Source organism: Helianthus annuus, chromosome 10 (genome assembly GCF_002127325.2).
Source record: "Helianthus annuus cultivar XRQ/B chromosome 10, HanXRQr2.0-SUNRISE, whole genome shotgun sequence".
Taxonomy (NCBI): domain Eukaryota; kingdom Viridiplantae; phylum Streptophyta; class Magnoliopsida; order Asterales; family Asteraceae; genus Helianthus; species Helianthus annuus.
The window spans coordinates 83,275,239-83,347,327 of NC_035442.2; the positions used below are offsets into that span (position 1 = coordinate 83,275,239).

The following is a 72,089-nucleotide window of genomic DNA, read 5'->3' on the forward strand; positions in this document are numbered from 1 at the left end:
CTATGTATGTTGACTGAGCATGCTAGCACATTGATTTACATGACTTTTTTTTGCTTTGTATGTTAACTTAGCATACTTAGTACATTGTTTTCATATAACATGTTTACAATTGGTATAACATTTGGTTTGCACAAACGGGACTTATATACATTCATTAACATTAGCTACGCCGCTCGGTAGTAAGTAATGGTACCATAGGACTTGACAAATCCCATTCCTGACATCCTAGGTTTGTTTGGGTGTACGGAATGACTGAATCCGAAAACATTTCTTTGATAACCTTTACTTAGGGTTATCCGTCTGTCTCAAGGCTTGAATGTATGCGTTAACTTACCACATAAATGTTTGTATCATTAAAACATGCTTTTACTTTTCAAAACATAACTTTTTGATGTACTCAAAACACTTTGTTTTGTACATTTATACATTTGGTTTAAGTGAACGCATTTTACTTAACATACATGACATTTGTTACACATACATTTTTTTTTTTGGGTAAAGGGTTACCCCGGTAAATTTTATATCAACCAAAACAAACAAAACAAGTGAGAAGCAGAAGTACTTCCCAGTTCTCTCGGAAGACATGCCAACCGAGAGCCTACATGCGTCAGCAAACAAGACGCCTACAAAACACACCAGTCAAAACAAACAATTACAAAAAACGAAGGAAATAACTCCTAGCCGTTATCATCATCTGCTAATAGTAACCCTCGAGGAAGCGACCAATCTCGTAACACGTGTTCCGTTTGCACCGAGCGCCTGAATCTCATAGTTTGGAGCTTAAGCCGAACCGTGGATGTAATGACATCCACCAACTGCGCCTTACTTCTTCGTTTGGAAGTAAATAATCTTCGGTTTCTTTCATCCCACACAAAGTAAGCCGCTGCACTGACCACAAGCTTAGCGATCACATGAGCTGCCTTCTTAGAATTTGCTATACCCACCAAGAAATCAAATATAACATGCCATTGGTTCGAGGTGCCTTCCATATCAGCTTTAACCTTCACTTCATTCCAAACCTCCGAAGCATATCCACATTCAAAGAACAAATGCTCATGAGAATCCGGACCTGATGTACATAAAGAACAACACATAAGATTAAAGTTAGCGTTTCCTGAAGTTACACATACATGACTACATTTTGGACTATTAAACATATGGCAATGGTTTAGACAAGAACATTTGATGGTTGGGTTAAACATGGACTTTATACATTGGTGGTTTGTTTTAGTGACTTAAGTAATGATATGTGTGTAGTATGTTACAAGCATGGTGGATACGCCGCTGGTACTTCCTATATATAAGTGCTTGTATTATATTACATATCATAGCATTATTTAAATCATTCAATTTGGACTTATACATTTTACTCAAATAACATCTTTTTCACAAGACTTTGTTTTACAAAACAATTTATTTTATACGACTTATTTCTACTTGGTTATTCGTTAACCATACGTTATTCTTTACTTATACATATCATCTGATTTCATCGCTTTTCAATTGATTTACAAAACAAAACAACTTACAAGATTCATGACTGAATTTTATTAAACGTCTTTCTAAAACCTAAGTCATGAATCCAATTTTCACAAAACCTATGTCACTCACATGCATTTTTATGCCGGCGTACCTATTTTCACATGTGTTTTCAGGAGCTAATGCATAGGGTGATGATCGTGATATGCTAGGGAGGACTTGGGCTTTAGTGACATAAAATGAAGATAGACTTAGTTTAATTATGAACTCTTGTTTCTTTTATTTTAAGACAATGTAACTCTTTGGTTCTTGTTTTGAGACAATATAATTCCACCTTTGGTTATGAATAAAATATTATTTTAATTACCTTGGTTGTGGAACAATAATTCTGTTACAACACTCCCCGACGTTTCCGCCACGATTTGATGTTTTACGTGGTCGGGGTGTGACAGAAGAGTTGGTATCAGAGCCAATGGTTATAGGGAATTAGGTTATTAGTAATGCTTTGACCTAGACTATAACCTTTCTAGGACCCCAACACAAGTTGTCTTGTGTTTAGATTTTTAAAATATGCACTTCACCTATCCTTAGGTGATCACCAAAACGAGAACCCAGTTTTCTAAAATGATTTTTGAAAAACAATCTCCTGTTTGCAAATGATTTATTATATGGTTTTGAACCCTTTTTGATTTTTTTCAAATTGATTTTTGAGATTTTATCATTTGTTTTGAATGATTCTTTGGTCCTTGCGCCTTCCAAGTTTTCAAAATCTCGTCAAAGTTTTGGGTTCTAAATAATGTGAACACGTGCAAACTGGAAGGGTGAATGCCTGTACCCTGGGTTTTCTGTCTATGGCTAGAGTGTTCGTACAAATCCACATAATCGGACCAGTCACTCTTACCTGGGAACTCTTCGGGTGAGTGTTCACTTATAGGCGAGCATGTCTTCGCTAAGCATTGTTTATGGACCCATTTACTTTGATTAGTCACTGTGTGTCATTTGTTTGCTATGTGATACGGACGAATGACCACCATCCTTGCTTTGTTGATTTTGTTTCATCTCGTTCTTTTCATCTAATCATCTCACTCGTTTTCTTCTCATGTTTTCCTCTTTTTAGCATGCCTCCTCGACGCGAAAATCAGCTACCAAATGCCGAACTGGCAGGAATCATCGCGCAGCAAATGGCTGCTGCGTTCTCGAATCTTATTGCTCAGTTGAACCAAGCGAACAACAACAATGCTCCTTGTAACTTCAAGAGTTTTAATTCGGCTAAACCACTCAAGTTTAGTGGTTCTGAGGGAGCAACTGGGCTTCTTCAATGGTTCGAGAGCATTGAGAATACTTTCCGTCACGTTCAGTGTCCTGATAATCGCAAAGTCGAGTTTGCTTCTAATGTTTTTCAAAAGAGGGCGCTTACATGGTGGAATGGGGTTATGAGAGATCGTGGTGCTGAAGTTGCTTTAGCACAGACATGGGCTGAACTGAGAACTCTTATGATGAGGGAGTTTTGTCCTCGTCATGAGCTGCGAGCTCTAGAAAGGGAGTTCGATGATCTGAAACAAGTAAGTGGTGAGCACCGGGCGTATACTGATAGATATGAGGAGCTGAGTTTGTTATGCCCAACCATGGTCACCCCACTCGACAAGGCTATCGAGAGATACATCGATGGTCTACCTGACTCCGTACAAGACATCGTTACTGGTAGTAATCCTACCACTGTCCGTCAGGCAATCGAGTTAGCAGCAACATTGACTGAATCGCAGATTCGAAAGGGTAAGTTGCACAGGAAGGGTGACAAGAAGGGTAAGAAGCATGATTCTGACAAGAAGGATAGCAAGAAAGGTAAAAACAAGAAGGGAAGTGATGCGGGTTCTTCGAAAGGTTCTAGGAAGCGGAAGGCTTCCCAGAACTATGCCGTTACTACTCAGGCTCAAACTGCGCAAAATCAGCCTGCGCAACAACCTGCCAAGAGGCCTTATCTTGGCAATGCACCTTTGTGCAACATGTGTAACGGCCATCATCAACCACACCTCCAATGCCGTCAATGCACCAACTGTGGGAGACCTGGTCATCTTGCTGCCACCTGCCGTATTCCTACCAATTTGAATCGGGCAGCTCAGAACCCGGTTCAACAAGTTGCTCAGCCTCTTGCTCAGCAACAAGGTCAAGCTGCACGACCTCACTTCCCACCAGGTTCTTGTTACAACTATGGGGATCTGACCCACTACCATAACCAGTGTCCAAGATTGGTGAATGGGAATCCAGCTCAGGCTCAGGCTCAGGCTCGTGGACGAGCTTTCAACATGAATGCTGTTGAGGCGCAAGCAGACAACGAGGTGGTGAACGGTACGTTCTTTGTCAATAGTCAACCTGCGTCTGTTCTTTTTGATTCAGGGGCCGATAAGAGTTTTGTGTCGTTATCTTTTGAGCCATTGCTTCGCGTGTCTAGAACGAAACTAGGTAAGCCTCTGACAGTTGAAGTTGCGAGTGGTGAACCCGTTGTTCTTGATTCTGTTCTTCGCAACTGCCAATTAAACCTTAACGACCATATTTTTCATATTGACCTCACGCCTATGCAACTTGGAAGCTACGACATTATTGTGGGTATGGATTGGTTAGCCAAGCATCGCGCAGAGGTAGTTTGTTTTGAGAAGATCGTTCGTGTGCCGCTTCCGTCAGGTGAGATACTACAGGTTCGTGGTGAGAAACCTGTTAGTAGCCTCATGCTTATGTCTTGTTATCAAGCTCGAAAGTATCTGCGAAAGAACTATGTAGCCTTCTTGGCACATGTTACAGCAGATAAGGGCAAAGGTAAGTCTATTCAAGATATCCCTGTTGTTCGGGATTATCCGGAGCTGTTTCCTGAAGAGTTACCTGGTTTACCCCCAGCACGCCAAGTCGAGTTTCACATTGATCTTGTACCTGGTGCAAATCCTATTGCCAGGGCTCCATATCGTCTTGCACCGTCTGAGATGCAAGAGTTGTCTAAGCAGCTTTAGGAGCTTTCTGACAAAGGCTTTATCCGTCCTAGCTTTTCACCTTGGGGTGCTCCCGTTCTTTTTTGTCAAGAAGAAGGATGGATCCTTCAGAATGTGTATCGATTATCGTGAGCTGAACAAGCTCACCATCAAGAATCGATATCCCCTACCTCGCATTGATGATCTATTTGACCAGTTACAGGGTGCTACTTGCTTCTCGAAGATCGATCTTCGTTCAGGGTATCATCAACTTCGTGTGCATGACGAGGATATCCCCAAGACAGCATTCCGCACTCGATATGGGCATTATGAGTTCACAGTCATGCCATTCGGTTTGACCAATGCTCCTGCTATTTTCATGGACTTAATGAATAGGGTTGTAAGCCTTATTTGGATAAGTTCATCATTGTTTTCATTGATGACATCTTGATTTATTCTAAGACGCGAGCTGATCACGAGCAACATCTTCGTCTTACTCTGGAACTCCTAAAGAAAGAGCAACTTTTTGCCAAATTCTCCAAGTGTGAATTTTGTCTTAAGGAAGTTCAATTTCTAGGACATATTGTCAACGAAGAAGGTATACATGTAGATCCCTCCAAGACCAGTGCGATTAAGGATTGGGATACACCTACTACTCCTACTGAGGTTCGTTCTTTTCTTGGTCTTGCGGGTTATTACCGCCGCTTCATCGAGAACTTCTCAAAGATTGCAGTTCCTCTAACTGCTCTAACTCAGAAAAACAAACCCTTTGAATGGGGTTGTAAACAAGAAGAAGCGTTTCAGACCTTGAAACAGAAGCTTTGTGATGCACCTATTCTAACTTTGCCTGAGGGTAATGATGATTTTGTCGTTTATTGTGATGCATCGAAATTGGGTCTTGGTTGTGTTCTGATGCAAAGGAATAAAGTCATAGCCTACGCATCAAGACAATTGAAGGTGCATGAGAGAAACTACACCACTCATGATCTTGAGTTGGGTGCAGTTGTCTTCGCTCTCAAAATCTGGAGACACTATTTGTATGGCACAAAATGCGTGGTTTTTACTGACCACAAAAGTCTTCAGCACATCTTCAATCAGAAAGAACTCAACATGAGGCAAAGACGTTGGGTCGAACTCCTAAACGACTATGATTGCGAAATTCGCTACCATCCAGGTAAAGCGAATGTTGTGGTTGACGCATTGAGTCATAAGGAACGTACTAAGCTTCATTGTGTTCGTGTTCAATCTGCTATTCAAGCTCGATCTGATATCCAAGCACGCATTTCTCAGGCTCAACATGCTTGTGTTTCACAAGATTTGATGGGTAAGGAATTACCCTATCACATTAAGCCTGATCTTGTTTTGAAGGAAGATGGATCGTATTATTTCATGGACCGTTTGTGGGTCCCAAGCCAAGATGATCTTCGCGCTTTGCTTATGGATGAAGCCCATAAGTCTCGTTATTCTATTCATCCTGGCTCAGATAAGATGTATAAGGATCTTGGTACTCAGTATTGGTGGCCTGGTATGAAGAAAGACATTGCCTTATACGTTTCAAAATGCCTTACTTGCCTTAAGGTTAAGGCTGAACACCAGCATCCTTATGGTCTTCTGGAGCAACCAGAGATTCCAGTTTGGAAATGGGAAAACATTGCTATGGATCTCATTACTAAACTTCCGCGCACTAAGAAAGGTCATGATGCCATCTGGGTAGTTGTTGATCGTCTTACTAAGTCAGCGCATTTCTTGCCAATCCGTGAGGATTTTTCTGCTGAAAGGCTGGCTGAAATCTATGTGGATGAAATTGTATCTCGACATGGTGTTCCTTTGAACATTATTTCTGATAGAGATGCTCGCTTCTCTTCTCGTTTTTGGAGAACCATGCAATCTGCTATGGGGACCCAACTAAATCTGAGCACAGCTTATCATCCACAAACAGATGGCCAAACTGAAAGAACAATCCAGACTTTGGAGGATATGCTTAGAGCTTGTGTGATCGATTTTGGTGGTAGTTGGGATTCACATCTTCCATTGATTGAATTCTCCTACAACAATAGTTATCACTCCAGTATCAACATGGCTCCTTTCGAGGCTCTCTATGGTCGAAAATGTCGTTCACCAGTCTGCTGGAATGAGATCGGTGAGGCTCAGCTTACTGGACCTGACCTCATTCTAAAGACAACTGACAAGGTTAAGAAAGTTCGTGATAACCTACAGACAGCTCGAAGCCGTCAAAAGAGTTACGCGGACCGACGACGCAAGCCCTTGGAATTTCAAGTCGGTGATCGTGTATTACTTAAGGTCTCACCTTGGAAAGGTGTGATCAGATTTGGAAAGAAGGGAAAACTTGCACCTAGATACGTTGGACCATTCAAGATCGTCGAAAGAATCGGTAAGGTAGCCTACAGATTTCAATTACCTCCTGAACTTGGAAATGTTCATCCAACTTTCCACGTATCCAATCTCAAGAAGTGTTTAGCTGATGAGAACCTCCACATACCACTTGACGGAATTCGTGTTGATAAAACACTACATTTTGTTGAGAAACCTTTGGAAATTATGAATCGTGAAGTCAAATGGCTTAAACGCAAGCGCATTCCGTTGGTTAAAGTTCGCTGGGAATCTAAACGTGGACCTGAGTTTACTTGGGAACGTGAAGATCAAATGAAGGCGAAATATCCACATCTCTTCCCACGAGTTTCCTCTAAACAAATTTCGGGACGAAATTCCCACAAGTAGGGGAGACTGTGACATCTGTGCTTGTAATCATTGTAAACAGTCCAGTTATCAATGAAATAAAGTTATTTGATCCCTATGTTTGTTTGTTTATGTTTGATGTTTTTTATGTTTTGACTTTTATTCGATTTTAAACTCTATATCGCTTTCTGGAGGATTACACGCAAACTGGTGCGTAAAACGTAATCAGTTTAATGCGAAAAATACTCCAGAACATCAATTTATGCTTAACATACCTTAAATAACCTTTACATAACTTAGAAATAAGTTTTGAAGGCTTTGGTATGGCAAAATCGAGTTAATTCGCTTACAGGGACTAAAATTGACAAACTGCGAAAGTATGCCGATTTGAACTGTAACGAACATTCTGGAACATGATCATAAGTTAAACACACCTTAAATATCCTTTACATAGCTTAGAAATAGGCTTTGAGGGGTTCGGTGTGCTAAAATAAACTTTATGCTCATTCAGGGACTAAAAGCGTCAAAAAGTGTATAAGTTTGCATTTTCGCACATAACTTACGTTCTGAATACATCCGGACATCCAAAAATTTATGTAAGCATTAAAATATTTTATTTTAGTGTTTGGCATGAGAAAAATCCATTCGTCACGCAATTTGGATCGTTTTCGCGTTCGTTACAACTTCCGTCGTAATTAAGCGAATAACGCGATCGTACGGCCAAATGAACCGACATCCGAGATATTTTTGAGCATGTTTTGAGTTCCCTATACTTTAACTTCATTTTAGAGGCTTGAAATGAGGTTAAAGGAGCTTAAACATGTCAAAAATGGGCCGAATTGCATGTTTCTGAAGTTCAGGGACCGAAACTGCAATTCTGTAATAATTGGCCAGGCGACCCGCGTAAGACTACCTTAAACTCTTACACGGGCCGCGTGAGAGGCCCAGGTCTGTAAAAATCAGTTTCCAGCTGTTACCAGCTGTTCCACACACTTGTAAATGGTTTTTGATCATTCAAGGGGCCAAATTTGATGGTTTTTAAGAGCCCATGGTATCCAAATACCATGTGCCCACTTGGACGGCCGAGATCGAAGCACGTTTCGCGATAAACGATCCTAACGGTTGTGCCATTCCTATAAATACCCACCTTCATTTCATTCTTTCCTCACTTGATTTCTGAGATTTTCTCTAAGTTAGAGTGATTATTACTTCATAACTGAGAAATACTTGGAAATCAATCTTGCGGGGACCTTCTGTAAGTATTCTTTCGCGTTTTTTATTTCGTTTTAGCGTTAAAGTCAAACTGTGTTTGACTTTCTACATTGACCAGTTTATGGTCAACACGAAGTTCGTTTGAACTTCATAACGTGAGCGTAATCATGATGGTTATAGTCCCTAGTGACTATACCTACTGATTACCACGTTATCTAGATATGGTCGTTAAGGTTTAATTGGCAGTTGCGAAGAACAGAATCAAGAACAACGGGTTCACCACTCGCAACTTCAACTGTCAGAGGCTTACCTAGTTTCGTTCTAGACACGCGAAGCAATGGCTCAAAAGATATCGACACAAAACTCTTATCGGCCCCTGAATCAAAAAGAACAGACGCAGGTTGACTATTGACAAAGAACGTACCGTTCACCACCTCGTTGTCTGCTTGCGCCTCAACAGCATTCATGTTGAAAGCTCGTCCACGAGCCTGAGCCTGAGCCTGAGCTGGATTCCCGTTCACCAATCTTGGACACTGGTTATGGTAGTGGGTCAGATCCCCATAGTTGTAACAAGAACCTGGTGGGAAGTGAGGTCGTGCAGCTTGACCTTGTTATTGACCTCACGCCTATGCAACTTGGAAGCTACGACATTATTGTGGGTATGGATTGGTTAGCCAAGCATCGCGCAGAGGTAGTTTGTTTTGAGAAGATCGTTCGTGTGCCGCTTCCGTCAGGTGAGATACTACAGGTTCGTGGTGAGAAACCTGTTAGTAGCCTCATGCTTATGTCTTGTTATCAAGCTCGAAAGTATCTGCGAAAGAACTATGTAGCCTTCTTGGCACATGTTACAGCAGATAAGGGCAAAGGTAAGTCTATTCAAGATATCCCTGTTGTTCGGGATTATCCGGAGCTGTTTCCTGAAGAGTTACCTGGTTTACCCCCAGCACGCCAAGTCGAGTTTCACATTGATCTTGTACCTGGTGCAAATCCTATTGCCAGGGCTCCATATCGTCTTGCACCGTCTGAGATGCAAGAGTTGTCTAAGCAGCTTTAGGAGCTTTCTGACAAAGGCTTTATCCGTCCTAGCTTTTCACCTTGGGGTGCTCCCGTTCTTTTTTGTCAAGAAGAAGGATGGATCCTTCAGAATGTGTATCGATTATCGTGAGCTGAACAAGCTCACCATCAAGAATCGATATCCCCTACCTCGCATTGATGATCTATTTGACCAGTTACAGGGTGCTACTTGCTTCTCGAAGATCGATCTTCGTTCAGGGTATCATCAACTTCGTGTGCATGACGAGGATATCCCCAAGACAGCATTCCGCACTCGATATGGGCATTATGAGTTCACAGTCATGCCATTCGGTTTGACCAATGCTCCTGCTATTTTCATGGACTTAATGAATAGGGTTGTAAGCCTTATTTGGATAAGTTCATCATTGTTTTCATTGATGACATCTTGATTTATTCTAAGACGCGAGCTGATCACGAGCAACATCTTCGTCTTACTCTGGAACTCCTAAAGAAAGAGCAACTTTTTGCCAAATTCTCCAAGTGTGAATTTTGTCTTAAGGAAGTTCAATTTCTAGGACATATTGTCAACGAAGAAGGTATACATGTAGATCCCTCCAAGATCAGTGCGATTAAGGATTGGGATACACCTACTACTCCTACTGAGGTTCGTTCTTTTCTTGGTCTTGCGGGTTATTACCGCCGCTTCATCGAGAACTTCTCAAAGATTGCAGTTCCTCTAACTGCTCTAACTCAGAAAAACAAACCCTTTGAATGGGGTTGTAAACAAGAAGAAGCGTTTCAGACCTTGAAACAGAAGCTTTGTGATGCACCTATTCTAACTTTTCCTGAGGGTAATGATGATTTTGTCGTTTATTGTGATGCATCGAAATTGGGTCTTGGTTGTGTTCTGATGCAAAGGAATAAAGTCATAGCCTACGCATCAAGACAATTGAAGGTGCATGAGAGAAACTACACCACTCATGATCTTGAGTTGGGTGCAGTTGTCTTCGCTCTCAAAATCTGGAGACACTATTTGTATGGCACAAAATGCGTGGTTTTTACTGACCACAAAAGTCTTCAGCACATCTTCAATCAGAAAGAACTCAACATGAGGCAAAGACGTTGGGTCGAACTCCTAAACGACTATGATTGCGAAATTCGCTACCATCCAGGTAAAGCGAATGTTGTGGTTGACGCATTGAGTCATAAGGAACGTACTAAGCTTCATTGTGTTCGTGTTCAATCTGCTATTCAAGCTCGATCTGATATCCAAGCACGCATTTCTCAGGCTCAACATGCTTGTGTTTCACAAGATTTGATGGGTAAGGAATTACCCTATCACATTAAGCCTGATCTTGTTTTGAAGGAAGATGGATCGTATTATTTCATGGACCGTTTGTGGGTCCCAAGCCAAGATGATCTTCGCGCTTTGCTTATGGATGAAGCCCATAAGTCTCGTTATTCTATTCATCCTGGCTCAGATAAGATGTATAAGGATCTTGGTACTCAGTATTGGTGGCCTGGTATGAAGAAAGACATTGCCTTATACGTTTCAAAATGCCTTACTTGCCTTAAGGTTAAGGCTGAACACCAGCATCCTTATGGTCTTCTGGAGCAACCAGAGATTCCAGTTTGGAAATGGGAAAACATTGCTATGGATCTCATTACTAAACTTCCGCGCACTAAGAAAGGTCATGATGCCATCTGGGTAGTTGTTGATCGTCTTACTAAGTCAGCGCATTTCTTGCCAATCCGTGAGGATTTTTCTGCTGAAAGGCTGGCTGAAATCTATGTGGATGAAATTGTATCTCGACATGGTGTTCCTTTGAACATTATTTCTGATAGAGATGCTCGCTTCTCTTCTCGTTTTTGGAGAACCATGCAATCTGCTATGGGGACCCAACTAAATCTGAGCACAGCTTATCATCCACAAACAGATGGCCAAACTGAAAGAACAATCCAGACTTTGGAGGATATGCTTAGAGCTTGTGTGATCGATTTTGGTGGTAGTTGGGATTCACATCTTCCATTGATTGAATTCTCCTACAACAATAGTTATCACTCCAGTATCAACATGGCTCCTTTCGAGGCTCTCTATGGTCGAAAATGTCGTTCACCAGTCTGCTGGAATGAGATCGGTGAGGCTCAGCTTACTGGACCTGACCTCATTCTAAAGACAACTGACAAGGTTAAGAAAGTTCGTGATAACCTACAGACAGCTCGAAGCCGTCAAAAGAGTTACGCGGACCGACGACGCAAGCCCTTGGAATTTCAAGTCGGTGATCGTGTATTACTTAAGGTCTCACCTTGGAAAGGTGTGATCAGATTTGGAAAGAAGGGAAAACTTGCACCTAGATACGTTGGACCATTCAAGATCGTCGAAAGAATCGGTAAGGTAGCCTACAGATTTCAATTACCTCCTGAACTTGGAAATGTTCATCCAACTTTCCACGTATCCAATCTCAAGAAGTGTTTAGCTGATGAGAACCTCCACATACCACTTGACGGAATTCGTGTTGATAAAACACTACATTTTGTTGAGAAACCTTTGGAAATTATGAATCGTGAAGTCAAATGGCTTAAACGCAAGCGCATTCCGTTGGTTAAAGTTCGCTGGGAATCTAAACGTGGACCTGAGTTTACTTGGGAACGTGAAGATCAAATGAAGGCGAAATATCCACATCTCTTCCCACGAGTTTCCTCTAAACAAATTTCGGGACGAAATTCCCACAAGTAGGGGAGACTGTGACATCTGTGCTTGTAATCATTGTAAACAGACCAGTTATCAATGAAATAAAGTTATTTGATCCCTATGTTTGTTTGTTTATGTTTGATGTTTTTTATGTTTTGACTTTTATTCGATTTTAAACTCTATATCGCTTTCTGGAGGATTACACGCAAACTGGTGCGTAAAACGTAATCAGTTTAATGCGAAAAATACTCCAGAACATCAATTTATGCTTAACATACCTTAAATAACCTTTACATAACTTAGAAATAAGTTTTGAAGGCTTTGGTATGGCAAAATCGAGTTAATTCGCTTACAGGGACTAAAATTGACAAACTGCGAAAGTATGCCGATTTGAACTGTAACGAACATTCTGGAACATGATCATAAGTTAAACACACCTTAAATATCCTTTACATAGCTTAGAAATAGGCTTTGAGGGGTTCGGTGTGCTAAAATAAACTTTATGCTCATTCAGGGACTAAAAGCGTCAAAAAGTGTATAAGTTTGCATTTTCGCACATAACTTACGTTCTGAATACATCCGGACATCCAAAAATTTATGTAAGCATTAAAATATTTTATTTTAGTGTTTGGCATGAGAAAAATCCATTCGTCACGCAATTTGGATCGTTTTCGCGTTCGTTACAACTTCCGTCGTAATTAAGCGAATAACGCGATCGTACGGCCAAATGAACCGACATCCGAGATATTTTTGAGCATGTTTTGAGTTCCCTATACTTTAACTTCATTTTAGAGGCTTGAAATGAGGTTAAAGGGGCTTAAACATGTCAAAAATGGGCCGAATTGCATGTTTCTGAAGTTCAGGGACCGAAACTGCAGTTCTGTAATAATTGGCCAGGCGACCCGCGTAAGACTACCTTAAACTCTTACACGGGCCGCGTGAGAGGCCCAGGTCTGTAAAAATCAGTTTCCAGCTGTTACCAGCTGTTCCACACACTTGTAAATGGTTTTTGATCATTCAAGGGGCCAAATTTGATGGTTTTTAAGAGCCCATGGTATCCAAATACCATGTGCCCACTTGGACGGCCAAGATCGAAGCACGTTTCACGATAAACGATCCTAACGGTTGTGCCATTCCTATAAATACCCACCTTCATTTCATTCTTTCCTCACTTGATTTCTGAGATTTTCTCTAAGTTAGAGTGATTATCACTTCATAACTGAGAAATACTTGGAAATCAATCTTGCGGGGACCTTCTGTAAGTATTCTTTCGCGTTTTTTATTTCGTTTTAGCGTTAAAGTCAAACTGTGTTTGACTTTCTACATTGACCAGTTTATGGTCAACACGAAGTTCGTTTGAACTTCATAACGTGAGCGTAATCATGATGGTTATAGTCCCTAGTGACTATACCTACTGATTACCACGTTATCTAGGCTCAGTGACGAGTTGTAGTTTCGGCCAAAATACGTTTTCTCGCGTATTTTGTAACCAAACTACTCTAGGGTATTAAAACCGTTTGTTTTAATACCAAACCTGTTTTCTAACTTTACTAAACATGTCCTAGCATGTTTAGCTCGTTGCTTTTAGATTGTGCTTGTCTAGGGCCGTAAAGGTAAGCGATCTAATCAATCGCTTATGCTTACGAACCCGACCCATTTGGCCGATCTTTAGGATCCGACCAAACACTTTAGGGACCATAGTTGTATAGGGAATAACCTTCCGAGGTTATACCTTATGGTCACATCGTTTATGTAGTTGTATGATAAGTTGTTCTTATGCCTTAGGTAAATTACCAAAATACCCTTTTTGCACCAAAATTCATTTTAAGCCTATTTTTGGTATCTAAACTGATTTAACAACAATATTAAACATGTTAAGGCATATTTTACTTGTCATAGGACTAGTTAGGCGTTCCGAACGCGTTTTACGCGAACGACGCGTTAAAGTAGCATAAGCTACCTAAGCGGGTCGTAACGGGTCAAAAGCACTTAGCATAGGTTTCGTTTTAGTACGTAGGCTTTGTTAAACCATAATACATAAGTTCCCATACTTATTTGGTTTACGAACCCTCGTACTACCCGATCCTCCGATAGGTCCATTTATTAATGTAGATACCTATGTAGGTGCCGTTTGATTCCGTGATCTTCTAGCATTGCTTGGTGGTTATCCTACGACTTCTAAGCAATCTCAAGTGAGTACATAGACCCCTCTTTTACTGTTTTCCAAACATTTTGGGGTGAAACACATGTGCCTACTTGTTACTTTCGTGCTTTCTTGTTTTCACATCATATGCTTGCTATGTTCTTAGTACACCTATAGTACATGATTTCATTACATTGTTTTGCTATGTATGTTGACTGAGCATGCTAGCACGTTGATTTACATTACATTGTTTTGCTATGTATGTTGACTGAGCATGTTAGCACATTGATTTACATTACATTTTTTGCTACATATGTTTACTTGGCATATTAGCACATTGTTTTACATTACATTTTCTGCTATGTATGTTGACTGAGCATGCTAGCACATTGATTTACATGACTTTTTTTGCTTTGTATGTTAACTTAGCATACTTAGTACATTGTTTTCATATAACATGTTTACAATTGGTATATCATTTGGTTTGCACAAACGGGACTTATATACATTCATTAACATTAGCTACGCTGCTCGGTAGTAAGTAATGGTACCATAGGACTTGACAAATCCCGTTCCTGACATCCTAGGTTTGTTTGGGTGTACGGAATGACTGAATCCGAAAACATTTCTTTGATAACCTTTACTTAGGGTTATCCGTCTGTCTCAAGGCTTGAATGTATGCGTTTACTTACCACATAAATGTTTGTATCATTAAAACATCCTTTTACTTTTCAAAACATAACTTTTTGATGTACTCAAAACACTTTGTTTTGTACATTTATACATTTGGTTTAAGTGAACGCATTTTACTTAACATACATGACATTTGTTACACATACATGACTACATTTTGGACTATTAAACATATGGCAATGGTTTAGACAAGAACATTTGATGGTTGGGTTAAACATGGACTTTATACATTGGTGGTTTGTTTTAGTGACTTAAGTAACGATATGTGTGTAGTATGTTACAAGCATGGTGGATACGCCGCTGGTACTTCCTATATATAAGTGCTTGTATTATATTACATATCATAGCGTTATTTAAATCATTCAATTTTGACTTATACATTTTACTCAAATAACATCTTTTTCACAAGACTTTGTTTTACAAAACAATTTATTTTATACGACTTATTTCTACTTGGTTATTCGTTAACCATACGTTATTCTTTACTTATACATATCATCTGATTTCATCGCTTTTCAATTGATTTACAAAACAACTTACAAGATTCATGACTGGATTTTATTAAACGTCTTTCTAAAACCTAAGTCATGAATCCAATTTTCACAAAACCTATGTCACTCACAGGCATTTTTATGCTGACGTACCTATTTTCACATGTGTTTTCAGGAGCTAATGCATAGGGTGATGATCGTGACACGCTAGGGAGGACTTGGGCCTTAGTGACATAAAATGAAGATAGACTTAGTTTAATTATGAACTCTTGTTTCTTTTATTTTAAGACAATGTAACTCTTTGGTTCTTGTTTTGAGACAATATAATTCCACCTTTGGTTATGAATAAAATATTATTTTAATTACCTTGGTTGTGGAACAATAATTCTGTTACAACACTCCCCGACGTTTCCGCCACGATTTGATGTTTTACGTGGTCGGGGTGTGACACCAGATCCATTTACTAAATCCCTGAAATACATGTAGTTTGAAAAATCAACAAAAATTGAGCGAGTTCATGTGTAAGTGAGTATGTATAAACCTTTGTAATGTGTCTGTATGTATGAAAATCCCTGGTATGTAGCAATAAGGAAAAAGAAATCATCATTGGGTTGCAAAGCCAATGATATATGTGAAGTGATGCAGGAAGACTCAAACCTAGCGGATTTGTGCGTCGGGCACTTAGGTACCTCATGGTCCACTCAGCGGACTCAGGAGTAGTGCGTCTTGATTCGAATCTCATCTCTGTCAGCTACACGACAACCTACAACGTACTAAGGTCCATAGGCCGTGCCTTGGCTTAGAGTTTAGTGTTTTGAGTTTTTGTTAAAATAATATTAATTATTTTAACTTAACTATCGTCGTTAGAAAAATAGTTAGGCAACTATTTCGTATCTATATTTCTCGAATATTTTTACTAAGTGTTCGGATTTTCGGAAAATTTCGCCATAGTCTTCTTTGTAACTAGAGGTGTCCATGCTTCATAGCATATCATTTTATTTTACATATACCCCGTAGATCGTTCTCAATAATCAAACCGACATTTAGACATACAAAGCATTACTTACTTTATTTCAGCTTCATTACCCAAAACTGGACTGTTTTCGAGGATTTTTATAAAATAGTTAACCTTTTCCAAAAATTCCCAAATTTATACAGAATGTCCCACACGATCCAAATTTTATTTTGTAAAAATATTGGGGTCCAGTTCATCACCCATATTTTATAAAAATTCATTTACCCAACTGCAATCAGATTTGTTACTTTCTGATTGCAGTTTACGGAATAATTCACTAAAAATTAATCGTAAGTCCGATTGACGAAATTCCAGTTGGAGGATCATCGTGACAACGGTGACCATCTACTGTAAAGATTCCATGAGTTGATTCTACTCAGGTTTCAAGTTATGACTCCGAATACAACACACTTTTTCTGCAGTAAAAACACAGCTTAAGCTGCTGTCCAAAAACAGTCCTTTAAAATTAGTAAACGACCTCGAAAAATTACGTTTCCAGTGCCATTTGTTCGGTTATTCCAAAATGCATATTTTAGGCTTCAGAAAATCAGTTTTTCGATTTAAAACGGTCCAGTTACAGCCTGTTGAAGTTGGCTGGAAATACCAATCAGCATGTTGTTTACAATGTAAAAGTTACTAAAAACGCATCCACAAGGGTCCTAACCATGGTTTATCGATGATTTAATGATCAAACCTCATGCATGCCTTAACCAACCCTTTTTTTTTTTGGGTAAAGGGTTACCCCGGTGAAATTTTATATCAACCAGCAAAATAAAACAGGGTGTGTCGTGACTTCAACACACACTACTAGACTTGACATACCAAGCCTAGGGAAACAAACAATGGAAAAAAACCCGACAAACGTCACAATCCAGACAAAACTACACAAGGAAGCACAACCCAAACACAAACGCTAGGCTAAAAAAAACAACAGAAAAAACACTCTTTAGCTCGGATCAAGTTCCATATTCTTCGAGATCAGCCATGTATCCAATGTCTTCCTATGCTTCGGTTCTCCACCAAGTTTGAAGCCCATAATTCTCAGCCGAACCGTATCAATGATAATCTTCGAGAGAGCACACGCATTCCTTTGAAGCTGAGAGAACAAGCGATTGTTCCTTTCTTGCCATATAAAATACGTTGTAGCTGCCATCAAAATCTTACAAATAATATGATCCAAAGTCTTCGAATGTGCATTGAGTTCCATCCATAGCATAATCGAAGACCACGAATCCGTAGCACTTGCCATGTCTACCATCTTCCTAACTAATCCCCATACCTCGGAAGAATAAGGACATTGGAAGAAGAGATGATCTCTAGAATCACGATCATGTTTGCACAAGGGACAGCACATGAGTCTCAAATTAGTAGCACTGCCCGCTTCCCAAACTGCCATTCTGTCTTGAGTCTTCAGCTTGTTCTTGATAACTAACCACAAGTGGAAAGAATGTCGAGGAATGCATTGACTGAACCAGGCCGAATTGACCCAAAAAACCTTCCCCTCTCTATGCCGCAAGCTATTCCAAGCCTCCCTAGTTTTAAAATCCTGAAGTCTACCATCCGTGTCTTTCCAGTGTAACCGATCTTCCGCATCAGGAATAATCTGAGGAACATTCACATCAATAAGAACCGGATATAGATCATACCATGCTTGGGGCCATAACCGTTGGCCATTATCATTAATAAGGTCAGCAACCATAGAACTTAAAGATAACCCAGCATTAGCAATGGCTCGAGGGGTGATAAAAGACCGAAGGGGACTATACGAACACCAATTATCACTCCAAGCATTAGTTTTGCACCCGTTTGGAATAGACATCCAGAAGCAAGACCGAACTCTAGTGCGAAGAGCCAAGAGCTTCCTCCATCCCCAGCTAATGTTACCACGACACTAGACATCCCAAAAGCTAGCACCCTTCAACTTATATGAATGTATCCACTGAACCCAAAGGGACTTACGTTAGTAACTATGCTCCAAATATGAGACGTTAGAAGGGCTCTATTGACATCCATAATACTCCTGATGCCTTAACCAACCCTAATCCAACCTGATTTCAACTTCATACAAACTTTTTATGTAGGGTTTTCATGTAAGGTTCCATGTTCATCTTTTTAGTGTTCTAGTTCTTGTGATTTAAACAAATAAACGTCATACTTCACATTTTGACTAAAAATAAGACGGAACAAGGTGTAGAGACTTACTACTAGCACAAGGCTAGGGTAGAAATCTAGTGAAGATGATGGTGAGAAAAGTATGGTGACAAGATTAGATCAAAGCTTCCTTGAAGTTCCTTCAATCTTGCAACTTCCTTGAATCTTCTTGAAGCTTGAATGGACTTGAGTATGATGAGGATGAAGATGATTAAGTGGTGGTGATGGTGAATTCAGCTAGGGGGGGGACCGAAAATGAGAGAGAGAGAGAGAGAGAGAGAGGTGAGTTTGGAGTGTGATTTTAATGTAATGATGAGAGATCTTGGAATCCATGAGCCACCCTACCCTATAGTCATCTTTAGTTAATTTTTGGCCAATCAAGGATCAAGAGAATATAAATTAAATCTAAACAAAATATTTTGGTAATCATTTGGCTGGAAATTCGGTTGGGGGGGGGGGTAAATTGTAAAATTTTGGTAGCTAATGGGTAGATAATTAGGAGGTTACGGGTATTTTCTAGAATAGTGAGTGTATGTCATGTTTATATAGTGTGTGGGGATTTTTGTGACCATAAATAATTAAGAATGATAAAATAATATTTCTGACAATATTTTGGTGTCCCGGGTAATGTCTGGTTGTTCGGTTACGTATCGTTTCGTTAAAGCGTTTAATTGTACCGCATAGTGTCTTTTATGCATCTTTTTGTAACGAATTTTAATTCCAACACTTAGGAAAGCGTTCAGGACCATTTAGTCAATTCTCTGTATAACACGAGTGTGTTAAGGGCTGAATTGTTTCTGAAAATGCAGAATTCTGTACTTAAAATGAGTTTTAGGCACTTTCCGGCACTCAAACTATCACCTAGTGACACAGTCTTATGGTCCTCACTTCCCTACACTCCATACTGGTGTAGTACTCTATCCCTGGCTCATACTGGCCTCAATATAGTGTTTGTCTATGTGCTGGCATTGTTAGCATGTGTCTGAGTTATCCGCTCACTGTGCTAGCTGTGCTTTGTGCATCAGGTTTGTCACTAAGAGTCTGTATGAAATAAATGGGGCGACTGTATGTAAAGTGATGCACATGTATGTATGTTACATAAATCAGTAAGCAGTTTAAGGTGTCAGTTATAGTCACGCACAGTCATTAAGCACATAATCAAAATTAATTAATTTGTATAGTACCTGTAATTGCGAGGGTTGTCACATAAAACCATGCAGAATCATCCATTAAAGTCTTAAAAACAAAAGTAACAACATTGTCTCAAAGTGTTGACACATGCAACGGAAATTACAACCTACCAAATGAAAACATTGTTCTTAAGACGCAACCACAACGTAAAATAAAACACCGTTTAAGACTTGCGACTCGTCCAGGTAAAAGTCGCAATCCCTAAACGAGGATGATCCCGTAACTCTAACGCAGCGAAGCATACCGTGCCAGATCTTTAGTTCCCTGAAATACATGTAAGTTGGAAAAATCAACAATAATGTTGAGCGAGTTCTTGTGTAGTGAGTAATAAAACCTTTGTAAGTATAAAAACTCTGGTATGTAGCAAATAAGGAAATAAGGAGATCACCAATGGTTTGCAAGGCCATTGATGTGTGTGATGTGTAGTAGGAAGACTCAAACCTAGCGGATTTTGCGTTGGGCACAAAGTCACCCCGAGGTCCGTTCTGCTGGGCCTGGGGCTGGGCTCGCTACACCCAGATAGATCTACCGCTACTGTCCCTTGGTCCTATACTGAGGATTAATGGCCTTCAGTTCACGCCTACCCACTCACATGATCTAAGTAGTAACCCTCCTTACGCTAACCATACCATGTAAAAAGTACTTGTAATCATAGTAACATGTATTTCACCCCCGCAGTTTAGAAAACTGAAAACAGTTAAGAGAAAAGGGGGACATGAACTCACCGAAGTGCATCTCTAAAAGTATCTCCCAGAAAATCTGCTGTGCGACGACCTACACGTACTAACTTCTATTAGACGGACGGCCGTGCCTTAGTTTAAGGTTTAATGTCTTCGGGAAATAGTTAGGCAACTATTTCGTGTTTACACTTCGTAATTATTTTGTAAATATGTTCCTTCCCAAGGATGGGGGTTTTAATACATGCGTGTTCGTATAACTTCGAAATATATTATTAAGTCTCACTTAATAAAATATATTTTATTTCATTTATCCAAAATACTTTACTTCCAAAATATAAATATTTTTCCCAAAAATATTATATCTTATTCCATATAATTTTCCAAAATAATACTTTTGTCAAAATACGCGTTTAAGAGTATCTTTTGAAAATACGTAAGTTACGGATAAAGATCGGGTGGTAATAATAATACCGTTGTAACTTAAATATTTATTGTGAGGGCGTTAGAATTATTTTGGAGTCGTTAATATTCATTAATATTATTTTTACCCTAAAAATAATGTTTACGTAGTTCACAAAATAATCACAAAAATTTACACAAGTGTTGTTATGAAAAATATACATATTCTAAATATATATTTTAGCAAGTTTTATTTGTGAAAATCCCACCTCCGACACTTAGAAATTTTGTAATAAATCATGGCGAAATTTATTTAGGTAAAATAAGTTAAAAATTATATTCATAACACTTGTGATAAAAATATTTCCAAGTGTTAGATTTTTGGAAAAATTTCGCCAGAGTTTCCCCTGTAACTGGAGGTGGCCACGCTTTCAAGCGTATCATTTTCTTTTATAAATTCAAACAACAATTTTCTCAATCAAGAACAAACAATATTCCAACATCATACTAGTTCAAAAATATCACAAACACATGAACTTGTGGGTTGTATAAAAGTGTGTAGTAACTTCCCATTATTTTTAATAAATCTTTCTACTTTTATAAGTGAGATCGGTTTCTCGAGAATCTTATTTTTACAGAAAATGCATTTGTACATCTTCTAGTCAAAATTTCAAAAATAATTCTTTGTTAAAACTTTTTGTTACACAAGTGCCTACACGCTTGTGTGTTCATAAAAACATCTTTAGTTTATGAAAGATCCGGCTTTAAAATATGGTTTCGTCTTACAGTTGGTTCTTTGAAAATACCACTTGTAGATCTTTAGATCTACTAGTTTAGAACTCCATTTCATAAGAAAAATTGTTTTTACACAAGTTCATGTTTATGCTTGAAAGGGTTCGTCATCTAATAACTTTACGACTTAACATATGGCTAGTTCATGTTTCATGAACATGCTCTCGCGTGGTTCGATGACGATCCATTCCCATACTAGCAATCAACAACAATAAATAACCATAACACAACTAGTTTCAAAAGTTTACACCATTATTCATCCATTAACCACTTTGTTTATCTTTTTAGTAGACTTTAAACTTTGATCTCTAGTGTTTATGATTTTTGCCCGTTAAATCTTTTATTAACCATTTTAGAATAGATCAAAAAGGCGTTTAGAGTCACTTACTACTAGCTCGAGGCTAGGGAAGAAACTAGTCGAAAAACGGGTGGTTAATAGCAACGTAGAGGGGTCCTTGTGTTCCCGAGTGCACCGAGCTTCCTTATGCGTGATCCCTCACACTTGTATGTACTTGGACTTGCTAGATTGAAATTGAAAAAAGATGGTGGGTGGGTCTTGGTTCTCGGCCGTAAGTTCAAGAGGAGGGAGGGAGGAGTTTGATTTTGTTCAAGTGAATTTTGATTGTTGTTCTTGGACTCATGGTCCTACTTATAGTACATTTCCTCCTAATTACCCACAAGGCAAAATGTCCCCTAGATATTTAACAAGTATGATTTAAATAATCAACAATTAGTGGGATGTCCCCACATACTAACTGAATCGGTCAAAGGGGGGGGGGGGGCTTTTGGTTGGGTTTTAACTAATTAGTTAAGTAGTTTAGTTAGTTAGTTTAGGAGGGTTAAGACTAGTTGCTAGTGTGTTGTAATTTATTACGGGTGTTATGGTGTTCGGGGACCCTAACTAGCTCAGAAAAAGAAAAATAATGTTGATGTCAATATTTTTATGTCCCGGGTTAAGTCCGGTTGTTTGGTTGGATATTGATCCGTTAAAGTGCTTAACAAAGCTTTAAAGTGTCGTTAATATTATTTTAAGTGACACAAAGAATTCCCGACACTTTGGAAAGTGTCTAGTATTATTTTCCCATGTTTTTGCACTTTACTAGTTAATTTAAATGCTGAATTTTTATATTAAAGTGCAGAATTTGTGTTTAGAATATGTTTTAGGCACATCCGGTCACTATAACTATCACCTAGTGACGCAGTTCTACATCCCTCATTTCCCTACACTCTCTACAGGTGTAGTAAACTATCTCTGGCTCATACAGGCCTTAGAGGCAGTGTTTGCCTGATGCTGGCTATATCATCATGTTTAATGGGTTATCCGTTCATTGTGCTACTGTGCTTTTGTGCATCAAGATTGTCACTAAAGTTCTGTATGTAAATCATGGAGTGACAGTTAATAGAGTATGATGCAAGTAAGTGCATGTATCAGTATTCAAGTAGCAGTTTATCCACAACTGTAAGCAAGCACAGTAATTAAGCAGTAATTAAATATTAATTAAGTCGTACGGATACCTGGTTTGGTGAGGGTTGTCACAGTCGGCATAACAATAATGACATTTGTCGATATGCCACTGCCTGTTTACTAAGATCATCATAGATTATTAATGCGTGCATTCCATTATCGCGGAGATATTCCCCCATGGCACAGCCAGAATACGGGGCCAGAAATTGCAGAGGAGCAGGATCCGAAGCGATGGCTGCTACAAGAATGGAATATTCCATAGCATTCGCTTCTGAAAGAATTTGAACTAATTGTGCCACAGTTGAGCGTTTCTGTCTAATCGCTACATAGACACAATACAATGTCTCACTCTCAGCGGTGCTCCTTGAGTTCATTTGCTTTTGGTTTAATATGGTATCAATAGCAATAGCGTTTTCCAGTTTGTCGGTCCCCGATTATAAGTTCTCGTTGACCACGGCCTATAGGAACCAGGCTATCTACCGCTTTTAACCCAGTTTGCATAGGCTCGTGCACAGATTTATGTTCAATAATCCCAGGGGCTTTCACTTCGACACGTCTTCACTCGTGATCGCTTAGAGCCCCTCTTCCATCAGTAGGTACTCCCAAGGCGTCGACCACATGCCCTAGCATAGCCTTTCCCGCAGGGACATCCACAATAGAGCTAGTGCGCTTGACAAGATCTCCTTCTTTAATAGCAGTATCACTACCAAAGACAACAATCCCTACATTCTCATTCTCAAGATTCAAAGCTATTCCTTTCACATCGCTGGCAAATTCAACCATTTCCCCAGCTTGAATCTCGTTCAGCCCATTAACACGTGCAATCCCATCTCCAACTGAGACCACTCGACCAATCTCATCCACTTGAAAATTCGTGTAAAAGTTGCTAATTCTACTTTCTAATAGAGTCGTTAGTTCAGCAGCCCTCGGAGAGAATTCCATGATTCTACTAATTTTGGATATAAGGGGGAATACCGCTTTCAATTTCAAAGAGCTCTATTTCTGCTATTCTCATAGATCAGATTCGAGCTTGTACTACCAACACAATCCTTTGTTAAATGTCTGCGAGCTCCTTCTTCTTTCGTGAAAGCATACGAGTCGTTTGTTAAGCATCTAATCCTAGTCTTTATGTTCTCTGTGTTAGAGGAGTTAGATGTCCCTCATGTTGAATAGTCTGACTTCAAGTTGTTAGGACCTGAGTCGCTATGCGAACACTTAACACAAGACTGAAATCAAGCTAGAGTGGTTTTTGAATCAGTCATCAAGGATCTTAGCCAAACAGTGACCGACTACGTATGCACTTTGGGCGCAGGTTTCTCGATCGGACTTGACGAATTGTCATAAAGACATCACTCTGCTTTATATATATATATAAAATAAATATATATAAAATAAATTGGATTCTAAAATAAGATTCAATGAATTAGAAGCATTCACAGTTTTCAGTTCGTTTGTCATCATCTTTTCTCCTCATCGCTAGCCTGTTTCCAAGAGGGGGAAGAGAAGGTCTTTCAAGTTGGAGAGCATATGAGATTTCTCCATCGCAGCATTGCATCTATCGACTGAACAAAGTAACTTTCGAAGTGGACTGGGAAGGAATGCGAATAGGTATTTCAATTGTTGGACTAAATGAATAGGCAAGGAAGGCAAGGCACTTGACTGAAAGGTGCTCCCCGACTCATTCTTAGGACAGGCTTAGCTTTAGCTATCTAAAATGAAGAAATTGTACAAGGGATCAATCCTATTTCACAAAGTAACTTCTCAAAGGTCGAAGGCGTAGTATCGATTACTTGTGTTGGACTACCTTTATAGGATAGATCTGATATACTGTTAGGTTTTGGTTGGACTGCTTGGTACGGAATTCACTGAGATTGACTTTAGATATCGCATTTTCGGTATAGCATTTACTGCTCGATATTTCCGGTATGTAATTGACTCGTATATAAAGAAAGAAAGTCTTTCAATTCTTAGTTCGATATTCCAGGTATTCCATTAGAATTACTGATGTTGGACTAGCTGACTCCCTAAGCTTTGCCGTATTGCATTAGAAAGTGGGGAATTCCATCATCTTTGGTATGCGAATTTCAAGCTGCTACTGCTCCGATAGCTGCTTTAGAGGTTGCTTAGCCGGTATCTGACTGAACTAGCTGGTTTAGATTTCATTAGTTGAAAGACTCGCACTATTTACACTATTTAAACAAAGACTATGTAAAATGGATATGATATAAGGGAAGGATTGACCTGTTGGTTGACTTCTCAATTGAGAAAAGACTGGAATGAAACTGGCAATGCTCTCTTCGGTTTTCATCCGGTTGGCAATCCTCTCTTCGGTCCTAGCTGAGTTCTGTCTTAGCTTTACGGCAAAGGGATAGGCTTAGCCTATTGAACGGGGAGAGCTAGGCTGCATTCACCATCGAATAACGGGGTAAATGGCTACTTTCAGATCTCTTTCCCTGTAGTCGTACTATGACTTTCTGAGGGATTGAACTCTAGTCGTACTATTCGATATCATCTAGCAAAGAAGTCAGCTATGGGCAAGACTTGGGGCGGGCCACCAAAGCGGGTTTAACCAGTTAGAGCTCAGCTGACACCTTCTTTATTCGATTTGGAAGAGCTCTTTTTCTCTTTGGCTCGCGCTTGCTCTATCATTGAATTTCCTCGTTTAAAGATCTCGCGCAATGTAGGGTTGAGCTCTGATTTGATCTCGATGGCCGGTGGCAAAGGAAGCGAAGCGACAACCGCGACCATGTTCCTAGTGTAGAAGAAAGAAAATGGAAGTTCTGGAATTTCCCCCAATGGCGAAACCCTATGCTCTCTCTCCTAGGCGATTTACCTTGTTCATCATGAAACCCTTCAATTTCTTTGAGATCGTTTGTATAACAGTCTGTGATTAGGGTTTTGATCTTCAAAACTCTATAACGAACTCGTTAGCAATAGTTTTCAATCTGAAATTAGGGTTTTTTCTTTTGTTTTTCTTAAATCGCCGCCATAGTTGCTGTCTAGACATCCTGTTTAATTAATCCGGTTGTTATTGGTCGCGGTTTACTGAGTTAAATTTAGCTAGATTGATACTCTGGATTAATCAAATTGGGATTGATTTTCGGCGCTAGGGTTAAGGATTAGGGTTTCGTCTTCTGTGTTTCTGCTGCTGTTTTTCGGTGTTTTGGCGTGGTGGTCATTTGTTCTTCGTGCATGGTATTTTCGTTTCAAACTGTTTAAGGGAGAGTTGTTTTCTGCTAATGAATGAACGTAACTTTCCGGGGAGTAACATCCCCGATAAACCTGTGAATCAAGGTTTGTTTGATCAGCATGGAGTTCCGGTTTCACCGTTTCCTGCTGATGTTCTGAAGGATGCCGGATTGTACGAGCCAAACTCTTCTCCGGATACTGTTCCAATGCGTGGTATTGGTTTGCGGGTAACGAATATTGAGGGTAACAATCTGGCCCCAAGACGGGGTATCTTTTCTACCAGCAATAATTCTGTTATTGATGGGCTTTTGGAAATCTCTAAACCGGTGGAGTTGAGCACTGCATGTGGAGGGAATCAATCGGCTGTGGTGAATCCTTCCCATGCAAACCCTAGTGGAGCTTCTAACATAAACCCTAATGTAACCGATAAGGATTTCGGGGGCAATCAGATTGGTGTGCAAGGAAGTCAGACTGTTCGCAGGGATTCAGGTAAGTCTCCGGTATCTTACGCGGATTCTATTGGGGCTGCTAGTGCTAGAACGGTCAATTTTAGATCACTCGCAAGTCCGGTAGCTCATGAGGGTTGTGATGTAGTTCTGCCGAAGGAATCTGTTAGGGTTGTTAAGGATAAGCTTGCTTATACGTTATATGGATACTTTCTTGGTGATCGTGTTGCCTACCCGGTAGTCGAGTATTTCGTGAGGAATAACTGGAAGAAATTTGGCCTCCAAAAGACTATGATGAATGCTAGTGGCTATTTCTTCTTTAAGTTTGCTGATGAAAATGGTATGATGAATGCTATGAAAGGAGGTCCTTGGATCATTCGTTCTCAACCGCTTTTTCTTAATGTATGGTCTCCATCTTCGAAACTGGAAAAGAAGGAAGTTAAAACTGTGCAGCTGTGGGTTAAAATTCACGAGGTTCCCCTTGCCGCATATACAGAGGATGGTTTAAGTATGATTGCAACGGCAATTGGTAACCCTATAGCCTTAGACATGTATACTACCTCAATGTGCTTGGATTCTTGGGGTCGGAGCAGTTTTGCGAGAGCTCTAGTTGAAATATCGGCAGACAAGGAGTTCAAAGAGGAAATTGTGATTGCTGTACCAGTTTTGGAAGGGGACGGGTTTGTTAAGGAAAAGATGTATGTGGAGTACGAATGGAGCCCTCATCGATGCTCCTTTTGCAAGGTTTTTGGGCATCACGATGGGGATTGTCCGAAGCAAATTAGGCAGGTTACGAAGGCTCTGGCCATTGTTCCAAAAGTTCCTAAAGTTCCTAACTCAAAAGGGCCTTCGAAAAAACCAACGGTAGACAAAGACGGGTTCACGGATGTGGATGCTAGGAAAACGGCAAAGAGAAAGGGGTTTCCGGTTAACAAACAAAAACAGCAATTTGAGTACCGTCCGGTTGGGTTAAAAACCAGTGGTGGGCCGAATAAATCAGCCACGACGTCGAGTTTTTATTCGAATAACCCCTTTGACGTGTTAAATGATTCGAGGAATGACCATGAAGCTGGTGGAAGCGGAGTAGGGGATATGAAAGATGATTCGGATGATGACGAGGTCCAGGAAGTATACAATGAGACGGTTGAATTTCTTGTTAATGATGCTACTAAACCTGTAACTAAACAAGGGGCAAGCACTCCTTCTTCAGCGGTTAACAATGGTTAGTCTTGCTTCGTGGAATATAAGGGGGTTGAACCGCCCTCTGAAACAAACGGAGGTTCGACAGGCTGTAAAGGATTATAATCTGAGTCTATGTGCTATTCTAGAATCGCATGTTGATGTTAGTAGGCTGAGTCATGTGTGCAAATCTGTGTTTCGATCATGGGATTGGACATCAAATGGGGCTCATTGTAACAAGGGTACAAGGATTATCATAGGCTGGAATCCAGCCATCTTGGATGTCATGGTTTTGTCTCAAACCGATCAGGTTATCCATTTACAACTCTTTTTCAAGAAAGATAACAATACAGCTTTTTGCTCGGTGGTCTACGCGGCTAATTACTATGTGACACGTAGGGAGTTATGGCACCATTTGTCTATGCACAAAGTTTTTGTTGGCACTAAGCCTTGGGTGCTTATGGGTGATTTCAATTCGGCCCTAAACCTAGAAGATAAATCGATGGGGGCCTCATCTGTTTCTATTAGTATGAAGGAATTCCAAGAGTGTGTGGATAATATTGAAATGTTTGATATTAATCGATCGGGTCTCCACCTTACTTGGAACCAGAAGCCCAAGAAGGGGATTGGCTTGCTGAAAAAGATCGATAGAGTGTTGGGTAATACCGAGTTCGTAACTGCCTTTCCGAATGCTGTTGCTCTTTTTCAGCCGTATAGGCTCTCGGATCATTGCCCGTGCGTTTTAAAGCTCCCAGATGCTGGTATGCCGAAACCTCGGTCATTTAAATTTGCTAACTTTCTGGTGTTTAAACCTGAATTTTTAGACATTGTGAAGCGAGAGTGGGGTACTAGAATTAAAGGAGTGCATCAGTTCTGTGTTGTTAAACGGCTTCGGCTCCTGAAAAAACCTCTTCGTGCTCTGTTATTTAAGCAAGGTAACTTGCATAAAAAAGTGGAAAATCTCCGTGATAAGCTTGAGGCCATTCAGAGTTGTATTGATAACCAGCCTAATGTTGAGAGTCTTCGGGTTCAAGAAGCTACTGTAAGTGCTGAATACCAAGAAGCGTTATTGGATGAGGAGCGTTTCCTTAAACAGAAATCTAAAGTGGACTGGTTGAGAGCTGGGGATATGAATACGGCTTTTTTTCACTCATCTTTAAAAAACCGAAATCATCATAGCCGGATTGATGTCATTCGTGATGCTGGGGGTACTTTATTTGAGGGCAACCATGTTCATCAAGCTTTTGTTGATCACTACGAGAAGTTCTTGGGGTGCCGGGGTGATACCGCTGAATCCGGCTCCGGATTTATTCTCTAACGTCTTGGATCCGAGTGTAGCTAATCATATGTGTAGACAGGTGACGGAAGATGAGGTTAAGAAGGCCATGTTTTCTATTGGCATTGATAAGGCCCCGGGTCCTGATGGGTATACGGCGGCGTTTTTCAAGAGTGCGTGGCCTATTGTTGGTGATGATGTCTCAAGGGCTATCATTGATTTCTTTGATACTGGTAATCTTCTCCGAGAATTAAATCACACTCTTATTGTGCTAGTTCCAAAGGTGCCCTCTCCGTCGACTGTGACTGATTTCAGGCCGATAGCTTGTTGTAACGTACTTTATAAATGCATTAGCAAGATAGTTGCGGACAGAGTGAAGGGGGCGTTGAATGATATTGTCAGCATAAATCAATCGGCGTTTGTCCCAGGATGGAAGATTTCGGATAATATTCTGTTAACCCAAGAATTGATGCACAATTATCATCGTAATTCGGGCCCACCAAGATGTGCGTTCAAAGTAGATATCCAGAAGGCCTATGATACGGTTGATTGGAACTTCCTTAAGAATATTTTGATGGGGTTTGGGTTTAGCAGTAAGATGGTTGATTGGATCATGGTTTGTGTCTCCACTGCTTCGTACTCCGTTTGTGTCAACGGTAATGTGCACGGGTTTTTTCAAGGTAATCGGGGTCTTCGCCAGGGAGATCCGTTGTCCCCGTATTTGTTCACTCTTGTGATGGAGGTTCTCACGGGCATTCTGCATCACATGGTCAGGATTGATTCGTCTTTTAAATTTCATAACAAATGTGAGAAGCAACAAATTATCAATCTATACTTTGCAGACGATTTGTTCCTTTTTGCTAGAGGGGAAATTGCTTCAGCTAGAGGTATTATGAATTCTCTCTCTAAATTTTCTAAAATGTCGGGGTTGGTGCCTAGTATTCAGAAAAGTACGGTGTTCTTCTGTAATGTCCCGAGTTATATTAAAAATGCTATTCTGAACTTTATGCCGTTCAAGGAGGGATCCTTGCCTGTGCGCTATCTTGGTGTGCCTCTAATTTCGTCAGGGCTTCTTTATAAAGACTGTAGTGTTATGATGGAAAAGCTTGACAAACGTATCATGCATTGGAGAAATAAATTACTCTCGTTTGCTGGCAGATTGCAACTCATTGTTTCCGTCTTGTCCTCTATGCACATTTACTGGTCCTCTGTCTTCTTATTGCCAATACGGGTCACTCATGAATTGGAGGCGAAGATGCGGAATTTTCTTTGGGCCCAAGACTCTACGTTTCAAAAAGGTAAAGCGAAGGTTTCTTGGAAAGTAGTTTGTCTCCCTAAATATGAAGGCGGATTGGGGATTCGGCGATTAGGAGATGTTAATAAAGCTCTCATGACTAATCATATTTGGAGTATTGTCACGAAAAGAAAATCATTGTGGGTGGAGTGGGTGCACAGTTACAGGTTAAAAGGTAATAGTTTCTGGTTATCTAAAATTATTTCCAATAGTTGCTACTCTTGGAGAAAGCTCCTTCAACTTAGACCGCAAATGAGAGATTTTTTCTGGTCGGATGTTGGTGATGGTACACGGACCTCGGCTTGGTTTGATTATTGGTGCGATATAGGGCCGCTTGGTAACTTTATTTCCCCTAGAACCATTGCTAATGCAGGATTTCGATTGGAGGATTCGGTGTCTGACATTCAGTTAAATGGAGAATGGAAATGGCCGGTTGCTTGGAGGGATTTATTCCCAGTCTTAATTCAGCTAGATCAGTTCCACGTAACCCCGAACAAAATTGACAGAATCATGTGGCGTGATGGTAGTGATCGGAAAGATTTTTCGACTTCATGTGTATGGAATACGATTCGGTATAAAGAAACTGAAGTAGAATGGAGCGCTATTGTCTGGTTTAACCAATGTATCCCTCGGCACGCGTTTCTCATGTGGCTGATCATGCGAGGTAAATTACTTACGCAGGATAAAATTCTAAGCTGGGATTTGTCTAGGCGGAAGAATATGAACATGATGTGTTGCTTATTGTGCTATGCAAATCATGACTCCCATAGTCATTTGTTTTTTGAATGTAACTACTCGGCAAAAGTTTGGGATATGGTGAAACGTAAGGTGGGTATGGACTCGGTTCAACCTAAATGGGCTGATATTGTGAATTGGTTACTTCATCGGTCCAAGTCTAAACTAGCCGCGGATTATGTTGCTAGAGTGGTGGTAGCGGCTACGGCTTATGTTGTTTGGCAGGAACGCAATGCTCGGATCTTTAAAAATCAACTAAGACCGCCAGAAACTGTTGGTGCTCACATAATACAGCTGGTTCGATACAAGTTAATGGGAGCAAGACTGAAGAATACTGCTAATGTTCGAAGACTATTGAGCGAATGGGAAGTCCATGGCAAAGAGATTTTGGATGATGGGGGCTGATCAGTGTTGATTTGTTTTTAGTTGTTCCTAGTTTGTCAGGCTAGTTGTTTCTTGTGTTGATTTGTTAGTTGCTTGTGTTTTGGTTTTGGCTTACGTTCATGGGGTATGCCTCATGATCGAACTAGTGTAGACTCTCTACACTACTTGGTTTGTATTGTTTGTGTTGATATATAGAATCACCGGGGTAACCCTTTACCCAAAAAGAATTTCCCCCAATGGCTTGCGGAAGCGCTGTTCGTTATTATAGATGCATCTGAGCAGCGGATTATGATGCTGGGATTTGTTCACAATGGAAGAAGATAAGTCTTCCTCAAATGGATCAGACAAGTATGTTTCACATAAAAAGAGATCTTTTTAGCTGCCATATTCCCTGTGTCTCTACTGATTTTAGTGCTTTGCCAAAGAAAGCGGTTTGATCCAAAGTCGGCATGAAATCTAAGGCTTTGAGCTCTTTGTCCGAGGACGATCTCCTAATTGCTAATCCGAATCAAGGGCGAACTCGTGATTTAACGGAAGCTGTACGACTGAGTAGCGGATCTCCTGACTCGACTAAAAAAGAATGGACGCACTCTGCCCCCAGTAAAGGACTTCGTTGGAGGAATAAAAACCTAAACTCGATCAAAGAACTAAGACGCTTATAGAGTCTTTTTAAGACAAGGAAGTTCACTCCTAAGAAAGGCCTCCAGAAGGAAGCAAAAAGAGTCGTTACACCGCATCTAATGCTGAGTAAGGCGACGAAACTTCTTAACCACGGTCTTAGAAAAGAGCCAAAGCAGGGACTGAAATGTTGATGGCTAGGATTGATGCCCATAATCGGATGCTAGAGAATAAGCCAATAACAATTGAAAGGGCATGGACTTCTTATTCTTAGACGCCTGCTTGATAAAGGACTTGTTTGCAAGCTAAGGGCGAGACAGATATTTAATTAATTAACAGATTTCACTTTGACTTCTTCTTACTTCTTTGCACTTGTCTCATGGCATCTTTAGCATCCCGACATTCCTTATTGCCCTAAGGCTAGTCACCTAAAGTCTTTGTATGGGCAATTGTGACAACTCGAGTTTCCGAGATTCCACTTTCGCATTTATTGCACGTTCACTGTTTGTTTAGTTGCTTACTTACACAATTGGTTTGCTTTGTAACTGTATACGTTGTGATTTGATAAAGTGTATTATGATTGTTGCATGGTTATGTGTTATTTTACGAATGATTTGACAAATACATGAACTTGGTGATGAAACTGTAAATTATATTGTGTTGGGTGTGTTTTATGTAAAAGATGATACTTAGGGGTGAGTAGAGTAGTTAGTGAAATCTTAATAACTCTTAACCCTAACCTCCCTCACAATCATTTCACAATCATCATACGTATCTTCAATATTCCTCTACAATCCTCTCCTACAATCATCTTCTTCATCATTCTTGGTGGCACAAGTTCTTCATCACTTTTGATCTCTTTTCATCTAGAATCAATCTAAGGTAAACGTTTAATGATTATTTGTTGGTAATCCTTGATTATGTGATTTATGCAAAACCCTAGTTCTACATATAATGGCTCTGTGTTTATTGATCTTCCTGATTATTGTGAAATGGTTTGTGAATAGTTGCTTAATCAAATGCTTGACAATGAGATGCATGATATGTTAGAATTGTTTGATTGTTGATTTGATTACAACACTGGCAATGTTCTGGGATTAGGGTTTTTGATCGTAAATGTAACTGTTCCATTGATTCTGTAAATTGGTTTTGAATTCACGCATGTTGTTAACTCAGAGTTAAGTGTCAGAGTTTTATGGAATGCACAAGTCCGAATTTTGTATGGAACACTAGTCTGAGCTTTGTAAACAATGTATGGGGTCCGAATTTTACAAAGGGAACTCAAAGTCAGAGTTTTGTAATTGATGTGGGGACCGAGTTTTGTATATATGATGTAAAGATCCGAATTTTGTTGCAAGGACTATGGTCCGAGTTTCAAGAGGGAGGGATGGTCCGAATTTCTTTACAAGGGGGTGTTAGGTCCGAGTTTTTAAAGGGGAATGAGTGGTCCGAGTTTTATGAGGAAGATTTGATCCGAGTTTTATGAATAAGAGTGGTCCGAGTTTATGGGGAAGACTTGGTCCGAATTTTATGATATACACATGGTCAGACCTTTTGATTTTGATATACATGGTCCGAGTTTCACTAGGGGTTGTTTGTCTGAGTTTTATGCTTGATGCCTTGTCCGAATTTTATGCATGATGCCTTGTCCGAATTTCATATGATATGTATGGTCCGAGTTTGTATGTGATACAGGGTCTGAGTTTATGAATAAGTGTCTGAGTTTATTGCAAACACCAGTGTTAGAGCCTAATGTTAACACTAGGGATCCGAGTTTACGTATAATGCCAAGTTCAAAACCCTGTATGAGGAACACCATGCTACTATGCTATTGTATATTACTGTATGATACTGTATGTTACTGGATGATACTGTATGTATGAACAATTTATGTCATGTTATTCTGTACACGATTATCACACGGAACACAGTTGTTTGGACATCAAGGAATTGTAAACCCTAATTGAACGTAAACACTTACATCGAGTTTATGTGCAATGTACCCTAGGTCGTGTGTAACGGACCTAATCATTAATTAACACAAGAAGCAATAACATACCGAGCAAACCAAGGTGAGTTCACACTCTAACCAAGGCATGGGATTCCCGGGTTTGGGAATGGGATTGAAGGAATGGGATTGTACTTACACTATTACTAGACTGTCTACCATCGTCCTCGGATGCGAAGGATACATACGTAAAACCTACGTATACTTGTACTCATCACTGTCCTCAGGTTGCGAAGGACACTTACGTAAAACCTACGTAAACTTATACTCACTACTGCCTCGGATTATAACAGGCACTTACGTAAAACCTACGTAAACCCCCGCGTACCACTGTCCTCGGTTTGTGAAGGACACTTACGTAAAACCTACGTAAACCTTGTACGTACTACTGTTCTCGGGTTAAGAAGAACACTTATGGTTACAAATAGTCTAGTGTATATGCAACTATGGGAAGCCCTCACTAATAGAACATACTATCGGCCTAGTAGAGCCACACGTTACGAAACATACTTACTATTACGAACTTACTTGCTGTGAACTCGCTCAACTAGTTGTTGACTCTCTGTTACATGCCTTGCAGGTCGTTAGGTATACACGGAGCTTGCACTGGGAGGCGCGGTCGTTGTGGTCACGGATCGTGGATGCTTTGATTAAACATTTGACATTTCATACTTTACTTATGTTGGGCTTTTACTCATATGCTTCCGCTAAACGTTGAATTTATACTCATGTTTTGAACACCTTTCATATGGATTGGTTTGGTTAAATTACATTTACTTTTACTATTTACGTTGTTCTATATGATTGGTGGCTTGATCCTGGCCAGTCACGCTCCCAAGCGGTGATACTTCGCGTGTGGATTTTGGGGGTGTGACAGATTGGTATCAGAGCCATTGGTTACAGAGAACTCGGTTTTAATATAGGGAAAACGTTTTTATTAAAACCAGACTATAACCAATACAGTGCTCAACGATCCACAACGACGCCTCGCTCCACGTGCAAGACTCAACATCCTAGGTAATATGGTTTATGTTTATTGCCTACATGCTAGAATTACATAGAACTTTGCTCGTGGTATGCTTAGATTACATTGTCTACTATTCGTTATTGCTTGAGAACACTTGTGTGCTTACTTTCTTCTGTCATCGCACTATTCGCGAACCTCTCTCACATATGTTTTATTTGCTATGAAGATCATGGCCGGACGTATTAACTTGACTCATGCCCAGTTGACGGCTCTCATCAACGAACAAGTTGCTGCGGCACTTGCAGCTGCACAAGCAGGAGGTATACCCTGCAGTCGTAACTCATACTAGGATCTTTAGATCCTACATTCCTAAACCAACTCTTGTGTTTAACTTTGTCCTATTCTACACACTAGGTCAACACGCTCAGCCACCTGTTTGCGCTTTCAAGAACTTCATGGATTGTCATCCTAGCACGTTTAGTGGCACTGAAGGAGCGGTTGGACTCCTCAATTGGTTCGAAAAGCTCGAGTCGGTATTTGAGATGTGTGAATGCCCTGAGGCTCGCAGGGTGAAATACGCCACTGGTACTTTAGAAGGAATTGCGCTAACTTGGTGGAACGCGTAAGTTCAGATTTTAGGGTTGGCAGCTGCTAACACCACACCTTGGAATGATTTCAAAGAGCTGATTAAACGGGAATACTGCACACGTGATGACATCCACAAGTTAGAAGTGGAGCTCTACCATTTGAAAATGACAGGGTCGGAAATTGAAGCTTATACGAAACGGTCAAACGAGCTGGCCATCTTGTGTCCAACTATGGTGGACCCTCCGGTCAAGCACATTGAGTTGTACCTCAAGGGGTTTGTCACACCCCTTTCTGCGGCGGAAGCACGAGGTGTGAACATGAAAGGTTCTCATTGCATACGAAAGGTAAGCATACTATATGCTCAAAATAACTTCAAACATTACATTACCAAAACATAAGTCAAGTGTTTACAACACGTGATAGCATATAGTCTTAAGAGTTACAACTTTAATTAGCGAAAATAAAACATAGCGACATCCACGAGCATAAGTAAGACCGCGCGCACATCCACCTTTAATTACCTGAAATACATGTGAGTTTTGGAAAAAAACGTCAACATAATGTTGGTGTGAATTCATGCAGTTTTTGTATTGAACGTTTGTATACTTTGTATGAAAAACATGGTATGTATTTTGTTTCAAAACGCGTATTCATGAATGAGTCAAGTATCTCTATATGTATCAAGTGTTAATGGGTTGCAAAGCCATTAACATGTGACACGACATAGGAAGTCACCAAACCATAGGCATTTTTCTATAGTCGATTCACGACTGAGACACAAAAACACTACTTGGTTCTAGTTGTCACCAAGAGTGGGGCTGCCCTGAAACCCATTAGATCTAACCTTTTGTTCTGCGGTCTTAGTATGTACACGATTAATGGTGCTTATGGTACCCTACCCGTGACACGATTTCTCGTATCAATTCTTGGCACTAGTTTTCGCCAAGAGTACTTCACGTTTCAGTACACAACATATCAATTTGTAAATATTGAAGTATTTGTAACATGTATTTCACCCCCGAGTTATAAAGCTAAAAACAGTTAAAAGAAAAGGGGGAGCATGAACTCACAACTTTGCGTTCTTGTGCGTCGTAAACTTCACCGGGTTTGCTTAATTAACGTCGCGACCTATATGTGTTTTCTTAACGTTAGTCATTAGACTTGCGTCGCACAAGTACAGTCACTCTCATTTGTATTCGTATTGTTGTGTTAAAAATATTTTATATTTTTAACTAAGCATCTTACTTATATTATTTCCTCACATATTAATTTAAGTATCTCGTGTTTTGCACTTTGCACCCGAATTATGTTTCTTGTATGTTGTATGTGTGTTCTTATGTTTATACTCCTCATGAGTATTTAGTGTATTTTTAAGTTTTAATACGCTAGCACGTATAACACATACTATATACACTTAGCACAAAAGTTGGTGATAAAATAATATATATTTTTGTCTCAAAAATATACATACTTATATCCATTTTTATTCTTGAAGAAATCCTTATTTCTTATCACAAAAATTTAGGGAAACCTTGGTAATACTCTTAAATACATTTTTAGGGAATAAGTTTCTCAAATACTTATATTTTTCTAATTGTCAAAATTTATAAAAATTTTGACAGAGTTTCCCCTAAAAATGGAGGTTTCCCATGTTTTCAAAACATGTGTTTATTTTCTTTTAATTCATCAACAATCAATCTTCAACAATAATCACCAACAATATATACTAATTCCTCTATTCCATGAACTTGAATATTCACAAAAATGTGTAGTAACTTACTAGCACATTTAGTAAGTCTTGTTATCTTTAAAAATAAGTTTAATTTCTTAAAAACTTTATTTTTAAGGAATATGAAGTTTCACAACTTCTAGTCGGTTTTTACGAAAATTATTTCTTTGTTAAAACTTTTGTTACACAAGTGTCCACACACTTGTTTGTTCATAAAAACACCTCTAGTTCATGAAAGATCCGGTTTTAAAACATGGTTTCGTCTTATAGTTGGTTTCCTGAAAATACCACTTGTAGATCTTTAGATCTACTAGTTTAGAACTTCATTTTACAAGAAAATTTACTTTTACACAAGTTCATGTTATTGTGTAGTAGTGTTCATCATCTAGTCTTTTTCATACTTTGACATACACTAGTTCATGTTCTATGAACATAACCTAGCCGGGTTAGATGACGATCGGAACTACTACTAGCATTAAACAACACAAAATAATCATCACAAAACAAGTTTAACAAGTTTTACACCATTACTTTCCTTTTATCCATTAAGTTCATCATTTTACAAGACTTTTAGTTGGTGATCTTTAGTGTTTATGATTTTTAGCCATTAAATCATCTATTAACCATCATAAACAAGAACAAGAAGATGTTTAGAAGCACTTACTACTAGCACAAGGCTAGGGGAGTTCAAGAGGACAAAAGAGGTGGATAAAAGCAAATGAAGTAGGTCCTTCAAGATCCGCTTGCACCGAGCTTCGTTAGTGGCCTTCTTACTCCTCAATATCACCTTGGAATGGATGGATGATGTTGGAAAATGAGGGTGGCGGTGGTGCTTGGTTGGGCCGAGAACAAGGGAGGGAGAGAGGGAAGTGAAGATGGAGTGATGGAATGTTGGTATTTATAGACCTTCCATATAGCATATTCCTGGCATATTCCTGGCATATTCCTGGCATATTCCTGTCATATTCCTGGCATATTCCTGGTATATTCTTGGTATATTCCTGGCATATTCCTGGCATATTCCTGGCATATTCCTGGTATATTCCTGGCATATTCCTGGCATATTTGTCACACCCCCAAAATCCACCTGCGGAATATCACCGCTTGGGAGCGTGACTGACCAGGATCAAGCCACCAATCATATTGAACATGTAATTAATATCAAGAAAAATAAATGTAAACCAGTCATTCAATACGATAGGTGTTCAAAACATAATTATAGTTTCAAAGTGTAGCGGAAGCATAAGTATGAAAACCCAATGTGAGTCATAAGTTCAAATGTTTAAATGTTTTAACATGGCATCCACGATCCATGCTCCACAACGACCTGCTCCTCCCTGTGCAAGCTCCATGTATCTAACGACCTGCAAGGCATGTAACTGAGGATCAACAACTAGTTGAGCGAGTTCACAGTTTATAGTTCAGTAATTGTAATAGTGTAATAAGCCTTGTATTTGTTCATTAAGTCATGTATCGTAATAGTTCGTATCGCAGCCCTCTAGGCATGTATGCGAAGATTAGGGAAGGTTCTCAAGTATTCTAGACTAGGTATGTTTGTATCGCGGCCACCCGGCACCTGTGCGAAGTTTTAGTGTATAGTTCGCAGCCTTCCTAGGCATGTGTGCGAAGATAAGTCATATTATCGCAGCCAACCCTGGCATGTGTGCGAAGATCAGTCATATTATCGCAGCCAATCCCGGCGTGTGTGCGAAGATCAGTTCTATAAGCATCACTAGTCTAGCAGTATCTTAACCAATCACCTTCCTTACCCGAGGATCATATCACCACGTTCCATTATCTAGAGAAGTACAAATAAATAAATCAATCCCATTCCCACCCTGGGAACCCCATGCCTTGGCTGTGTGAACTCACCTTGGTTTGCTCGGTATGCTATGCTCTAGGGTTTATCAAATGTCTAAGTCCGTTACACACGACCTAGGATATGTTGCACATAAATCCAAGATAAGTGATTACATTCAATTAGGGTTTACGTATCTTAAACATCAGTTGTGATCCGTGTGATAGTGATGTACAGAATGATATGACGAGATTGTGCACACGTACAAGATCATGCAATTCCATTCAATAACATACATAACACATGGAATTCAGTCTATGCATCTCAATTGAAAGTCTTACATCATCAGAAGTCAGGCATCATAAATCATATTGTGACATTATAACTTTCAGTCATACAATCAGGGTTACATCATGTTTAAATCATAGAGGTTGGACACCATCATCACAAGCAAAAGACAACATGCCAAGGTAAGAAATTCGGACAGTGGCAAGGGGGGCTTCCCCTTCAAAACTCGGACATGGGGGGGTTACTTTCACAAGGTCGGACAAGGGTAACACCTCCCCAAAACTCGGACATCACATGGCAGGCAAAAAGCTCGGACCCTTTGCTTCTTAGAAAGGTCGGACTAGATGATTTATATATAAAACTCGGACCTCATGATTGCTAGAGAATTCGGACAAAGTATCTTGTTAAAATTCGGACCAAAGGCATACTCATAAAACTCGGATATTAGGGTTTCATGCAAACAAACTCGGACAAGTGCTTTAAACATAAAAGTCGGACTAGAAATTTATCTCAAAACTCGGACAACCTTGCATCTATTAAAAGTCGGATCCCCTTGTTATCTATATAAAGGTCGGATCATGTGAATATAAGCAAGAGTTCGGACTACAAGCATCATTCAAAACTCAGACTATTTCCTTTAGTTTTAAAATTCGGACAGTGCATAACAAGAAAGGTCAGACAAACATTTCAATCATACGTTCTTTGTGATTAAAGCAGTTACGTATAACATTCAGCAGTTACGTTCTCTATGCCCAAGCAAACCCTAAATTCAATCATATCGACAGCAGAAATCACAATCAATCGACCGACGCTTAACAACAACAATCATCACAATAATAATCTATCAAGCATGCAACTAATCATCATCATAATCACAATTATCCATACTCAAATCAAAATCACAGAATATTATATGAGGAACTAGGGTTTTCTCATATTACAAGAATCAAAAACTGATGCAATCAAATAATCAATAATCATTTACCTTGTGTTGAATCTTAGAGAAAATGTGGAATCGAAAGTGATGAATAGCTTGCCAATGATGATGTGATGATTGCCAGAGAACCAAAGAAATGGAAGTACGTGCTTGGATTTTTATGAGAGGTTTAGTGAATGATTTAGGGTTAAGTATGATTTAGGTTTCACTAATAACTCTTTACACCCTTTATTATTATATTTTACACAAGGACACCATCTCACAACAATTTCACAGTTTCACCCCCAAGTTTATATATTTGTCAAGTCTTTCAATATTTAACAAACAATCATGCACAATCACACAATACCATTCATTGCACCAAAGCGTATACAAGTCCATAGCAACTAATTGTGCAAATAAACAACTAAACAATAAATGAACGCGCAATAAATGCGAAATAGAAATCTTGGGAATTCGAGTTGTCACATTATCCCCAACTTAAAAGAAATTTCGTCCAGAAATTTAGCATGCGGTTACTGAGGAAGCTAGGTAAGTTGTATCGTTTATTGGTTTTCCTGGGGTGTCACATCATCCCCCCGTTGATTTGGAATTTCGTCCCGAAATTCTGTAGTAGTAGCTTCAGCCTCAGTAGTGGTTGCATTGGTTCCGAATAACTGGGGGTACTTTTCTGTCATCTGGTCTTCGCGTTCCCAGGTGTACTCTGGGCCACGTTTGGAGTTCCAACGAACTCGGACAAGAGGGATTCTCTTGTGTTTGAGGACCTTAACATCCCGGTCCGCGATTTCAACTGGTTTCTCGACGAACTGCAACCGCTCGTCGATAGTGAGTTCCTTCAAAGGAACTACGAGGGTCTCATCTGACAGGCACTTCTTCAGATTTGACACGTGAAAGACATTGTGAACTGCACCGAGTTCAGCTGGTAGGTTTAGTCTGTAGGCTACTTTGCCTATTCTTTCAGTGATTTCGAACGGTCCAACATACCGTGGATTGAGCTTGCCTCGTTTACCAATTCGAACCACACCCTTCCAGGGTGAGACTTTAAGTAAAACCCGGTCCCCGACCTGAAATTCCAATGGCTTCCTACGCTTATCCGCGTAGCTTTTCTGACGGTCGCGAGCTGCCGCCATGCGTTGTCGTATTTGTGTAATCTTTTCCGTGGTGTCCACTATGAGTTCTGGACCCGTGAGTTGACTATCCCCCACCTCTACCCAACAGAGAGGTGACCGGCATTTACGCCCGTACAATGCCTCGAATGGAGCGGCTTGTATGCTGGTGTGATAACTGTTGTTGTATGAAAACTCCACCAAAGGGAGATGCTTTTCCCAGCTATTGCCGAAATCGATGACACATGCCCGAAGCATGTCTTCTAGGGTTTGAATCGTGCACTCAGACTGCCCATCCGTCTGAGGGTGATAAGTTGTGCTCATGTCTAATCGAGAGCCAAACGCTTTGTGCATTGCTTGCCACAATTCTGATGTGAATCGTGCATCGCGATCCGAAATGATAGATGTGGGCACCCCGTGCCTCGAGACTACTTCCTTTACGTAGAGGTCTGCTAAGGTGGAGAACTTGTCTGTTTCTTTGATTGCCAGGACGTGAGCAGACTTCGTGAGTCGATCCACGATCACCCAAATAGTGTCGTTCCCACGCTGGGATCTAGGTAGGCCTGTAACGAAATCCATGGAAATTTCTTCCCATTTCCATTGCGGTATCTTGGGTTGTTGAAGTAGGCCTGAGGATTTCTGGTATTCTGTCTTGACTCTTGCACAAGTCAAACATTTTCCGACGTAGGTAGCGATGTGGGCCTTCATGCTAGGCCACCAATAAGTAGTTATGATGTCGTGGTACATTTTATCCGACCCTGGATGTACCGAGTAGCGCGACTTGTGCGCTTCATCCATCACAAGTTCGCGTAAATCGCCATAGAGTGGGACCCAAATACGTCCTGTTACATAGTACGCGCCGTCTTCCTTCTGTTCTAATCGTTGCCTTGAGCCGCGTAAGGCTTCGGCCTTGACGTTTTCTGGTTTCAATGCTTCCACCTGAGCATTTCGTATCTGTGTAGGAAGATCAGACTGGATAGTGAGCTGCAAAGCTCGTACACGCCTAGGTAGAGTGTCCTTTCGACTGAGAGCGTCAGCCACAACATTGGCTTTGCCTGGATGGTACTTGATAGCACATTCATAATCGTTAAGTAGCTCGACCCATCGTCGTTGACGCATGTTCAATTCCTTCTGCTTGAAGATATGCTCAAGACTCCTGTGATCGGTGTAAATAGTGCACTTGGTACCGTACAGGTAGTGTCGCCATATCTTGAGCGCAAAAACAACAGCTCCCAGCTCTAAATCGTGCGTCGTGTAGTTCCGTTCATGAACTTTGAGTTGACGAGAAGCATAGGCAATAACTTTATCCCGCTGCATCAATACACAACCAAGCCCCTGTATCGATGCGTCACAATAGACCACAAAATCATCTATGCCCTTTGGCAATGAGAGAATAGGTGCGCTGCAAAGCCTATTCTTTAGGTACTGAAAAGCAGTTTCCTGATTGTTGCCCCAGCGGTAGGTGACACCCTTCTGTGTCAGTAGTGTAAGTGGCTGAGCAATCTTTGAGAAATCTTTGATAAATCGTCTGTAGCAACCCGCCAAACCCAAGAATTGGCGTATTTCCGTTGGTGTACGTGGTGCAGGCCAGTTCCTGATCGAATCAACCTTGGATGGGTCAACATGGATCCCATCCTTGTTTACCACGTGGCCTAAGAAGTGGACTTCACGAAGCCAGAAGTCGCATTTTGAAAACTTGGCGTATAGTCGTTCCTTTCGAAGAAGTTCCAAGATAAGACGTAAGTGCTGCTCGTGTTCCTCCTGACTCTTGGAGTAAATCAGAATGTCGTCGATGAAGGCAATGACGAACTTGTCAAGATAGGGTTGCACACCCTGTTCATAAGATCCATGAAAACTCCGGGCGCGTTCTTAAGCCCAAATGGCATGACAAGAAACTCGTAATGACCGTAGCGAGTTCTGAATGCTGTCTTGGAGACGTCCTCAACCCGGACTCTCGGCTGATGGTAACCTGACCTCAAGTCTATCTTGGAGTAGTAACTCGACCCTTGCAACTGGTCGAATAAGTCGTCTATACGAGGAAGAGGATAGCGGTTCTTCACTGTGACCTTGTAAATTTTGCGGTAATCGATGCACATCCTGAAAGTGCCATCCTTCTTTTTCACGAATAATACTAGAGCTCCCCAAAGCGAAGGGGGTAGGTCGGATAAATACCTTATCCAAGAGTTCTTGTAGTTGCTTTGACAGTTCTTCCAGTTCGGTTGGAGCTAAACGATACAGTGCTCGAGCTATGGGTGCTGCTCCTGGAGTGAGCTCGATTTGAAATTCGACCTGACGATGGGGCGGTAGACCAGGTAAATCTTCAGGAAACACCTGAGGAAAGTCATGCTGGATGGTCTTCCAACTTCTTTTCTTTCGTTGATACGTCAGTAACGAGAGCCAAAATTGCGGTGTGACCCTTCCGCAAACTTTTCTGAGCCTTCAAGAAAGAGATGATGCCAACCACAGCACCACTCTTGTCGCCTTGAACTTCGAGAGGTTCTTGGCCAGAACGAGGAATGCGAACAATCTTTTCTTTGCATAGGATTTCTGCTTGCTGTTGCTGCTGGCGATTCTGATTTGCAGGCCGTGGGCTCCTGAATCCTTAGCTTCATGGCCCATCTTGAGACACCTCTGGCAACGTCCCTCGTTGCGCTAACCACCGTGGTGTCTGTTGCATTTGCTACAAATTGGATGAATTCCCCGATATCCACCCTGCCCCTGACCACCAGAAGTTGGCTGACTCGGGCTCTGGTGATCACTATTCTTGCGCTGCTGCTGTGCTTGAGACTGAACGGTAGCGGAACCCTTGCTGGAATACCCATCCCATTTCCGCTTGTTGTCACTAGGGGTAGCGGGAGTAGCAGAAGTAGTAGCGGTAGTAATAGCGCTGATACAACTAGGCAGCCTGTTCTGTTCCACTGCCTGATCCGTGAGGCGATGAGCAAGACGCTGAATGTCTTGGATATTGTCGGGGTTAGCCGATACAGCATGGCTCTGAATTTCTGAGGCTAGACCCTTGAGGTACAATTCGATACGCTTGCTTGGAGGGTCCACCATGGTTGGACACAAGATGGCCAGTTCGTTCGACCGTTTCGTATAGGCTTCAATTTCTGACCCCGTCATTCTCAAATGGTAAAGCTCCACTTCTAACTTGTGGATGTCATCACGCGTGCAGTATTCCCTTTTAACGCGTTCCTTGAATTCGTTCTAGGGGGTGGCGTTAGCAGCTGCCAACCCTAGTATCTGTACCTGCGCGTTCCACCAGGTTAGCGCGATTCCTTCCAAAGTACCAGTGGCGTACTTGACCCTGCGAGCCTCAGGGCATTCACACATCTCGAATACTGACTCGAGCTTCCCAAACCAATGGAGTAGTCCCACTGCTCCTTCTGTGCCACTGAATGTGCTTGGACGACAGTCCATGAAGTTCTTGAATGTGCAGACAGGTTGCTGTGCGTTCTGACCCGTTGCGCGAGAAAGATAGGTCAAGGTTAAGCGCGAGAGTTGGGTCACGAGAGTAGGATCTAACATCCTAGGATAGGTTTGGAATAGCAGGTTATACCTCCTGCTTGAGCAGCTGCAAGTGCCGCAGCAACTTGTTCATTAACGAAAGCCGTCAACTGGGCTTGTGTCATGTTAATTCGTCCGGCCATTGATCTTCACATCAAAGGCAACATAAGTGAGAAAGGTTCGCGAATAGTGCGATGACAGAAGAGTGTAAGCACATAGGTGTTCTCAAGCAATAACAAGTAATGAGTAGTGTAATCTAAGCTTAAAGCGAGCAAAGTTCTATGCATTTCTAGCAAGTAGGCAATAAATATAAACCTTATTACCTAGGATGTTGAGTCTTGCACGTGGAGCGAAGCATCGTTGTGGATCGTTGAGAGCACTGTTCTGGTTATAGTCTGGTTTTAATAAAAACGTTTTCCCATATTAAAACCAAGTTCTCTATAACCAATGGCTCTGATACCAATCTGTCACACCCCCAAAATCCACCTGCGGAATATCACCGCTTGGGAGCGTGACTGACCAGGATCAAGCCACCAATCATATTGAACATGTAATTAATATCAAGAAAAATAAATGTAAACCAGTCATTCAATACGATAGGTGTTCAAAACATAATTATAGTTTCAAAGTGTAGCGGAAGCATAAGTATGAAAACCCAATGTGAGTCATAAGTTCAAATGTTTAAATGTTTTAACATGGCATCCACGATCCATGCTCCACAACGACCTGCTCCTCCCTGTGCAAGCTCCATGTATCTAACGACCTGCAAGGCATGTAACAGAGGATCAACAACTAGTTGAGCGAGTTCACAGTTTATAGTTCAGTAATTGTAATAGTGTAATAAGCCTTGTATTTGTTCATTAAGTCATGTATCGTAATAGTTCGTATCGCAGCCCTCTAGGCATGTATGCGAAGATTAGGGAAAGTTCTCAAGTATTCTAGACTAGGTATGTTTGTATCGCGGCCACCCGGCACCTGTGCGAAGTTTTAGTGTATAGTTCGCAGCCTTCCTAGGCATGTGTGCGAAGATTAGTCATATTATCGCAGCCAACCCTGGCATGTGTGCGAAGATCAGTCATATTATCGCAGCCAATCCCGGCGTGTGTGCGAAGATCAGTTCTATAAGCATCACTAGTCTAGCAGTATCTTAACCAATCACCTTCCTCACCCGAGGATCATATCACCACGTTCCATTATCTAGAGAAGTACAAATAAATAAATCAATCCCATTCCCACCCTGGGAACCCCATGCCTTGGCTGTGTGAACTCACCTTGGTTTGCTCGGTATGCTATGCTCTAGGGTTTATCAAATGTCTAAGTCTGTTACACACGACCTAGGATATGTTGCACATAAATCCAAGATAAGTGATTACATTCAATTAGGGTTTACGTATCTTAAACATCAGTTGTGATCCATGTGATAGTGATGTAGAGAATGATATGACGAGATTGTGCACACGTACAAGATCATGCAATTCCATTCAATAACATACATAACACATGGAATTCAGTCTATGCATCTCAATTAAAAGTCTTACATCATCAGAAGTCAGGCATCATAAATCATATTGTGACATTATAACTTTCAGTCATACAATCAGGGTTACATCATGTTTAAATCACAGAGGTTGGACACTATCATCACAAGCAAAAGACAACATACCAAGGTAAGAAATTCGGACAGTGGCAAGGGGGGCTTCCCCTTCAAAACTCGGACATGGGGGGGTTACTTTCACAAGGTCGGACAAGGGTAACACCTCCCCAAAACTCGGACATCACATGGCAGGCAAAAAGCTCGGACCCTTTGCTTCTTAGAAAGGTCGGACTAGATGATTTATATATAAAACTCGGACCTCATGATTGCTAGAGAATTTGGACAAAGTATCTTGTTAAAATTCGGACCAAAGGCATACTCATAAAACTCGGATATTAGGGTTTCATGCAAACAAACTCGGACAAGTGCTTTAAACATAAAAGTCGGACTAGAAATTTATCTCAAAACTCGGACAACCTTGCCTCTATTAAAAGTCGGATCCCCTTGTTATCTATATAAAGGTCGGATCATGTGAATATAAGCAAGAGTTCGTGTCACACCCCCAAAATCCACCTACGGAGTATCACCGCTTGGGAGCGTGACTGACCAGGATCAAGCCACCAATCATATTGAACATGTAAATAAATAGTAAAAGTTATCCATCAATACGAAATGTGTTTATCAAAACCAACATAGTTAAGTATAGCGGAAGCATTAATGTATAAACCCAACATAAATGTTAATGTACGAAAAGACATAAGTAATCACGATCCATTTGCCCACAACGACCTGCTCCTCCTTGTGCAAGCTCCATAAAGTACCTAAGGCCCTGCAAGGCATGCAGCAAATAATCAACAACTAGTTGAGCGAGTTCACAGAAAGTAAGTTCATAACAGTAATGCATAAGTTCATCTAGTGGGGGCTTCCCATGCAAGTTTATACTACTGGTGAGGGATTCTCACATTTATTATCTATAATGGGGGATTCCCATTATGGTACTTACTAGACTACTTGCAACCATGTGTTCTTCTTAATCTGAGAACAGGAATACGTACTAGGTCACGCAGGATTTACGTGAGTGCCCTTCCCCGAGGACAGTGGTACGCGTGGGGTTTACGTAGGATTTACGTAAGTGTCCTTCCGACCTGGAAGACAGTAGTAGGTATTAGTTTACGCAGGTTTTACGTAAGTGTCCTCCCGACCCGGGAGACAATGATAGATACTAGTTTACGTAGGTTTTACGTAAGTGTCCTGACTATCCTGAGGACGATGGTCTATAGTCTAGTGATTGCGTAAGTACGAGTAATCATTCCATATCAAACATTCCAACCCAATTCCCAACCCGGGAATCCCATGCCTTGGCTATGTGAACTCACCTTGGATTGCTCGGCAGATACACAAATAAAGAGAGGGTTCTTGAACTAACAGTGATCAATCACGTCCTAACAGGGTTATCATAGAAGTCAGGTTTTGACTCAAGTATTGCACGTATGTATCACATAATTTAACACGTTATAAACATGTGAGTATCACGGTAAACTCATAACAGTCAAACAATGTATCCAACTTATGCATGTAAAAATAGCCCAATTGTAATCGGCCCAACATGTTGTGCGATCCACAACATGTTGTGCGGTCCAACATGTACCGGCCCAAATAGTAACACGTAGCAGCCCAATAACATAACAGCCCAATACATTAACCAAATAATAATCTTGTGCGATCAGTAAACTTTGTGCGACTGATAAGGTTGTGCGATCGGCCTTTGGGCTTGAGGCCCAACAGCAGTTCATTATCATACACAGCCCAATGGATGATATCCTTGTGCGATCCGATTGGGCTTGTACGGTTGGGAACCCTTGTGCGATTCAAACATGTTGTGCGACTGGACGTTTTTGTGCGATTAGCACCTTGTACGATCAGGTCAGATCAGATCGTGTAGGATCTGATCTTGTGCGACTGGTTTGTATTGTGTGACTCATGTGTGTTTGGAAACTTTATGAATTAGTTATCAAATCCCGTAATTTTAGCAAGTTGGTTATATCCATTAAATGGTTTCCAATTTACAATAACCAATCAACAGAACAATCCGTTTCAATCATGATGATTTTCGATCAAAAAGGCATTCAAACATCCAATTCTCATGAACCCTAAAATCATATCATAAACCATTCTCTAACAATTTATATGAACATATAGCCGAGAACATCAACTAGCCCGATTTACTTAGCACATTAACCAGCTACAATCCGATTAAATCAACATACACATATGGCCGATTATCAAGAACACTACTACTTAGTATTAGCATCATATGATTAACAGGAATACCAACATCATCAATGATCATGCAATCGAACATGTAACCATACATCAATACTGAAATCATTATGTAAATCATGCAATCCAACATATTAACAATCATATATTCAAGGTAACACACTAACCGGTTAAGAGGGTAGATGATCCAAACAACGGGCAAGAGAGTTTCGACATGAAAGATCCGGCCGTCGCGAGTTCGAGAGGGAGAGAGAGAATTAGGGTTCTTGTGTGAGAATGATTTTGCCAAAGTGTGTAAAAGTTACTAACACCCCTTGTGTTATTCGTGTAAGGTGGATGGGCCGAACCCCTACATGGGCCGCCCTAATGGTTCGAGTGTAGGTAATGCGGCCCAAAAGGCCTTGTGCGGTCAAGTGGGTGTTGTGCGATCGATTTCATTAACATTCATACACATTATATACACAACACACGTAGCACATAATAACATAGCATTCATTTAAATCAAAGCTCGTATAATCATAACACGTTCACATACGTTGCACACAGTAGGTCTAAAGTTCGAGTTGTCACATTATCCCCAACTAAAAAGAAATTTCGTCCCGAAATTTGGTATGCACTCACTGAGGGAGCTAGGTAAGCTGTATCGTTCACTGGTTTTCCTGGGGTGTCACATCCTCCCCCTGTTGATCTGGAATTTCGTCCCGAAATTCCGTAGTAGGAGCTTCCGCCTCAGAAGTGGTTGCATTAGTTTTGAATAACTGGGGGTACTTTTCTGTCATCCTGTCTTCGCGTTCCCAGGTGTACTCTGGACCACGTTTGGAGTTCCAACGAACTCGAACAAGAGGGATTCTCTTGTTTTTGAGGACCTTCACATCCCGGTCCGTGATTTCAACTTGTTCCTCGACGAACTGCAACCGCTCGTCGATAGTGAGTTCTTTGAAAGGAATGATGAGGGTTTCATCTGATAGGCACTTCTTTAGATTCGACACGTGAAAGACATTGTGAACTGCCCCGAGTTCAGCTGGTAGGTTTAGCCTGTATGCCACTTTGCCAATCTTTTCTATGATTTCGAACGGTCCGACATACCGCGGATTGAGTTTGCCCCGTTTGCCAAAACGTACCACACCCTTCCAAGGTGAGACTTTTAGTAAAACCCGGTCCCCGACCTGAAATTCCAAAGGCTTTCTACGCTTGTCTGCGTAGGCTTTCTGACGGTCGCGTGCTGCCGTCATGCGTTGTCGTATCTGTGCTATCTTTTCTGTGGCGTCCACTACAATCTCTGGACCCGTAATCTGACTATCCCCCACCTCTGCCCAACAGAGAGGTGACCGGCATTTACGTCCGTACAATGCCTCGAATGGAGCGGCTTGTATGCTGGTGTGATAACTGTTATTATATGAGAACTCCACCAAAGGGAGGTGCTTTTCCCAGCCGTTGCCGAAGTCTATAACGCATGCCCTAAACATGTCTTCAAGTGTTTGAATCGTTCGCTCAGACTGCCCATCCGTCTGAGGATGATATGCTGTGCTCATGTCTAATCGTGAGCCGAAGGATTTATGCATCGCTTGCCAAAGTTCTGGCGTGAATCGTGCATCGCGATCCGAAATGATGGAGGTGGGCACCCCGTGCCTAGAAACAACTTCCTTGAGATAGATGTCTGCGAGAGTGGAGAACTTATCCGTTTCCTTTATAGCTAGGAAGTGTGCAGACTTGGTGAGTCGATCCACGATCACCCATATGGTATCATTCCCACGCTGGGATCTAGGTAGGCCTGTAACGAAATCCATGGAAATTTCTTCCCATTTCCATTGAGGTATCTTAGGCTGCTGAAGTAGGCCCGCTGGTTTCTGGTATTCAACCTTGACTCTCGCACAGGTCAGGCACTTGCCGACATAAGTAGCGATATGGGCCTTCATGCTAGGCCACCAATAAGTAGTTTTGATGTCGTGGTACATTTTGTCCGACCCTGGATGTACCGAATAGCGAGACTTGTGAGCTTCATCCATTACAAGTTCGCGTAGACCGCCATAAAGTGGGACCCAAATACGCCCCGTCACATAGTAGGCGCCGTCTGCCTTCTGTTCTAATCGTTGCCTTGAGCCGCGTAGGGCTTCAGCCTTAACGTTTTCTGGTTTCAATGCTTCTACCTGAGCATCTCGTATCTGTGCAGGAAGGCTAGATTGAATCGTAAGCTGTAGCGCTCGCACGCGCCGAGGTAAAGTGTCTTTCCGACTGAGGGCATCAGCCACAACGTTGGCTTTGCCTGGATGGTACTTGATAGCGCATTCGTAGTCGTTCAATAACTCGACCCATCGTCGTTGACGCATGTTCAAATCCTTCTGCTTAAGAATATGCTCGAGACTCCTGTGATCGGTGTAAATCGTGCACCTGGTACCGTACAGGTAGTGTCGCCATATCTTAAGCGCGAAAACAACAGCTCCCAGCTCTAAATCGTGTGTCGTGTAGTTTTTTTTTTTTTGGGTAAAGGGTTACCCCGGTGATTCTATATATTCACAACCAAAAAAGAACAAGTGGTGTAGAAAGCCTACACCAGTTCAATCATGAGACATGCCCCATGAAAGTAAAGCCAGTAAAACAAAACCAAAAGAAACCGAACGCACCAACCGGACATAAACACCTAGACACTCATCTAGACAGAAACGAAACTACAAATAAACTAACTAATTAGCCTCCGTCATCTTTCGTTTCAGTTGCAACATCCCAATCCCCAAGCAGCTTCCGCACCCTAGCGTTGATCTTCAGCTTAGCTCCCATCAGCTTGTATCTCACAGTTTTCAGAATAGCATCCTTCACCATTTCAGGTGGACGTAATTGGTTTCTGAATAGTCTAGCATTCCGCTCTTGCCAAATCGTATACGCAGCAGCCGCAACTAGAAGCTTCGCGACATAAATCTCCACTTTCTTTGACCGAATGCGAGCACATAGCCACTCGGTGATATCCGCCCATCTCGAACACACAGCCTCCATACCCACTTTACCCCGAATCATATTCCAGACTTCGTCCGAAAATTTGCATTCAAAGAATAAATGCTGATGAGAATCAAAGTTCTCATAGCACAATAGACAGCACATCATATTCATGTTTTTCCGCCTTGAGAAATCCCACTGCAGAATCTTGTCTTGAGTAAGGAGCTTTCTCTTCATAATCAGCCACATCATAAACGCGTGCCTAGGGATACATTGAGCAAACCAAACAATACCACTCCAATCAACCTCTGATTCTCTATGACGAACCGAGTGCCATACGGCTGACGAAGAGAAATCCTGACATTCGTTCCCATCTTTCCATAGCAATCGGTCAGATTTTGACGGGTCTAAACGAAAGTGATCCAGCTGAATAAGAACAGGGAAAAGATCCCTCCATGCGACAGGCCAATTCCAAGTATCGTTAGAGAAAATATTGAAAACAGTGTCATCTAACCGAAAATCAGCATCCGTAATAGTCCTTGGTGACAGAAAATCACCAAGAGGGCCTAAATCACTCCAAAAGTCAAACCAAGCTGATGTATCACGGCCATTACCCACATCGGACCAAACATATTTCCGAATAACATGCCTCAACTGAATGATTTTCCTCCATGACCAAGTAGAATTTGAAGTAGCTTTGCAAACCCAGAAATTCTTTCCTTTAAGCCGATAAGAGTGAACCCACTTGACCCAAAGGGAATCCCGCTTCATCACAATACTCCAAATATGAGACGCCATCAGGGCTTTATTCATATCCCCAATCCGTCTAATGCCTAAACCACCTTCATACTTAGGAGTACAAACCACTTTCCACGAAACTTTAGCTTTACCTCTATTGAACGACACATCTTGAGACCATAAGAAATTTCTCATTCTAGCTTCAAGCTCCTTAACAACCCGCACAGGAAGCAAAAACACAGAGGACCAATAAATATGCATTGAAGAGAGAACTGAGATAATCAGTTGAAGCCGCCCCGCAAACGATAACAATTTATTCTTCCAGTGCATAATACGTTTCTCTAATTTTTCCACGAGCACACGGCAATCACTGTACCTAAGCGTAGAGGAAATAAGAGGGACACCCAAATACTTGACCGGTAACGTACCTTCCACAAAAGGCATAATGTCCAGAATCTCCTGTTTAACATGATCTTTCACATTGCAAAAGAAGACCGTACTTTTCTGGTTGTTAGGCACTAGGCCCGACATCTTAGAAAATTTTGAAAGAGAGGTCATAATACAATTGGCCGAGTTCACTTCCCCTCTAGCAAAAAGGAACAGATCATCCGCAAAGCAAAGATTTATAATCTGCTGTTTTTCACATCTGTTATGATATTTGAAGGAGGAATCTATCCGAACAGAGTGCTGAAGAATACCCGTCAACACCTCCATGACAAGAGTGAAAAGATAAGGAGAGATAGGATCCCCTTGCCTTAACCCCCGTTTACCTCTGAAAAACCCATGAACCATGCCGTTAACACAAACCGAAAATGAGGTAGAGGAAACACACATCATGATCCACCTCACCATATTATCGTTAAACCCAAACCCACGAAGCACACTTTTCAGAAACCTCCAGTCCACCGTGTCGTACGCTTTCTGAATATCAACCTTAAACGCACATCTTGGAGGCCCCACATTTCGATGATAGTTGTGCATTAACTCTTGCGTTAATAAGATGTTGTCCGAAATTTTCCTGCCCGGGACAAATGCCGATTGATTAATGCTAACAATCTCATTCAAACCTCCCTTTATCCTATCAGCAATTATCTTGCTGATACACTTGTATAGAACGTTACAACAAGCAATCGGGCGAAAATCAGTAACAACCATAGGCGTTGGCACTTTAGGAATAAGAACTATAAGCGTATGATTCAGCTCCCGAAGCAAATTACCAGTATCAAAAAAATCTTTAATGGCATTAACAATATCATTACCAATTAGCGGCCAAGCATTCTTGAAAAACGCAGCCGTAAAACCATCCGGACCCGGAGCTTTATCATTGCCAATGGAGAACATCGCCTTTTTAACTTCCTCCTCCGTAACCGGCCGCACCATACTCGTAGCTATATTGTGGGGTAAAACTTTCGGAAATAAATCTGGAGTAGGTTGTAAGGAGATATCATCTTTGTTGCCAAAAAATTTCTCATAATGTTGGACAAATGCTTTAAACACATTATCACCTTCATAGAGATTCCCTTGAGTATCTTTAATGATATCGATCCTACTACAATGATTACGAATTTTCAAAGAGGAATGGAAAAATGCCGTATTCATGTCGCCCGCACTCAGCCAATCTACCTTAGCTTTTTGTTTCAGAAAACGCTCTTCATCCAACATAGCAACTTGAAGATCACGGCTAGCCGCAGCTTCCTCATTCCGCAAATCAGCATTATGCGGCTCTAAGTCAATCTTTTGCTGAATATCATCTAATTTCAAACGGATAGTTTCAACTTTCTTGTGGAGATTACCCTGTTTAAACAGCAACGACCGAAGCGGGTGTTTAAGCGACTTTAACTTCTTGACAACTCGAAATTGGTGAACCCCATCAACATTAATTATCCAATGTTTATTAACAATCTCCAAAAATTCTGGTTTAAAAACCAGAAAATTAGCAAACTTAAACGGCCTTGGTTTGAGTTTCAACGCTTCCGGAATAGACAAGATACACGGGCAGTGGTCCGAAAGTCTATATGGCTTGAACATGGCAACCGAGTTCGGGTATTCAGTAAGAAACGGAGTGTTTCCCATTACCCGATCGATTTTCTTTAGTAATCCCACACCGTTTTTAGGTTTTTGGCTCCACGTAAAATGAATACCTGAACGATTAATATCCACAACTTCAATGTCATCAACACATTCCTGAAAATCCCTCATACCAATCGAAATTGATGAAGAACCCATCGAATTATCTTCTATGTTAAGAGCCGAGTTAAAATCACCCATAATACACCATGGCCGATCCGCGACAAAAACCTTATGCATAGACAGAAGATGCCATAACTCCCTCCGCGTAACATAATAATTATCGGCATAAACAATGGAACAAAAAAGCACTCTCTTATCCAATTTAAACACAAGCTGTAAATGCATAACCTGAGGGGATTGAGCAACGATCATAACATCAAAAATAGCTGGGTTCCACCCAATGATTATCCTTGTACCTTTGTTACAGCACCCGCCATTTGAAGTCCAATCCCAAGAACGAAACACAGCTTTACACACATTGCCCAACTTACCGACATCCACATGAGACTCTAGAATAGCACACAAGCTCAAATTGAAATCCTTGACTGCCTGCCGAACCTCTATTTGTTTGAGAGGGCGGTTCAACCCCCTTATGTTCCATGCAGCGATACTAACCATTGGTAACTTTCGGAGAAGGAGTGCTTGCCCCTTTGTGATTCTTTATATTCCGGGTACCATCCATTATAAACCCATCCATTTCATCATAAATTTCCTCCACATCGTCATCATCCGAGTCCCCATCATTCAAGTCCGGTTGCCTTTTACTAGGCCCCGGTTCGTCCTCCACCTCATTAAGAACATCAAACGGATTGGCTGACCGAAAAGAATTATTATTTGAAGTACCATCCATACCGTTCTGAGACTTAGGTTTAGTAGAATCTCCTTTTGACTTTTGTCCCACCGGACGATATTCAAATTTAGGCTTCTGTGTATTCAGGGGTATCCCAGTTTTCTTGGCCGCTTTCTTCCCATACACACCTGTATATCCCTCCTGATCCACAACAGGAGACTTTTTACCTTTCGGGTTCCTTGGACCATTCCGATTTTGCACCTGATGCAAGTTATTAGTCTTTCTCACAGGAAGTTTTGGACAAGTCTCGGACGTGTGGCCAAAGACACAACATGAAGCACAACGATGCGGGTTCCATTCATACTCCACATACATCGTTTCTTTTGTAAAACCCTCTCCATCAAGTTCAGGTATCGCCATTGTAATTTCCTCTCGCAATTCTCTATCGGCTGAAACTTCAATCAACGCTCTAGCGTAGCTACTACGTCCCCAAGAGTCCATACACATTGACGTGGTAAACGAGTCCAACATCTTTGGTTCGCCAATAGTTGTTGCAATCAAGCTGAGGCCATCCTCCGTGTATGCCGCAATAGGAACTTCGTGAATTTTAACCCACACTTGCACTTTCGTTACCTCTTTCTTTTCGAGTTTAGTAGTTGGGGTCCAATGATTAAGAAACAAAGGCTGAGAACGTATAATCCATGGCCCATCCTGAAGAACATTCGATATTCCAGCCTCATCTCTAAACTTGAAAAAGAAAAAACCATTAGCGTTCATCATAGTCTTTTGTAACCCATATTTCTTCCAATTCATCCGAACAAAGTAGTCAACCACTGGGAAGGCAACTCGATCCCCCAAAAAGTACCCATAAAGGGTGTTAGCCAACTTATCCTGGACCATACGTACTGATTCTCTCGGTAACACAACATCACAACCCTCCTGATTAACAGAACTAGCAAGCGACCGAAAATTCACTTTTTTGCCATTAATTGCATTTACCGACTCAGCATATGACATGGGCTTGACAACAGCCCCAGTAACCTTATTAGCCATCGTGGACGGTTCACCATTGGAGAAATTTTCAACCGGTTTGGAAATACTCATCAGCCCGTCCAAGACCGATACATTAGATGTAGAGAACATACCTCTTCTCGGAATTAAGGGATTGCCTTCAATGTTAGTAACTCTTAACCCGATCCCACGAATAGGTGCTGTTCCAGGTGTCGGCAACTCCTCACCAACAGGTTCATTCATACTATCAGCTCCCTCTACGTTGGTCGGTTTATTAGCAAAAGAAACAAGCGGGTCAGGCGGCTTACCACGATCATGCAGAACACTAGCAGTAGCGTCACCAAACTTAGACTGAACATCCATAACAAATCAATCAACTCTCACGTGAAACAAGAACCTTAAACAACCATGCACTCGATACCCCAAAACCCTAACGCCGCAACAAACGAAATCAGGAACAAGAACGATAAACCCTAATTCCTAAAACCCTAGAATCAGTCTGCCACCCTTAACCGATTAAGTTGGAGTTATCAATCTAGCTAAATTAAACTCAGTTAACCGCAATCAACAACAACCAACGTAATAGATCAGGGTTTCAACACTGATACCTAAGGCGGCGATTAACGCAAAAAGAAAAGAGAAAAACCCTAATTTAGATCGATCACTATTGCTAACGAGTTCGTTATAGAGTATTGAAAGGATCAAAACTCTAATCACAGACTGTTATACATCAGATCACGAAGAAAATTCAGGTTTCAAGAAGAACATGAAAATCGCCATAGGAGAGAGAGCATTAGGGTTCATGTAACAGAGGATCTAGGTCGTTGTGTCGTGTAGTTCCGTTCGTGAATCTTAAGTTGGCGTGAAGCGTAAGCAATAACCTTGTCGCGCTGCATTAACACACATCCAAGACCCTGAATGGATGCATCACAATAAACCACGAAGTCGTCTGTGCCCTCTGGCAAAGAGAGGATAGGTGCACTGCAAAGTCTATCCTTTAGGTGCTGAAAAGCAGTCTCCTGGGGCTCTCCCCAGCGATAGGTGACACCCTTCTGTGTTAGTAACGTAAGCGGCTGAGCAATCTTTGAAAAGTCTCTAATAAATCGTCTATAGTACCCTGCCAAACCCAAGAATTGGCGTATTTCTGTTGGCGTACGTGGTGCAGGCCAGTTTCTGATCGAATCTACCTTGGATGGATCGACATGGATCCCATCCTTGTTCACTACATGGCCTAGAAAGTGGACTTCACGAAGCCAGAAGTCGCATTTCGAAAACTTAGCGTACAGCTGTTCCTTTCGAAGGAGTTCCAAAATAAGGCGTAGATGCTGCTCGTGTTCCTCCTGACTCTTGGAGTAGATCAGGATGTCGTCGATGAAAACGATGACGAACTTGTCAAGGTAGGGTTTGCACACCCTGTTCATAAGGTCCATAAATACGGCAGGTGCGTTCGTTAACCCGAACGACATGACAAGAAACTCGTAGTGGCCATAACGAGTTCTGAATGCGGTCTTGGAGACGTCCTCATCCCGGACTCTCAGCTGATGATAACCAGACCTCAAGTCTATCTTGGAGTAATAACACGACCCTTGCAACTGGTCGAATAAGTCGTCTATGCGTGGTAGAGGATAACGGTTCTTCACCGTCACCTTGTTGAGTTCACGGTAGTCGATGCACATTCTGAACGTACCGTCCTTCTTTTTCACAAATAGTACCGGAGCTCCCCAAGGCGAAGAGCTTGGACGAATGAAGCCCTTTTCCAAGAGCTCTTGTAGCTGCTTTGACAGTTCCTCCAATTCTGATGGAGCTAGACGATATGGTACGCGAGCTATGGGTGCTGCTCCTGGAGCGAGCTCGATTTGGAATTCGACCTGACGATGAGGCGGTAAGCCTGGTAAGTCTTCAGGAAACACCTGAGGGTAGTCACGTACGATTGGAATATCTTCCAATTTCTTTTCCCTTGCTGACGCATCTGAAACGAGTGCCAAGATTGCGGTGTGACCCTTCCGCAGACACTTCTGAGCTTTCAAGAAAGAGATGATGCCAACCACTGCACCACTCTGGTCGCCTTGGACTTCGAGAGGTTCTTGACCAGAACGTGGAATGCGAATAATCTTCTCTCTACATAAGATCTCTGCCTGATGCTGGGATAACCAATCCATCCCTATGACGATATCGAAACTTCCCAAGACTATGGGAACAAGGTCGATGGAGAAAACCTGACCGGCTAAGACAATGCTACAACCCCTGACTACTTGCGTGGCTTCTAAACTCTTACCATTAGCTAGTTCTACGACGTGTTTGGTGTTTAGGGGTGTTGACGTACGTTTTAACAATTTACTGGCTTTCACAGAAATATAACTTGTATCCGCACCCGAATCAAATAAAACAGTAACATAAATATCGTCAAGGAGAAACTTACCCATAACCACATTGGGATCGTTCATTGCGTCTCCTCGTCCTAACACGAAAGCTCGACCCCTTGCCTCGTTGCCATTGTTGTTGTTTCCCCCGTTGTTGTTCCCGTTGCCCTGGTTATTGTTGTTGCGATTTTGGTTCTGGTTCAACTGAGGACAATCGCGTTTGAAATGACCTTCAGCCCCACACTGGAAACATCCCCGGTTTCCACGCTGTGGCTGCTGCTGCTGTGGGTTCTGTGGAGCTGGTTGTTGCGGTTGCTGGTTCTGATTTGCAGGCCGTGGGCTCCTAAAGTCTTTGGCCTCGTGACCCATCTTGAGACATCTTTGACAACGACCCTTGTTGCACTGGCCGCTGTGATGCCTGTTGCAGTTGTGACACTTAGGGTGAAACCCTTGATACCTTCTCTGTCTATGACCACCAGAGGATTGCTGACCAGGACTCTGGTAGTGATCAGTCTTCTGCTGCTGAGCTTGGGATTGAACTGTTGCTGAACCTTTGCTTGAATCCCCATCCCACTTTCTTTTGTTGTCACTGGCTGTAGTGGGAGTAGCGGCTGAAGTGGTAGCACTGATGCGTTTGGGCAACTTGTTCTGATCCACCGCCTGATCCGTGAGGCGATGAGCAAGACGCTGTATATCTTGAATGTTGTCGAGGTTAGCCGATGTAACATGGCTCTGAATTTCTGAGGCTAGACCCTTGAGGTACAACTCGATGCGCTTGATCGGAGGGTCTACCATGGTAGGACACAAAATAGCCAGTTCGTTCGATCGCTTCGTGTATGCTTCTATCTCTGACCCCGTCATCTTCAAATGATAAAACTCATTTTCCAGCTTGTGAATGTCGTCACGCGTGCAGTACTCACGCTTGATGAGTTCCTTGAAATCGTTCCAGGGTGTGGCGTTAGCAGCTGCCAACCCTAAGATCTGAACTTGGGCGTTCCACCAAGTTAGTGCTATTCCTTCTAGCGTGCCAGTGGCGTATTTCACCCTGCGAGCCTCAGGGCATTCGCACATCTCGAATACAGACTCGAGCTTCTCAAACCAGTGGAGGAGTCCCACTGCCCCCTCTGTGCCGCTGAAAGTACTTGGACGACAGTCCATGAAGTTCTTGAAAGTGCAGACAGGCTGCTGCGTTGGTTGACCTATTTTGTACGAATAGGGCAAAGTTTAAATACAAGGGCTAGTTTAGGAGTGTAGGATCTACAGATCCTAGTGTAAGTTATGACTACAGGATATACTACCTGCTTGAGCAGCTGCAAGTGCCGCAGCAACTTGAGCTTGAACGAGAGCCTCTAGCTGGGCTTGAGTCATGTTAATTCGTCCAGACATGATCTTCATAGTAAAAGTAACGTAAGTGAGAGTGGTTCGCGAGTAGGGCGATGACAGAAAAGTGTAAGCACGTAGATATTCTCATGTAATAGAGTCATGTGTATCTAAGCGTAATGCGAGCAAAGTTCTAAGCAGTTCTAGCAAACAGGCAATAAACATAAACCTTATTACCTAGGATGTCGAGTCTTGCACGTGGAGCGAAGCGTCGTTGTGGATCGTTGAGAGCACTGTTCTGGTTATAGTCTGGTTTTAATAAAACGTTTCCCCATATTAAAACCGAGTTCTCTATAACCAATTGCTCTGATACCAATCTGTCACACCCCCAAAATCCACCTACGGAGTATCACCGCTTGGGAGCGTGACTGACCAGGATCAAGCCACCAATCATATTGAACATGTAAATAAATAGTAAAAGTTATCCATCAATACGAAAGGTGTTTATCAAAACCAACATAGTTAAGTATAGCGGAAGCATTAATGTATAAACCCAACATAAATGTTAATGTACGAAAAGACATAAGTAATCACGATCCATTTGCCCTCAACGACCTGCTCCTCCTTGTGCAAGCTCCATAAAGTACCTAAGGCCCTGCAAGGCATGCAGCAAATAATCAACAACTAGTTGAGCGAGTTCACAGAAAGTAAGTTCATAACAGTAATGCATAAGTTCATCTAGTGGGGGCTTCCCATGCAAGTTTATACTACTGGTGAGGGATTCTCACATTTATTATCTATAATGGGGGATTCCCATTATGGTACTTACTAGACTACTTGCAACCATGTGTTCTTCTTAATCTGAGAACAGGAATACGTACTAGGTCACGCAGGATTTACGTGAGTGCCCTTCCCCGAGGACAGTGGTACGCGGGGGTTTACGTAGGATTTACGTAAGTGTCCTTCCGACCTGGAAGACAGTAGTAGGTATTAGTTTACACAGGTTTTACGTAAGTGTCCTCCCGACCCGGGAGACAATGATAGATACTAGTTTACATAGGTTTTATGTAAGTGTCCTGACTATCCTGAGGACGATGGTCTATAGTCTAGTGATTGCGTAAGTACGAGTAATCATTCCATATCAAACATTCCAACCCAATTCCCAACCCGGGAATCCCATGCCTTGGCTGTGTGAACTCACCTTGGATTGCTCGGCAAATACACAAATAAAGAGAGGGTTCTTGAACTAACAGTGATCAATCACGTCCTAACAGGGTTATCATAGAAGTCAGGTTTTGACTCAAGTATTGCACGTATGTATCACATAAGTTAACACGTTATAAACATGTGAGTATCACGGTAAACTCATAACAGTCAAACAATGTATCCAACTTATGCAAGTAAAAATAGCCCAATTGTAATCGGCCCAACATGTTGTGCGATCCACAACATGTTGTGCGGTCCAACATGTACCGGCCCAAATAGTAACACGTAGCAGCCCAATAACATAACAGCCCAATACATTAACCAAATAACAATCTTATGCGATCAGTAAACTTTGTGCGACTGATAAGGTTGTGCGATCGGCCTTTGGGCTTGAGGCCCAACAGCAGTTCATTATCATACACAGCCCAATGGATGATATCCTTGTGCGATCCGATTGGGCTTGTACGGTTGGGAACCCTTGTGCGATTCAAACATGTTGTGCGACTGGACGTTTTTGTGCGATTAGCTCCTTGTACGATCAGGTCAGATCAGATCGTGTAGGATCTGATCTTGTGCGACTGGTTTGTATTGTGTGACTCATGTGTGTTTGGAAACTTTATGAATTAGTTATCAAATCCCGTAATTTTAGCAAGTTGGTTATATCCATTAAATGGTTTCCAATTTACAATAACCAATCAACAGAACAATCCGTTTCAATCATGATGATTTTCGATCAAAAAGGCATTCAAACATCCAATTCTCATGAACCCTAAAATCATATCATAAAATATTCTCTAACAATTTATATGAACATATAGCCGAGAACATCAACTAGCCCGATTTACTTAGCACATTAACCAGCTACAATCCGATTAAATCAACATACACATATGGCCGATTATCAAGAACACTACTACTTAATATTAGCATCATATGATTAACAGGAATACCAACATCATCAACGATCATGCAATCGAACATGTAACCATACATCAATACTGAAATCATTATGTAAATCATGCAATCCAACATATTAACAATCATATATTCAAGGTAACACACTAACCGGTTAAGAGGGTAGATGATCCAAACAACGGGCAAGAGAGTTTCGAGATGAAAGATCCGGCCGTCGCGAGTTCGAGAGGGAGAGAGAGAATTAGGGTTCTTGTGTGAGAATGATTTTGCCAAAGTGTGTAAAAGTTACTAACACCCCTTGTGTTATTCGTGTAAGGTGGATGGGCCGAACCCCTACATGGGCCGCCCTAATGGTTCGAGTGTAGGTAATGCGGCCCAAAAGGCCTTGTGCGGTCAAGTGGGTGTTGTGCGATCGATTTCATTAACATTCATACACATTATATACACAACACACGTAGCACATAATAACATAGCATTCATTTAAATCAAAGCTCGTATAATCATAACACGTTCACATACGTTGCACACAGTAGGTCTAAAGTTCGAGTTGTCACAGTTCGGACTACAAGTATCATTCAAAACTCAGACTATTTCCTTTAGTTTTAAAATTCGGACAGTGCATAACAAGAAAGGTCAGACAAACATTTCAATCATACGTTCTTTGTGATTAAAGCAGCTACGTATAACATTCAGCAGTTAGCAGTTACGTTCTCTATGCCCAAGCAAACCCTAAATTCAATCATATCGACGGCAGAAATCACAATCAATCGACCGACGCTTAACAACAACAATCATCACAATAATAACCTATCAAGCATGCAACTAATCATCATCATAATCAAAATTATCCATACTCAAATCAAAATCACAGAATATTATATGAGGAACTAGGGTTTTCTCATATTACAAGAATCAAAAACTGATGCAATCAAATAATCAATAATCATTTACCTTGTGTTGAATCTTAGAGAAAATGTGGAATCGAAAGTGATGAATAGCTTGCCAATGATGATGTGATGATTGCCAGAGAACCAAAGAAATGAAAGTACGTGCTTGGATTTTTGTGAGAGGTTTAGTGAATGATTTAGGGTTAAGTATGATTTAGGTTTCACTAATAACTCTTTACACCCTTTATTATTATATTTTACACAAGGACACCATCTCACAACAATTTCACAGTTTCACCCCAAGTTTATATATTTGTCAAGTCTTTCAATATTTAACAAACAATCATGCACAATCACACAATACCATTCATTGCACCAAAGCGTATACAAGTCCATAGCAACTAATTGTGCAAATAAACAACTAAACAATAAATGAACGCGCAATAAATGCGAAATAGAAATCTTGGGAATTCTTGTTGTCACAATATTCCTGGCATATTCCTGGCATATTCCTGGGTTTGCTGCGTTGTCTGCGTTTTGCAGTGTAAGCACTGTGTCGCGTAGGAACACACGGTACGCGCTTAAACTTGAAAAATAACGTTTTTAAGCGTTTAATTTATTTTTCAACACGAACCTGATTAAAATAAAATTTTAATCATAGCAGAATATTTGTGGGATTAAATGTTATCCGGGCGGCCACCAACGTTCGTTTCGCAGTTTTGTCGTAATTAGTTCTTTAGTTCAGATAAACATGTTTTCGCCTTACCGAATCCTTCGAAACTTATTTCTAAGTTATGTAAGGGATATTTAGGGTATATTTGGCTTACGTCACAGTTCTGGAGTGTATGTCGCGCTAAACTGATTGTGTTTAAGCACCTGTTTGCGTATAACCTTCCAGAAAGTGATTTAAAGCTTGAAATCGGTATCGAATCAAATTGTTCGGTTGTTCGGTTAGATACTGATTCGTTAAAGTGCTTAATAAGCATTTAAAGTGTCGTTAGTGTTATTTTTTTTTTTTTGGGTAAAGGGTTACCCCGGTGATTCTATTAAAATGCAACCGCAAATAAGTACAAGTAGTGAGGATGAGTTCCACACTAGTTCATATACAGGACATGCCCCATATATGTAAAACAAATCAAAAACCAAAACCAAACGACCTAAAACACCCCATAACCTAGTCTACTATACATCATGACACGATATCTAGTAGACAAAAATGCAAAACCATAACATAATCCTCAGCCACCATCATCGAAAATAAAGAAGCCACAAAACAGCAGCCCCTTTAGACGAAAAACAGACAGCCTATCCATTAGAGAACCTGGTAGAAGAGGTGCTTGCCCCTGCTTTCGAAGAAGAAGGATGAGTACCCGATGTCATAAATGCATTAGTTTCATTATATACTTCTTCAACCTCCTCCTCATCTTGAAATTCACCATTTTTACCCACATTCTTACCCCTATCCGAAAGAACATCAAACGGGTTGTGCGTCTTGACACTCGATGTCGGACCCGAGGTAGAAGCCCCACCACTCGGCTTGGAACCAATCGGACGATATTCAAATTTTTGCTTCTGCTTATTCACATGAAAACCTGATTTCCTAGCTGCTTTTTTGCGCTCCACATCCGTAAAACCCTCTTTGTCTACAACCGGCTGCTTCATTTGATTTCGGGAACTACTTCCCCCTTGTTTGTTCTGACCAGTAACCGGCTCCTTAGGAGCCCTCCTAGGCTGTCTCGGGCAAAAATCATCAGAATGACCAAACACCTTACAATGAGCACACCTAAGAGGACTCCATTCATATTCTACCGACAGAATCACTTTACAAAAGCCTTCCCCTTCCAACTCTGGAACTGCAATAACTATCTCCTCCTTAAACCCATTTTCAGCTGAAATTTCTACTAACGCTCTCGCGTAACTACTCCTTCCCCAATTTTCCGTGCACATGGATGAAGTATACGAGTCCAACATCTTAGGCTCACCAATAGCCGTAGCAATCATACTCAATCCATCCTCCGTATACGCAGCAATCGGAACATCATGGATTTTAACCCACACTTGCAACTTCTTTACTTCCTTCTTTTCTAACTTAGAAGTAGGAGACCAAATATGCAAAAACATAGGCTGAGATCGGATAATCCAAGGTCCCTCTTTAAGAACATTCAACATACCAGCTTCATCCGCGAACTGAAAGAAAAAGAACCCATTAGCATTCATCATTGATTTCTGTAATCCATATCTCTTCCACTGGTTCTTCACGAAATATTCCACAACCGGATATGCAACTCTGTCCCCCAGGAAGTACCCATACAGAGTGTTTGCTAATTTTACTTGGACTGCTCTAACCGACTCACGAGAAAGAACCACATCACAACCCTCATGCATAACAGGGCTAACAAGAGATCTGAAATTTACCTTCACCTTCTCCGTAGTATTGTTAACAACTTTAGCAAACGATAATGGTACCGGTTCTGTCTTCGCTGAAGTATGCGAATTCCCATGACCTACCAATGCAGCATCCTTGGATTCTAATTTTTGCGTATATATCTTAGTAGCTTGCTTAATTCCTTCCCAATCAGAAACCCTAGTTGCTGACCGCAAGTTTCCAGCTTCAAATGGAACTGAATTCTTTTCCAATTCATCAATTATGTTGAACCTTGCTGCAATTTCTTCAAACGTTGCCCTCGGTGTCGCACAACCTTCCTGTTGATTTCCACCAGATCCACTCAGGTCATCCATAAACCCTAATCAGATTAGTAATCAGCCGCAAACCCTAGTCTGAATCGTTATCAAACCAGAAATCAGCGCCGACAATAACAGCCCTAAATCCTTTGACCGATTATCGGCTCTCTAGCCTGAATTGTTGCTGAATATTGACTGCCAAAAACTTAACCAGATTCGTCACAAGCCAGGAAGACAGCGCCGTCACGAAAACCCTAGTCTGAATCGCAACAACCAAGGAGAATAATCTGCACCGCTGATGATGAATTGCCGAACGATTGCAATCCAGTAAGTCAGCGCCGACAAACAACAAACCCTAGATCGATACTCTTGAAAATTGCCGACTTCAATTGATTTGAACCTAAAGAACCGATTAAGAATGAATCGAAATCTGTAGAAACTAACCAATTTTAATCGGGATGAATGAGACGAACGATCTGATTAGGGTTCCCCAAAATCGCCAAAATCGCCTAGCTCTCCTATAAACATGCTGGATCCGACAGACCTTAGGCTTTCATTAGTGTTATTTTTAGTGACACAAAGAATTCTCGTCACTTAGGGAAATATTCTGGATGATAAAACGACATCTCTGCACAATATTTATGTTGTTAAAAGCTGAATTGTGCTGAATTTAATAAAGTTCTGCACTTAAAGTGTGTTTCGGGTGCCTTTTAGTGCGTGTTTTAGCTTTCGTAACGACCATAAATTAAACCCTTATATGTACTCTTGGGTTTTAATGTACCTTTGTCGTAGGACCTACAGCTAGGCCTCAATTCTAATGTCTGACTGCTTTCTGCAGTTCCGTTGACACAGTGTGTCTTACCGGTGAGTTTACTAATATTTCTGACGCAACGCTCTCGATTGCATGAAGCAATATTTTGTAGTATACAACGTGCATGAATTCACTTGCTTAGCATCTAATCAGTCAATGTTGACATTTAAGCACATAATTGCAGTCATTAAATAATAATTAAAGTGTACAGAAGTTACCGGTTTTGTGCCAGTTGTCACAGTCTCCCCCCGTTAAAAGAATTTCGTCCCGAAATTCAGATTGAACTAACTCTCGCAGGAGTCTTCTTGAATAAGTGGGGATACTTTTCCTTGAACTGGTCTTCGCGTTCCCATGTGTATTCGGGCCCATGCTTTGAGTTCCAACGTACTTTGACAAGTTTCACACTGCTCCTCCTGGTCTTGTTGACTTTCCAGTCGGTAACCTCAACGGGTTGTTCGGTAAATCGGTGGGCGTCATTAATATGCACTTCATCCGCTGGATTGATCACGTTCTCTTGTGTTGGACTCTTCTTGAGGTTGGACACATGAAACGTATCATGTACTCCATTAAGGTCTTCCGGTAACTCCAACTTGTACGCCACGGTACCAATTCTCTCCAAGATTCTGAATGGTCCGATGTATCGTGGATTCAGCTTCCCACGTTTTCCGAATCTGGCTACTCCCTTCCAAGGTGAGACCTTTAACAACACTTTGTCTCCCACCTCGAATTCTAAGGGTTTTCGTCTTTGATCAGCGTAGCTCTTCTGTCGATCTCGAGCCGCCTTAATGCGCTCTCGGATCTGCGCAATCTTGTAGGTTGTTTCTTGTACTAGTTCAGGACCAACCATACGTTTGTCACCAGCGTCTGCCCAACATAGGGGCGATCGGCACTTGCGGCCATACAGAGCTTCGAATGGCGCGGCCTTTATGCTTGTATGATAACTGTTATTGTAGGAAAACTCAACTAAGGGTAGGTGAGTATCCCAGCTGCCGCCTAGATCCATGACGCATGCGCGAAGCATATTTTCCAATGTTTGTATGGTTCGTTCGCTCTGGCCATCTGTTTGTGGATGGAATGCCGTGCTTAGATCTAGCTGAGATCCAAAGGCTTCCTGAAATGATTGCCAAATTCTTGAGACAAAGCGTCCATCTCTGTCTGAAATAATGGAGGTCGGCACTCGATGACGTGCCACAATTTCCTTCAAATATATCTCTGCCAGTTTTCCAGTGCTATCCTTTTCTCGAATTGGTAGGAAATGCGCAGACTTCGTCAATCGATCAACTATTACCCATATCATATAGTGCCCTCTCGGGGTCCTGAGTAATTTTGTTATGAAATCCAATCGAGATTTGCTCCCACTTCCACATGGGGATCTCTGGTTGTTGTAGTAGGCAAGACGGTTTCTGGTATTCAGCCTTAACCTTAGCGCAGGTCAGGCACTTTCCTACATAGACAGAACGTCGCTTTTGAGTCATGGCCACCAATAATATTCTTTTAAGTCTTGATACATCTTGTCCGACCCTGGGTGGATCGAGTATCTTGACTTGTGCGCTTCATCAAGGATGACTTCTCGTAGGCCACCATAGAGCGGAACCCAAATGCGCTTTTAAAATATAAGGCTCCCTTTTCATTTGGCGCCATGTACTTCAATGCACCCCGGAGGTATTCAGCTTTGCGATTTTCCACCTTAAGGGCTTCTTGTTGTGCGTCACGAATACGTGAAGTGAGGTTCGTTCGGATAGTCATTTCCAATGCTCGAACCCTTAGGGTGTTAACCCTTTCTTTTCGGCTCAACGCGTCCGCTACAACGTTTGCCTTTCCTGGGTGGTACTTAATCTCACAGTCGTAGTTATTTAACAGCTCGACCCATCGCCGCTGGCGCATGTTCAGTTCCTTTTGATCAAGTATGTGTTGCAGGCTTTTGTGATCTGTGAAGATTGTACATCGAGTACCATATAGATAGTGTCGCCAGATCTTTAAGGCAAATACCACTGCGCTCAGTTCCAGGTCGTGAGTGGTATAGTTTCTTTCGTGCACCTTCAATTGCCTTGAAGCGTAAGCGATGACCTTTTGGCATTGCATGAGTACGCAACCCAGTCCTTGTCACGAGGCGTTGCAGTATACCACAAAGTCTTCCGTGCCTTCGGGTAGTGACAATATTGGTGCATCGCATAGCTTGATCTTGAGTAGCTGAAAAGCTTCTTCTTGCTTAACACCCCAGTCATACTTCTTGTCTTTCTGCGTAAGGGCGGTTAGTGGCTGAGCTATTTTTGAGAAATTCTCGATGAATCGCCTATAGTAGCCTGCTAAGCCCAAAAATTGCCGAACTTCAGTCGGGGTTTTGGGAGCTTCCCAATTCTTTATGGCTTCAATCTTGGACGGGTCTACATGAATTCCCTTCTCATTCACCACATGACCAAGAAATTGTACTTCGCGAATCCAGAATTCGCACTTTGAGAACTTTGCATACAGTTTCTCTGTCTTCAGTAGTTCTAGGATGGTTCTGAGGTGTTGTTCGTGCACTTCTTTCGTCCGTGAGTAGATTAGGATATCGTCGATAAATACAATCATGAATTTATCGAGATATGGTTTGCATACGCGGTTCATCAGATCCATAAAGACCGCTGGTGCATTCGTCAGCCCGAATGGCATCACAAGAAACTCGTAATGTCCATAACGTGTTCTGAATGCCGTCTTTGGTACGCTTTCTTCTTGGATCCTTAACTGATGATATCCAGATCGAAGGTCGATCTTGGAATAGTAGCTTGATCCTTGCAACTGATCAAATAAGTCATCAATCCTCGGTAGTGGGTACCGATTTTTGATAGTGACCTTGTTCAGTTCTCTGTAATCGATACACATTCGCAGAGTTCCATCCTTTTTCTTCACGAACAATACTGGAGCTCCCCAGGGCGAGAAGCTTGGCCTTATGAATCCTTTATCCAACAACTCCTGGAGTTGTGTGGATAATTCTTGCATTTCGGATGGTGCAAGTCGATAGGGCGCCTTGGCTACAGGAGCGGCTCCTAGAACCAAGTCGATACGGAATTCGACTTGTCGTTGCGGAGGTAGTCCTGGCGGATCTTCGGGAAAGACATCAGGGAATTCTTTCACTACAGGAATATCTTCAAGTTTCGGCTCCTTAGTCTTCTTATCTATCACGTGTGCTAGGAAGGCAACACATCCTTTCCTTAAGCATTTCTGTGCCTTCATGCAACTGATGATTCGAAGAGGTGCGTCTCGTTTTTCTCCATGTACGATGAGAGTTTCATCATTCGCCAAAGGGATGCGAATGATTTTCTCATGACAAATAACTTCAGCTCGGTTTGTGGACAACCAGTCCATGCCGACTACTACATCGAAGCTACCTAATTGGATAGGTAAGAGGTCGATGCTAAATTTTTGTTCACCAAGTTCTAGTGTGCAGCCTCTAACAACTTCGCCCGATTCAACAAGTTTACCACTGGCTAGTTCTATGGAATAAGGAATTTCTAATCTACTAGATTCTATTCCAAGCGTACGTTTAAATTCCACGGACATGAAACTATAATCGGCTCCAGTGTCGAATAATATGGATGCGAAGTGATTGTTAACGAGAAACGTACCGGTGACCACGTTAGGGTCCTCGCGTGCGTCCCTTGCTCCAATTACAAATGCTCGGGCCTGAGCATTGTTTCCTTCTGGGCAATCCTTCATGAAATGATCTTTGCTTCCACATCTGAAGCATCCTTGGTTTCGCCCATTTCCGTTGCCAACACCATTACCATTTCCACCATTGTTTCTATTATCAGCCCCATTACGATTTCCATTCCCGTTCCTCTTACTCCAACAGTCTTCAGTGCGGTGACCCAACTTTCCACACTTGTCACACTTTGAGATGCGACAAACTCCCTCGTGATGGCGTTTGCACCGATGGCATTTGGGCAAGGTGCCCAGGTATCCCTTAGCTGGAGCGTCGTTCATGGCTGCAAGCGATTTCGCCTCCTGAGGCGGGTTGGGGCCACGCTTCTTGTTGGAACCCTTGTTGTTACGAGTTGCTTGATTCAAGTTTGCATGTTTCCTTTTCTTGCCACCGGACGACTCAGCATGCATCTCGGTGTTTTCTGTCGGGTTCAGTGATAGCTTCTCCATGCGAACACAGTCTTCAGTAAGGCTGACAACCAGAGTTACAGCCTTAGTGATTGTCTGGGGTTTGGTTGAAGTCACCATGCCGCGAAATTCCGGGGCCAATCCCCAAATGTAGCGTTCAACGCGCTTGAATTCCGGAGTTACCATGTAGGGAATCACCCTAGACAAATCATGGAACCTTCAAGTATACCCTGTGATGTCAGCACCTACCATAGTCAAGTGCCAGAACTCCGTCTCCAACCTTTGGAGTTCGGCACGAGAGCAATACTTCTCTCGCATTTTCTCTTTCAGTTCATCCCAAGTCATGCCATACGCGGCATCATCGCCTAGGGTTTGGACTTGTAGGTTCCACCAAGTCAAAGCTTCATCGACAAATAACCCAGTAGCAAAGGTGACTTGTTGATCCGCGGTACACTTGCTCATGCGGATAGTGGCCTCAGTCTTCTCTGTCCAACGCACAAATGCTACCGCTCCTCCAGTGCCATCGTAGTTCATTGGTTTGCAGTCGAGGAACTGCTTGAAGGTGCAGCCTGTAATTAACCCAACCAATTCACATATGAGCAATTGAAGAAATAATGAAGCAAGGACCGTTCATAAATTTCTCCATGCCTAGCAAATTGTCTTAAGGTTACCTTGGGCTACGTTTCCTCCTGACGAATCTCCATGTCCGTTACGCCTAGCATTGCTTGGCCCTCCACTGTCTTGGGTACGGTTCGCCTCGTACTGGGCGATAGCAGCAGAGATCCTCTCTTCCAGTAGAGCGTCCAGCTCTTCAGCAGTTCTTGGCAGTGGGGGAGGAGGAGGTTGATCACCACCTCGAGCATTCACAGCTCTCCTGGGTGCCATGTTCTGATAGAACATAACACAACAGGGTTAAATATTTGTTTGATGTCGTCGTACTAAACGGTAGTAGCATATATATTCACAGGTATATACCACATAATTAACATCAAACAATTATTACTCTAGCAGAGTACTTAGTAGGCTTGCACTGAGGGAATCTACACGTGACAAGACCTGCTGTGGTTTCTGTGCACTGAATTCCATAATTATGTATGCATCCATAATTACGTAACTCCTTGCACAGTCCGCACAGTTCGTTTCATCCTCGTATTTCTTCCTTCAGTTAAGTCATTGTTTTCAGGCAAAGTCATGTATACTAGGGGTATTCTACATCTAGTACATGTATATGCTAATTATCACACATATTTGCAAGTAATCCTTAATCATAGACAAGTGCTACCCCAGTGCACCCTAGGTCACGTAGCGTCTTTTCTAGACTCATGCAAATAGTTTTAGGCAGTGGATG

The 72,089-nt window shown here is 41.5% G+C and overlaps 3 protein-coding genes and 1 pseudogene across 3 annotated transcripts; 1 reads left to right on the top strand and 3 right to left on the bottom strand.

Annotated features, from left to right (window-relative positions):
• Positions 1-17,339: 17,339 nt before the first annotated feature.
• Positions 17,340-18,212, bottom strand: LOC110881956. Its single transcript, XM_022130079.1, has one exon. It carries the CDS (start codon positions 18,210-18,212, stop codon positions 17,340-17,342), a length of 873 nt encoding a protein of 290 aa, XP_021985771.1.
• Positions 18,213-23,139: 4,927 nt separating this feature from the next.
• LOC118482645 lies at positions 23,140-24,070 on the bottom strand (annotated as a pseudogene).
• A 2,240-nt stretch (positions 24,071-26,310) lies between these two features.
• On the top strand, positions 26,311-29,203 carry LOC110881955. The gene is made up of 2 exons (XM_022130078.1): positions 26,311-27,928; positions 28,035-29,203. Exons 1-2 carry the CDS (start codon positions 26,311-26,313, stop codon positions 29,201-29,203), a joined length of 2,787 nt encoding a protein of 928 aa, XP_021985770.1.
• Positions 29,204-51,619: 22,416 nt separating this feature from the next.
• LOC118482646 lies at positions 51,620-56,834 on the bottom strand. Its single transcript, XM_035978222.1, has 2 exons — positions 55,286-56,834; positions 51,620-55,179 (listed from the first exon to the last, which is right to left on the bottom strand). Exons 1-2 carry the CDS (start codon positions 56,832-56,834, stop codon positions 51,620-51,622), a joined length of 5,109 nt encoding a protein of 1,702 aa, XP_035834115.1.
• Positions 56,835-72,089: the final 15,255 nt, after the last annotated feature.

Coding starts and splice junctions, on each gene's coding strand:
- LOC118482646 (XM_035978222.1), bottom strand. CDS start 56,834: ATGGATGTTCAGTCTAAGTTTGGTGACGCTACTGCTAGTGTTCTGCAT. Junction 55,180..55,285: donor TTCTCCGAAAGTTACCAATG/GTTAGTATCGCT, acceptor GTGCTATTCTAG/AGTCTCATGTGGATGTCGGT.
- LOC110881956 (XM_022130079.1), bottom strand. CDS start 18,212: ATGTCTATTCCAAACGGGTGCAAAACTAATGCTTGGAGTGATAATTGG.
- LOC110881955 (XM_022130078.1), top strand. CDS start 26,311: ATGAATGAACGTAACTTTCCGGGGAGTAACATCCCCGATAAACCTGTG. Junction 27,929..28,034: donor TTCTTCAGCGGTTAACAATG/GTTAGTCTTGCT, acceptor GTGCTATTCTAG/AATCGCATGTTGATGTTAGT.